The following is a 71,632-nucleotide window of genomic DNA, read 5'->3' as shown; positions in this document are numbered from 1 at the left end:
TGAATACCGTCTGGGGTATCATAGAGAGCTTTACAATATTCTAGCTAGCCTTTACAAAAATGCAAGTCATAACCCCCCATCCGGTCTTATACCGTATGGGGTACTTCTGACCTAGCTCATTGAACACCGTCTGGGGTGTTTTTGGGCGAGTTAGTGAATAGCCGGCTAAGCTTTAACTTTGTCTTTTTCAGCTTTAAACACTCTCGTGGAGTTCCCCGCCTGAGGTGACTTCAAGCCAACTCTTTCAACTTTCTCATTTCAAAGGTACCGCCTGCATCCCATTCTTGTCACTTTCTTTTATTTCTGGTTGCATAGTATTAGGATATGGACTACACCAATGCACACACGGCACAGCCTACGACTGTGGTCAGCCGGTCACCAGGAACGGCTGAGTCTAGGATTGGGATTGCCGTCTGGGGGTGCTTGGAACAACCTTCACCTACATCGAATCCGACCGTCTCTGTTCATGTGCAGGACATAATGGCCCGGGTTAAACGGACGACAAGGGATCCCGATTACAAGTCCGACGATACAGCCGTTAATCCGGCTGACCCTATAAATCAAGAACAAGCCAAGGAACCGGCTGAGATGGGTCCTAATGAAGAGATTCCGCAAAATTCCCCGAATACACCTAGCACACCGGGTGACAGTATCTTGGATAGCTCTGGATCCAACGCTGAGGAATCCGGAGAGGGATCCGGAGAGGAATCAGCCGGTAATGAGGAGTCCGGCTCTGGCTCTGATGAAGAGTCTTCTGAAGAGGCGGCTCCTATTGACGAGGAAGCCTACAAATGGCCGGCTAAGGGCGACCTAACTGATATGACCATGTCCGCTAGGGATGTGTTCACTTTAAACGCCACACTCCCTGCTTTTTTAAAGAAGAAGCCGGTTGGGGAGGAATGGGAAGTGGTTGTCCCGCCTGTAGAGGCAAGCATCGTTTGGACCGACGACGTGGACAATGCCGACAACTACTTCGGCTGCTACGAGGCGGCATTCACAGCTGGCCTCCGGTTCCCCCTCCATCACTGCATTAAAGCCATACTAAAGGGGTATGACTTGGGAGTATGGCAGTTGACCCCTAATTCATGGGTCAACATTCTTGGATATATTGCCGCCTGCGAGCTGCAGGATGTCAAGCCAAGCTGGGAAGCATTTGCGCATATGCATTACTTAAGCAGAGCGCCGGGTGGGTGGAATGCGTGGTACACTCTCACCACGCTTCCGGAGTATATGATGACTTTGGACAAGCCGTCCAAATGGAGTAATTGAAAGAGTAAATTTTATGTCGTCTCTTCCCCATCCCCCCAACTTAACCGCCGGCTGCGTAAATACAATAAGCACCTGGCATTGTTGGGAAGAAAATGCGCTCTCCCTAGAGTACCGGCTGAGGCTTGGGACCAAATAATGGAGAAGGGTCTCTTTCTAAAGACAACCGCTCCACTGGATGACGGGAGCGCGATCATAGTTCCCCAATTTTGGGTGCCCCATCCGGATTGGTTTAAGGATGAGGGTTTTTTGTCCCTTTGTAATTTAAGTACCATGTTTAATAAGGGTAGGTTCACTGATTGATCAAGTCTTTCCCGGATGGGTATACTTTGTGTGATCTCTAATCATGTTTTCTCTTTTTTTTTGTAGAAGAAGCAAAAAAAATGGTGCCACCAGAGAAGACACCGGCTACTTCTGCCATTCTTCTGAGGAAGAAGCAGTTAGAAGAGAAGAAGGCGGCGCTGGCCGCCAAAAATGTCGGGGTAGTCTTTTCTTTACCATATTTCTGTTTACAGCTTATTCTTCTTTTGCCGGATGTACCCTTTTTCTCGCTACAAGGTTTTAACCAGATGCATCCTCTTTGACTGTTTTCAGGCCGGGAGCAAAGTCGTACCTCGCTTTGTAGCGAGTATGCAAAAACGACCGGCTGGAATATTCCCAAGCCAGCTGCCAAAGTGCCTAGGGTGGCGGCTCCTGCCCCGGCTGCTGGTCATAATAAGAAGACACCTATCAAGGACAGGCCAACAACAGCAGGGAAGAGCCTGCAATTCACTCCCCACTTTGAAATGGTGGTGGAGTCAGCAAGACCGGATGCTCGTACTCAGACGGGCTCCGGTTCTTTAGCGGTTGGGGGGGCTTTGACCCCACAGTTCGAAAAAGGTAAAACTTCTGCCTTTGATCCCCCCTGGCCGCTTGGGCATATGAGGGTAAAAACCCAAGCAAGCCAATCCGGGGATTCTTCTGGACACCGCCTGAATATTGGCGAGGCATATGCCCAATACCTTACAAATGATTCTATGCTTGCAGATACAACCTCCAACCGTCCAAACTATCAGCAATATGCTAAGAGGATGGTCAAGACCATTACTCGGTCTGAGAGGGAAGCTGTGTCGGCTATGCACATGGTCAATCTTGACTGGATCACTTCTCTTCTTGCTAAGGTACATAAAACCGGATGACCTATGTTTAAGCAATAATCTTTTTTACCGGATGCAAGTATTTTGTCTTTGATCTTTCCTAACACTTTTCCCGGCTGATATTGCAGACGCTGCTGAGAGTTGATGGGCTTAGCGTCCCTCTGCGCAAGAAGCAGGAGGAGGTAAGAGACGCTCAGAAGCGCGCATCTGAGCTTATTGGCGTTTGCCAATTCAATGCCCTTTCATATGACTTGGAAACTGAACAAAGGAAGTTGCAACAGGAGGAACTGCTGAGGAAGGCGGCTGAAGCTGGGGAGGCAGCTTTGAAGAGAGTTGATGAGCTTGAGATGCAAGTAAAAAATCTTCAAACTGACTTTAAAGCTCTGGAGAATGCTGACAAGGAGAATGCTGATCTCCGGAAGGACAACAGTCGGCTGGTAACTGAACTTGCAAACAATCAGGCGGCTCATAAGAAAGAGCTGGAAAAGGAACAACTCCGCCTGATTGAAGAAAATGAGGCCGACTGTGAAGAGCGCATGAAGCTGGCTTGGAACCTCATCCATCCGGACTTCAAGTATGAATACTGGAATCTTCGATGCCAGTATGCCTCTGAGGTTTATGAGGCAAAGGTGCTCGGCGCTGACCCTCCTCCCGCTTTTGACGAGTGGGTTGAGCGCAACAATGAGATTTAGCCGGATGGGGCTAATCAAGAAGCGCCAATAGAGGATCATCAAGAAGTGGTGGAGCAATCGGCCGAATATCTAGTCGATCCAACTCGGCATCAGCAGCCGGAGCATCAGCAGCAGCAAACTCAACAACCTCAACAACAACCATAAACATTCTTTCTATCTTCTTTTCCGGCCTGTGAGCCGAGTAGTTTTGAGTGTAACTTTCCCGGACGGGGGTCCGGTTAACATTTGAAAATTTTATAATCTACTGGCCGACGCAGTCGATTTTGCTAGTTTATATTCTCTCTATTGCATTTTTTATTTATGCAATTTCTACAAGTATTACAAAGCTTCTACTACTCAGCCGGTTAATATTCTTCCAAAGTAAAATAGCTGTTTATTTATTCCAACGGTAAATGAGCAGCCGTTCTATTTTTCGCCGGATGAAGTAATGATACCATGATATGCCCCTGAAATGGCCCACTATTTACTCCAACGGTAAATAGGCAGTCGTTTCATTGGCAGTCGGATGGGTGATCAATGGTTGATCTACTCTTCCTCCAGCTGGTACAATAAAATGCCCCTGAAATGGCCCACTGTTTACTCCCACGGTAAACAGGCAGCCGTTTCATTGGCAGCCAGATGGGTGATCAATGATTGATCTACTCTTACTCCGGCTGGTACAATAAAATGCCCCCTGAAATGGCCCACTATTTACTCCAACGGTAAACAGGCAGTCGTTTCATTGGCAGCCGGATGGGTTGTGGAAACCGTTCGGGTGGCTTTTAGATAAAACCCGGTTGCATTAACCCACTAGGATTTTAACTTTGCTGGATGGACCACTTTTGGGTCCTTGCCGGATGAATCCTAGATGCGAAGGATCATTTATAACGGCTGCAAGTTTCTTTTAATTAAATGTTGTTTGATTCATTTGATCGCTAGAACAATGTACCACCCGGAAGGGAGCTGTTCTCTTCAACGATTTCACCCGGATGGGTGTCGCCGGATGACTGCTCTTTTTGGAGCAGTGGTTTTTAATAAGTTTTCTTCCGTCTGTGTTTTTGCACTAGACAGGTGCTAATACAATTGTATGAATGGAAATTATATGCTTTCACATTTCAATACTAGTTACAAAAAATTTACAAATTCCTTAGAAGTAATACTTTTTCAAGTTATCTACATTCCAGGTACGAGGCAGCCGCATTCCGTCTGGGATTTCCAGGCGGTATGTGCCATTTCTAACTTATTCAAAAATCCGGTAGGGTCCTTCCCAGTTTGGGGTTAGTTTCCCTTGTTCGTTCGCCCTACCGGTTGCCTCAAGCTTTCGTAAAACAAAATCTCCAGCTTTGAGGGGGCGTTTGCGCACACTTTTGTTGTAGGCCCTCGTCATCCGCAGACGGTAAATTTCATGACGCAAGGCGGCGTTGCCCCTTCTTTCAGGAAGAGTATCCAAAGCCAGGCGCATGGCTTCCCAATTTGCTTCTTCATCATATAACATGATTCGAAGTGTTGGCTCATATAATTCAATGGGAAGCACCGCCTCTGTGTCATATGCCATAAGAAATAGAGTTTCACCGGTTGACCCCTTCTCAGTGGTTCTGATAGACCAAAGAACATGAGTCAATTCCTCTGCCCAAAGACCGCCTGCTTTTTCAATCTTCTTCTTTATGCCGCCTGAGATGAGCTTGTTTAAAGCTTCAACCTGACCGTTTGCTTGAGGACGGCCAACGGATGCAAAGAAGTGGGAAATCCCTTGATCTTGCAACCAAGTCTTTAGGACAGACGTTTCGAACTGGGGGTCATTGTCAAAGACCATTGACATAGGTACACCGAACCGGGTGATGACATTTCTCCAGATGAAGGAGATGACATCCTTAGTTTTGATGCCCTTTACCGCCTCGGCCTTAACCCACTTAGTGAAGTAATTAACAGCCACTAAAATGTATCTTTTGCTGCCTGGGGCAGGTGTGTATGGCCCCAAAATGTCCATGCCCCATTAAACAAAGGGAATAGGGCTGTGAATAGTCGTTAAATCAGTAGTCGGCTGTCGGATCAGCCAGCCAAACTTCTGGCACTTGTCACATCTTTTTACCAGATCTAATGCGTCTGCCTCGAGAGTGGGCCAAAAGTATCCCTGCCGCCTGGCTCGTTTGGCAAGATTCTTCCCGCCAATGTGCGATCCACAGAAGTCGGCATGCAGATCTTCCAGTATTTCCTTTCCCCTTTTTGGGGTAACACATTTGAATAGTGGCTTCAGGTAACCCTTCCGGAAGAGTTCACCTTTGTGCATTACGAAGCTTAGTGCTCGTCTTTTAAGAGCAGCTGCTTCTGATGAGACACCCGGTAGAGTGCCGTCTACCAAGTAATTCCGGATGGGGTTCATCCAAGTGGAGCTTCGATCTAGAACTCCAATGGGATCATGTTCAATGCTTTTCTTTTCCATGACTTCCCAGAAGACTGACCTAGGCGTATCACATGTGGCGGATGATGCCAATTTTGATAGTGCATCCGCCTGATTATTCTCGGACCTGTGTACTTGGCGTAGATTGAATTCATCAAATGCCCCGGCCTCCTCCTTCATCGCCTGAAGATATTTAACCATCACCGGATGAGTGGCCTCATAATCACCGTTGTACTGGCTAACGATGAGTTGAGAATCAGAACAGGCGTCAACTTTTCTTGCCACGGCTGCCTTACACATGCGGATACCGGCTTTGTCCCCCTCTGGAGAATGACAAATTACGCCTGCCCCACAACCATTCATTGTAGAGCTTATACTTTCCAAACTTGATCAGTATTATCCGGTTGTATCGGCCTTGTCATTTCAACAATGAAGTCGGCAAACGCCTGACCCTTCACTGCCCGCCTAGGTTCGAAAGTGATTTCTAGACTTTGAATTTCCACAGCCCATTTAATCATTCTTCCGGATGACTCTAAAGTGGTCATAGGTCTTTTGAGCGGTCGGTCAGTATAGATGGTAACTGGATGAGCTAGGAAATAAGGTTTCAACCGCTTGACTGCTTTGAACAAAGCCAGGCCGAATTTTTCGATCATGGGATAGCGAAGTTCAGCATTCCGGAGGACATGGCTTATAAAGTAGACCGAGAGCTATTTGTCGTCTCTCTCAGCAAGGAGAACGACACTTAAGGAATGATCCGAGACAGCTAAGTACATGTAGAGAGCCTCCTGGGGTAGGGGGCTCACTAATCTTGGCAAAGAATGTAAATGTTGCTTCAGCCTTTAAAATGTCGCCTCTGCCTCCTCACCCCATTCAAACCTTGACTTCTTTTTGATTGCTTGAAAGAAATACAGGCACTTGTCACCTGAGCGGCTGAGAAATCTCCCCAATGCCGCCAGGCAACCGGTAAGCTTTTGAGCCTCCATGACGGTACGAGGCGACTACATGTCAATCACCGCCTGTACTTTGTCCGGATTGGCCTCTATGCCTCTCTGATTAATCAAATATCCGAGAAACTTCCCAAATTCAACTCCAAAGACGCATTTTTTAGGGTTTAACATAACTTTATGACGCCTGAGGATGGTGAAGATTTCTCGGAGGTCAGCTAGATGATCCTCCTGTAGTTTTGACTTGACTATCATGTCATCGATGTACGCCTCCACATTCCTTCCAATCTGATCATAAAAGACCGAGTTCATCATTCGTTGGAAAGTGGCAGGCGCATTCTTCAACCCAAACGGCATCACTGTGTAGAAGTATAACCCTTGATTTGTGACGAAATCCGTCTTTTATTAGTCTTTCTTCCACAAGGGTATCTAATGGAAGCCGGAGTAGGCATCCATAAAACTCATCAGGGCATGGCCGGCTGTAGAGTCTACCAGATGATCTATCTTTGGAAGCGGGTAGCTATCTTTTGGACAAGCCCTGTTTAAGTCCGTGTAATCTACGCACATCCTCCAGGTTCCATTCGTCTTTTTCACGAGAGCAACATTGGCTACCCAATCCGGGTAGTAGCATTGCCGGATGAACCCAACATTTAAGAGTTTCTTGACCTCAGATGCTGCCGCATGGGACCTTTCCTCGCCATGGTTCCTTTTCTTTTGCCTGACCGGCTTCTTCTTAGGATCCACAGCAAGTTTATGAACAGCAAGATCCGGACTTACACCCGACATCACTTCTACTTCAAAGGCAAACACATCTTTGAACTCCTTCAGCAAAAGGAGCAAGTCAGGTCCCAAGTTTTCAAAAGCAACTGTCCCAATGTTGACGGTTCTGTCTGGTCGGCTGTCTTCAAGGACAATGTCAATTATTTCTCCAGCCGGCTGGGGGCGAAGGCCGTCTAGCCTCTCCCCTGACAGTGATTGCTATTGTTTCTCCTTTATAGGCTCCATTTGATCCGCCTTTCTCTTTTTACCGGCTGGCTTAATAGCCGTTGAGCTTTGATCACAGTCGTCAAGTTCAACTATTTCTTTCTCTTGACCGTCTGTGTCAAGCGTTGGTTTGATGTCCGAGAGGTAACACTCTCTCGCCATCTTTTGGTCCCCACTCAAGGAACCGACTATGCCATCATCCCTTTCAAACTTAATCAACATTAGAGATGGGATGATAACTGCTTTTGAGATGTTAAGGGTTGGGCGGCCAAAAATCAAGTTGTAGGCAGTCAGTTCTCCTACAACAAGAAACTTGACAACCATGTGTCGGCCCTTTCCCTTTTCTCCAAACCGGATGGGTAGATCAATCATGCCCACCGGATGTACTACTCCTCCCCCAAAACCAACAAGAGGATATGAGGCCGAATGCATGCTACTGGGCTTGTACTTAAGTTTTTCCAAGCACCGGTAGCTTATGAGGTCAGATGAGCTCCCGGTACCAATTAAGATCCGGCCAACTCGTTGTTTGACGATTTTGCACTCGATGACTATGGGGTCATCATGAGGCCGCCTGACCTCTCATCTATATTTCTCAGAGATGTTAACTTCCGGAAATGAATATTTAGACGACTGGCCCTCATCCACTGAGTTGACCAGTTTCCTAATGTTATCCTTTGTGCCCTAGATGGTAGGCCCACCTCCCGCAAATCCACCGGCTATGGTTAGGATGGTATCCGCATCCGTATCAGATTGATTAGCCGGTGTCTTTGGGGGTGGTCCTTTTACTTCTTTGGGAGCACCCTTTGAATTGGATAAATAGGACTTGAGAGCCCCTTCGTCAGCAAGCCGGTCAAAGAGCCGCCTGAGGCTAAAGCAACCCTCAGTATCATGGCCAATTTCTTCATGAAAAAGGCAATATTTGCTCTTATCCCGGGCGCTTACAAGACTCTTCATGGGAGCCGATTTTTCAAGATTCAACCGGTCCTTTACTTCTTTGAGAATGGAAGCACAATCCTTGTTGAATTCATACTTTGGCACATATGGATCCGACCTCTTTCTTTTCTGGAAAGGTTTTCCGGATAGGTATGCTGCCCATACCCCTTTCTCTTATTTTCCTCCTTTTTGGCTGGCTGGGTAGGCCGATTTTCTTTTTTGTCGGATCTTCTGTAATGCGTTGGAAGTTTCACAGCACAGAGTTCCATTTCTTGAATGTAAGCCTCCGCCTTCATAAGCGCCTCATGAAGAGTAGAGACCCTCTTTCTAACCAAGTCAAACTTAAAAGTTGACCCGTCTTTTAGGCCTTTAAAGAAATCAGTGTAGGCAACGTCATCTGACAATCCATGGATTTGGATCTTCATCAGGTTAAACCGCCTGACATATGACCGGAGCCCTTCCTTATCTCCCTGCTGAATTGCCCCTAGATCAAGGCTTGTTTTCTTGGCAGGAATATTCATAGAAAAGTTGGACGCAAACCAGTAGGCCAACATCCTGAAATTATTGATGCATCCGGCTGGGAGGTTGCCAAACCAACGCTGAGCAATCCCTTTCAACGTTGCCGGGAAGCACCTACACCATGAGGCATCATCCAAACCCTGCAAATACATTAGGTTGGTGTATTCCATGAGGTGATCTTCCGGGTTGGTGGTACCGTCGTAGGCACCCACCAACACATTTTTAATTTTGGACGGCTGGGCCATCTCGGTGATTTCCCTGGAAAATGCCGTTGGCTGTTCCCCAAGGTTGAGCAGCCGGAGCTGCCAGTCCATAGGCTGGACAGGCGGCTGCTGCTGCCCCCCGAAAAGACCCGGCTATGAATAAGGAGATCCAAAAGGCGTGTATGGTGTCCCATGCAATGCCGGTTGGATTATGTGAGGGCCGGATCGAGCGGAAACCTCGCTCGTCCGGCTGTCATTATTTGTTCTCGAGTGCTTTGCTGATGTGACATTGAAGCTGTCTCGAAAGGTCGACGTTGATGCCGACTCGGAACGCTGAGTCTTTTTATCCTGAATGAGCTTCCGAGCATCAGAATAGACTTTCTTTGTTCCATCCGACTGTATGTGCCGGACGGGTTTTCTGGCTCCATCCATGGGAGTGTGTATCTTTGAGAAATCAATGGGCCTAGCTGGCACACTTGACTTCGGATGTGGGGTAGATGCTCTACCCTTCACTGTTCTGGCCGTCTTTTTTCCAAGACGCTTTTCTTCCGCCTGACCCTTACGGGGGCCGGCTGTGTTATCCGGAAGGCCTTTGATTTCCCCTTTGAAACTCATCATCATGCTCATGAGTTCATCCCTGGAGACTGGGGTGGCCCCTTCTGAAGCAGGAGTTAACCCAAGCGGTCCCCTGACGGGATGGTTTGAGTCTGCCTGCTGCTCTGCCCGTTCCCTTTTGTCTTTGGAACGAGTATGCTTGGTTCTAAAAGAACCATCGGCGGCGGTGTAAGTTTCAACCTTATAGTTGTCGGCTGTATCTTGGTCCGAGTGGACCTCAGCCTCACCAGCAGGTTGACTACCTTTACCCGGCAGTACGGGTTCTGAAGTCATCTAGAAAGTACTCTCCCCACAGACGGCGCCAGATGTTTGGGGGTTTTTTAATGTGTCCTACGGGAGAGTTACAATTTCCTAGTATGCTCCTTCCTTTGCCTGTACCTGTACAAGTAACGGAAAACTCCGGCTGGGGCTGGGGTGTTCCGCCTCCGAAGATTAAGTTAGTATCTTTCTTAATGTGGAGATAAGACAATAAATGCTTCTCGATTTGAGAGCGTTTGCAAGGGGATTTGTGTTTGGTTGGTGGTTGAAAAATGATTCGATCCCCATAAATGAGGTCTGCCCTTATTATTTATAGTAGGGGAGAGTTGTACCTCATTTAGGATACAATGACACGTGTCGCAATGGGATTGGGCCTTTGCTGACCGTTGCAAACTTGACATGTGACAAGCCTTTATTGGGCCACGTGTCTTAGGGGTATTTTTACCCTAAACAGTATACTTTTGGTAATTTAAACACTTTTCTTCCTCCAATTCTAAATACATCATGTAACAATAATTTGCTTTTTGAAATATTTGAGATGTTAAATCTTTACGGATAGGCATGGACATTTGAGTCACCTCATTGAATTATTTGTTTGATCAGAACACAATGACGTGCTAAAAGAGAGTTGATATATCACGGGGACTTCGTGACATGGACGAACTCTCGGTGGCCTTAGGAAGGCAGGAAACGGGAATATCTAGCGTAGATGCTTATGATTTATTGAGAGAAGAGATTGGTGTTTATGAAGCTAGTAAGGTAATGTTCTCCCGCATGAAGTATGCGTAGTAGGGAATGCCAGAATCTCCTTCGAAGTTATCATGAAGTAAGTCTATCAGATGTCAATCAGATGCATTTACATTTAATACGTACTCCCTTCATAACTAAATAAAAGTTTTTCTTTCCTGCAGGCTGTCGAGAGAGAGGCTAATGAACCAATAAAAAATGACTATAGTCCAAAGCTGAAATGAAACATTTGAAAAATATATTGTGGCTACAAGGGTGAGGAGTAATGGATTCTTTATAAAACTGCATGTTTAAAAATTTTCAGGTATAGATACGACATTTTTTAAAATATAAATTAATATTTTAAAAAAAGGAAACAGTACCAAAGGAATCAAGAGTTGCAAAATAAAAAAAAGATAAAAAATCAAAATAAAAAGGATTAGAAATTTGAACGCTATACACTTCTCCAATACTCATATGTTTTTACTTTTCAGGAATCTTCATGGTTTTCAACCATTAGTGGGGATGGTCTAACGGGAATTCAAGCCAGAGTAACATTGATCAAACTATTGATGTAAATGGAACATAGAATGAAAGAAAATGTAGCAGCTTTTCAAGGATAGCATGGGAATCGTTTATCCATAAGTAGAAACAATCTAATTTCAGATTCAAGGGTTACACAGATAATCAAGTGCTTATCCAGAGCATGTAATCTCAAGACTTCAATGCAACTTGGGAAACATTAGGACATTCTTCACAACTTTAACCGCGGGGAAAAAAAAAAAAAAGGCAATTTGCTGAAACCGGATTTTTTTTTCACAAAATATCCACTGACCATCCCCAAATGAGCTAAAGAAAGCTGCTGTACATATTCTGCATAACCAAAACTAATGGCCATATTTCTGAAACTCCCACTCACTATTATCTGCACACAGAAAACAAAAAAAGAAGCCTTCAGCTGTCTAAGCATTTCAAAGATTAAATAGCAATCAGAAAGGCAATAAACAGAGACACGTAAACAGGCTACAGCACCACATACCTAACGGGCAGACTTGTCGAGTTTTTAACCAACGGCTGATGCAGTGGAAATGGAAGGCATGGTTGCAGACACCTGCCACCAAGTGCAAAAGATGAAAAGAATAAGAGAAGCAAAGTTGATTCATACACATCAGTGACAAATGAAGAGCACTGGGACTAAATAATAGAGTACAATAGGTTACAAAGTTTATCTCCTTTGCCTAGAGCCATAAGAATACAATGACAGCCCATGAGTTACATTATAAAGATAATATATTTGACATCAATAACTAATAAAATAATGGCACATGAAACATTTACAATTTGAAGATTTACAAGTTTTTTCTAATCTTCTTAGAACCATAAGAATACAATGACAGCGCATTAGTTATAAAATAGAGTCATCACAGACATGATATATTTGACATCAGGAACAAATCAAATGATGGTCATGTGAAAAATTTACAGTTTAAAGATATGTTTTACAAATTCAATCTCAGGAATTGGACTTAGGGCTTGCACACCGATGTCACCGATCACAAGTTCTCAACTAAAGCTCCATAAGACTAGGAAGGACACTTGTATCCACTAACAAAAGTAACTTGATTATTTTCACTATCTTTCTCACATCACAAGAAGGCCACATAAAGGAAAAGAAAAATATCCAACAATATAACAAATTACAAGGCTTATCACTTCTTGGGCCATTCTATTTAATTGCCATCATGTGGGATGATATTATAAAAATTTCAAGATCCTTTCACATAAACTCTGAAACAGAAGATAATTTACTCCCAGACATTAACATTTTAAGCCACAGCAGTAAGTACTACCTTAGAATAAAAGGTCGCTACAATGGTAATCTACACGTGACTCAGCAAAGTGGATTTTAGGTACTTAAAAAAACAGCTTGAAGCTTCTGATGAATAAAAGTAAAGGAAGTCAACTTCAACCATCCTATTGATCTTAAATTTACATTAAACTTTTTTTGTACCTGCGTTTTTTATGTAAAAAATGTTGAAATATATTGTACTACTGAATCGACATATAACAGCTACTTCAATGAACCAACATAACTGTCCTAGCAATATCAAAGTATGAGCTATGTCACCCTAGTTTCCAACATACAAGAATCTTGAATCTTTATTCATTCGTATTTAGGGTCTCACTTATATCTACCAAAACCAATGTCCATGGTGAGACATATCCCTTACAAAAAAAATCAAATGCAAGTCATAATTAAGTGTGTAGCCCTCAGATTACATACACGAGTAAACAGTTATCACTTCTAAAGTTCCATTTGATCACACTGACTACTTATTTTCTCCAACTACGAAAAAAGTTCCTAAATGACAAACAGGAAAAGCACTTAACTGTCTAATTCGCAAACTATATGACCTCCCAAATTAAGGTCAATGGTTAAAAGATACTCAAGGCAGCAGGTAAGATCCAACAAAAATTATCTTATCGGGTATATGACCATCAAAAGAATAAGAAATACAGGAATTGATCCTCGAGCGAAAAAGAGAATAACTTGAATCAGAGGAATAGACTATACACAACAGTCGGACAGTCAAAACATAATCCAACAATATACGGCGTACAAAGGAAACAAGGATCTCAACAAGCATAAAGAACTAAACAACAAAACCACAATCAATTGGTAGAGAGATGTAATGCATTCTGCAATTAAAATTTCAAAGATTTGACGATGGAACCACGCAAATTGTCTACAACATTCAAATGACAATTCTATAAACTAACAAATAAAAACCAAAACCATAAAATTTGCGACAAAAATGAAAAAAGAATTAAAAAAAAAAAGAGAGAAGAAGATCATACCCCAGGCAACAGTGCACTCCTCACTCGTAGCGCTAGCTTGATTAGCTTGGCATTCAATACCTAAAATCAATTCATTATCAAAAGACAAACAAAAAATTAGATTCAAACACGAAAACCGTAATGAACGAAAACGCCCAAAAAAAATAAAAAAAATTAAACTCACAAAGATCCATAATATGATTACGACAAATAGCACAATTGTCGACAACAATATCTGAAAAAAGAAGAAAGAAAAATTGGAATCAATCAATCGGGATATTCGAGGAAAAATTGGGGGAAATTGAAAATTAGGGTTGAAGAAGAGTAGAATTACCCCAAGCCCAAAGAGCGACGGCGTTCCACTTTTTGATCTCGAAACGTTTGGGTTTCTTGGAAGAAGGGCCGGCGGCGCTGGAACCTTCGCCGGCGGGAACCATAACTACGTCGGAATCCATTGATTTCAGAGGAGAGAGAAAATTTACGATTGATGTCCACCAGCTTATTTTATTTAACAAACAAGATGACGGTGTATTGATGTTCAGTCTAGGGGTGGGACTTCGGTCTGGCAGTTCGGTTTGACCTCAGTTTGAAACGGTTTCGGTTTGAAACGGTTCGGGTTAAAACGGTTTCATTTAGACGGCGGGTCGGTTCAGTTCGGTTTTGATTAGTCACAGGTCGGTTCGGTTTCGGTTTATTTTTGTACGATTTAAATTCGGTTCGGATCATAAACGGTTCGGTTTATAAACAGTTCGGGTCATAATCAGATCGGTTAGAAACGGGTCGCTTCAGGGGCGGATTTACTCGGGTCAATGCCGGTTCGGTTTTTAAACGGCTCGGTTAATAATCGGGTCGGTTTGAAACAGGTCGGTTCAGGGGCGGGTTTACCCGGGTCAATGCCCGTTCGGTTTATAAACGGTTCGGGTCATGATCTGACCGGTTTGAAACGGATCGGTTCAGGGGCGGTTTTACCGGGTCAACGTCGGTCCGGGTTCATATCGGTTCGGGTCATGAACGGATTATTTTGAAATGGGTCGGTTCAGGGGCGGGTTTACCCGGGTTAATGCTAGTTCGATTCATATCGGTTCGGTTTATACTCGGTTTGGTGCTAAAATCGTTCGGGTTAGTTTGGTAATCGGTTAAATTGGATCGGGTTGAAATCGAGTTCTAAAAAGTGGTTTTGACCAGTTAGCGCGTTTTGTTTTATATCAAATTGGGACTAGTATTTCCATTTCATTAGCGGGTCGGCATAGGTTGGTGAAAAAAATAATGGATCAAGTATAAATTGGGTTTTAAGAGATTTTTGACCGGTTAGCTATTTTCGTTTTATATAAAGTTGGGATTTCGTCACTTTATTTTCAGACATCGGATTATATACAATTACACAAATCTTCATTTATTCAATTATTCTATATCATGTTAATATGTTATGTTTCAAGTTTGGTTATACTCTTGTTGTTGTTTATTCGATATTATCATATTAGTCTATTACAAATTTATAATGTATTAATGTATTATTGTTTCATTATTAAATATATATTATTAGGTTATCAGCTTCTTGTTGGATTGTTTTAGATATCGTGTCATGACCATGTTTTGATGAGTTGCTACTTTGAATACGATAAATCGATTCAGATATCAGATTATATAGAATTACAGAAATTCTCATTCATTCTATATCATGTTAATGTGTTATGTTTCAAATTTGGTTATAGTCTTGTTGTTGTTTATTAAATATTAGTCTATTACAAATTTATAAGGTATTAATGTATTATTGTTTCATTATCAAATATTATCAGGCTATCAGCTTCTTGTTTTAATTGTTTTAAAGATCGCGTCATAACCATGATTTGATGAATTGGTACTTTGAATACGATAAATCGATAATTGATATTGTAATAAACTAATAATTTAATGTTAAGGAACTATATTTGGATATTTAATTAAAATCACGATTATTCAATTTCCCATTAGTCTAATAAAGTAATAATTGACAATTGTTTGTAACTATTCCATAATTTTGGTGTTAAAGTTATATTGCTGAAATACTTTGTTGTCTTACCCTCTCTAATCACCTTTTAAGATTACGTGCCTACAAGGCTGCAACATATATATGTTGCAACTTGCAAGTTAAAGAAAACGGGTGGGGAAGTAGAAGTATTCAATTAGATCAATCATCAACTGTTTTAAGTTTTAATAATCAGATACATTTATCGATTATCTATACATACCAATGATAGTATGATACCAATCGTACCATACATTATTATTTATTACATATACTGATATACATATAACTAATATACATTAAATATGTCATTGAATCAATTCTAATTTCCAAACATTTGTGTTTCTTACAATTTATAAGTTACATAAAGTTAAGAGTACAGTAGTGTTTTTATTAGTACGTAGCTATGAATAAAAAAAAACATACTATCCAAATCCATTATCCCATGATCCGTGTCACCGTCTTATATTAAATATCAGCCATTGATTTGCATGTCATCTAACGGCCTATCATCGCACACATTCCAATTCACGATCCGTGTGTTTTCTTTTCCACCAATCACATCACTCTTACCATCGTCTCTTTAGTACTCTTTTTGATTTCTCTCTCGTTTTCTTAATCCTCTTCTGTAATATTATCAATTTTTTGAAGCCATGGCTGCTAATATGCTCACTGCTCTCTCGTTTTCTCTCTCATCTCCTCTTCCTTCTTCCTTTCTTCTTCTTCCTTCTTCTCCCTTCTTCCGTCTATGTTCTCCTTTCTTCCATCTCGTTTCTCCGTCTCCGTCCACGGGCACCACGCACGACGGTTTTTATGGTCAAATTCGACCACGAAACTCTAGATCTAGTTGTTTCATGATCGAATTTGGCCTTTTAAAACCAAATTCGAGGCCAAATTCAGGATTAATATATAAGGTGTTTTCGTTCTTCCTTTTTTTATTTTCTGTTTTTCTTTTTAATTTTTTTTCAAGTTGTGGGCAACGGAGGGGGCGGAGTTAGGGTGGGTGCGGCGGCGGTTAGACTGGGTTTGGGTGGGTGGGGAGGGAGGATTTTTCGAGGGAGGGAGGGAGTTTTATGGTGGGTGAGCAATTAGAGTGAGTTGGGGGGTTTCGAGGATGTTGGGTTTCGTGGGGGTGGGTGGGGTGGGGTTACGGTGGGTTTGGGTTTTTTTCGATTTTTTTGTATGGGGTGGGGTGGGGTGGGGTGTGTTACGGTGACGGTGGTGGGTGTGGTTGGGGTTGGGTGTTTTTTTTTTTTTTTTTTTTTTTACAGTGACGGTGGTGGGTGGGGTGGGGTACGTTACGGTGATGGTGGTAGGTGGGGTGGGGTATGGGTCTGGGTTTTTATTATTTACGGTGACGGTGGTGGATGGGGTGGGGTAAGGTTTGGGTCTGGGTTTTTTTATTTACGGTGGGTGGTGGGGTGGGGTGGGGTGGGTTACGGTAATTATGGTGGGTGCGGGGGTGGTGTTAGGGTGGGTCTGGGTTGACGTTGGTGGGGTGGGGGTGGGTTACGGTAACGGTGGTGGGTGGGGGGTAGTGTTAGGGTGGGTCTGGGGTGACGGCGGGGGTGGTGTTAGAGTGGGTTACGGTGGTGGGTGGGTGTAGGGTGGTTGGATTGGGTGGGTGGCCAAATTTTTTCATTTTTTTATTTAATTTATAACTCCTAATTTAGTTATACAAGAATATAATTTTAATTTTATAATAGCAAAAAAATTTACAAATTTAAATCAATAATTATATGTAAAAAAATTATACTGTTAAATTACATTAAACATCAAATATATTTCGTGGAATTCTAACAAATTGCTAAAGGCTGTAAATAGTTCAATTTGAATGGAACGGGTTGTAAACGGTTCGGTTTAAATAGTTTGTAATCGGATCGGTTTAAACAGGTTGTGGTTTGAAAATAGTTCGGTTTAAACGGTTTAATGGGTTATAACAGTTCGGTTTAAACAGTTAGCGGGTTGTAAATGGTTCGATTTAAACGGTTTTTTCCTACGGTTTAAACGGTTTCGATTTATAAACGGTTCGGTTTAAACAGTTAGCGGGTTAACATTAATCGGTTCAAACGGTTTGGTTTGTTATTGGTTTACGGTTCGTAACGGGTTAACATTAATTGGTTCGGTTCGGTTTGACATTATACTGTTCAATTCGGTTTTCGGTTTAAAATTAGCGGGTTATAAACGGTTCGGTCCGTGATGGTTCGGTTCGGTAACGGACGGTTTCACGGTTCGGTTTGAAAAGTCCCACCCCTAATGTTCACTCTAGACTTGTCTATAAGAGTAGATTATGGGAAAAAAAAAAAACGATAAACTAAGTTTAAACAAAATAATTTCATAAAGTTGAATTATTCAAAAAAAAAAAAAAAAAAAAAAAACTCATAAAGTTGAACTAAAAATTAGTTTAGATCTATCCAAAAAAAAAAAAAAAAATAGTTTAGATATAATAATTTCGGTCAAAATCAATTGAACTAAATAGAGACTTGGGGATACACTATATTGTAAACCTGGGGTTGTTGAGAGAAGTCCGAGCTCGCTCTAATCTAAAACTATACAGCTATACTAAAATAGAGGACACTCAAAACCAAAGCTCCACGTGTCACCTTCTCGTCAAAAAATTTCCCATCTTTTTTCGATATCCTAAATAAAGTAATTAGTTCACTAAATTTTTTTAAGAACTTTAATTTCTGTTCAAATAATAATAAAAAAAAATTGGGGAAAATTATCAATAGTACACCTAAGGTTTGGGCCTTTATCAATAGTACATCTGCTAAACTATTGTTTATCAGCGGTACATTCAAGGTTTTATACCATTATCAGCCGTACACCTACCGTTAGACAAACGTTAAAAAAACGTTAGTTTTGGCTTTTTTAACTTAAAAATTAACACGTGGCGGCCTGTGATTGGTCCAAAAAAATAAAAATAAAATAAAATTTTAAAAAAGTTAGATTAATAAAATAAGATTTTCTCTCTCCTCCAAACTTCCAGCCTCTCCTTCAAAACTACACTAACTCACAACATCTTATCCAAATCCATGCTAAAATCATCTATTCAAATCTCTCTACCAACCCAATTCTTGCCTCCCAGTTACTTCGCCTTTATTCTTCCTTTAGCAATCTCAACTACGCTTCTTCAATCTTCCATCGAATTCAATCTCCTTAAACCTTTTCCTGGAATCTCATCATCAGAGCTCATACAATCAACTCTTCTTCTTCAAAGTCTCTCATTTTGTACAATCTTATGATATGTGCTGGGGTACCACCTGATAAATTCACCTTCCCTTTTGTCATTAAAGCTTGCGCTGCTTCTTCGGCTATTGAAAAGGGTAAGGAGGTTCATGCTTCTGTTATAAAATCTGGGTTTCATTGTAAAGATTTGTTTGTTAAGAATACCCTTTTGGATATGTACTTGAAATGTGGGAGTTTAGAGTGTGCACGTAAGGTGTTCGACGAAATTCCTGTGAAAAATGTTGTGTCTTGGACTACGATGGTTTCGGGTTTGGTTGGATTTGGGGAGTTGGATTGTGCTAGAAAACTGTTTGATCAAATGCCTGTGAGAAATATGGTTTCTTGGACTGCTATGATCAATGGGTATGTGTCGAATGGGAGGCCTCAAGAGGCGTTCGAGTTGTTCTCCCAAATGCAGGTTGAAGGAGTGAAACCTAATGAGTTTACTCTTGTTAGTTTGCCGAGAGCGTGTAATGAGCTGGGGAGTCTTAATTTATGGTGGTGGACAAGAAGAGGAAAGAGAAATGAGGGGGGTGGGATGTCTGGTTGGCTGCTGGAAGTAATGGAGGAGGAGGAAGGATGGAGGAAAGAGAAAGGAAGGAGGTAGGAAAAAAAAAAGAAAAAAAATAAAATAATGTTGTTTAAAAAAAATTATCAAAATTTAAAATTAAAAAAATTATCTTATTTTATTAATCTAACTTTTTTAAAAAAAATATATATTTTTTATTTTTTTGGACCAAGCCGTCACGTGTCAGTTTTTAAGTAAAAAAAGTCAAAACTAACGTTTTCTTAACGTTTGTCTAACGGTAGGTGCACGTCTAATAATAATGGTATAAAACCTTGCATGTACTGCTGATAAACAATAATTTAGCATGTATACTATTGATAAAGATCCAAACCTTGGGTGTACTATTGATAATTTCCCAAAAAAAAATAATAGTTATATATTTCGATCTACGACCCTTCAAAAGCCCCAACATGTGTTACTATTTTAAAACTATAGTGTGCTTCCGTTTATATCCTCAAGCTATTTTTTTTATTTTTTTTTTCCTTTCCTGTTGCCCTTGTTGACTGACTTCTTGAGTTCTTGGTTTGTTGGTCTTCTTTGTATATGCTGAATCAGCAGGCTGTGGTTTCCTCCTCACAACCATTCTTTGACTACTATCAACTTGATTCTCCTCACAATAATACTCTCTTTCTTCCCGACCAATTTAGGGCTTTTAGCTTCAACAATCTTCAATGGCGGACGACGATTACAACGAACCCTAAAGCAATTCAATCTCTTCTGGTATTTCCTCTCTCCTAAATTTGGGTTCTTTTTGTGTTTTTTCTTGGTTTCTTTGTAACAAGCAAATCAATCTCTAAAACTATTTTCTATTGCTGTTAGTGTTGGTATGATAGGACGTCAGATTATGGAAACTACACAAGTTGACTATCTCTAAATCAATATTCAATTTGATGGTTTTTCAAACATGAATGGAGTAGCAGCAGCAAAACCGTGGCTCAAGAATTGGAAGAATTACAGCTTGATCCTTCTCCTGTTGGAAAACTACAGGTACGATTGTCAAATTTCTTCTCTTTTTCTCTCATTTCCTGATAATTTATCGGGGTTTTCTTATTTCCATCAATTTTCGGGGTTTTCTTAATTTTCTTAATTTACCGGGGTTAATTTTCCATCAAATTTCGGTTAGTGTTAGTATGATAGGTACGAATGTTTTGGGTTTTGTCAATTTCTCATTACTATATGTTTAATTATTTCTTCAATTTCGATTCTGTTTTGCCTAATTAATCTTTTTTTTTTTTTTTTTTTTTTTTTTTTTTTTTTTCTATTTCTATTTGATATATAATTGAAGCTATAATTCCATTATACGTTGTCTGTATGTAAGCAGCACTTAAAGAACTCCCTGTCAAAAAGAAAGAGGCCGAGAAAAAGAGATTAATTAGCTTTTAGACCCGTTCTACACACGGGTTATGCTTAAGTTATTAATTTTATTTAAAACATTACAAATTATCTTGTTAAAAAAAAAACCTTTACAAATTACTTGAATGAATTCATTTCATCGTCTTTTGACATATTATAATATTTTATGAATTGGTAGTAATAATTGTAGAAAAAATGGCTTAAAATTATAAAATAAAATCTCTATTTGCATGATAGTTATTCAACAATTTGTATAAAAACTAAATACCAAACACTTATTATAATTTTACAATTTTTACATCAAATATGAAGGCATGATCTTCATTAGTCTTTACCAATATATGTCTCTTATAGTGCGCTTAATATCTTGAAAAATAAAGGCCCATGACATGCAAGCAATGTCATCCTATAGAATTTCCATAGTATTATTCTTGCATGAAAATCTTCACTTTTCTTGTCAAAAAGTCTTCCTTCTTTGTCGCCTCAATATTTTCCTTTTCAATCATTATCTTCATTGTTGTAGAAATTTTGCATGGAATTTTGAGAGATGTTTCTCTAATTTTTTATTTTTGTGGAACTTAAGTAATGTGAAAAAGCTTTATTGAAAACTTATATTTATATTAGAAGAGAGGGAAGATAAGAGGTCAAAGAATTGAATTATGAATGTGAATAAATTGAATTGAAAGATGGAAGGAGAAGAGGAGAAGGTTTAGGAAATTTAATTTGTTATTGAATTAAAATAGAGATTATAAAATATAAAAGTTATTGAGAAATAAAGGGGGAGATGAAGATAATTTCTTTGAAAACATAAGGAGAGAGAATGAATAAAGAAAAGTGAAAAAGAATGAGGACATGTGTCAACTTTGGTTTGTGTTTTTAAAAACTAAGTATAGATTTATTTATCTTGTTTAATATATAAGTCAATGATTAATGTATTTGGCTTTCTATTATGAGTGCTTAATAATAGATCCCCTGCTTCTATATGTTTCATTTTTTTTTTTTTTTTAATCTTTTAGTTTTAGGCTTTTGATTTTCGTTGCTTTAAATTACCTTGATGTTATATGGGTAATATCGTTTGATTAGATTCTTTTTGGTTTGATGTTTCAAAAATTTAAAGTCTTTTGTAGTGATTCGCTTTGAATTGTAAGCAGCTATAATATACATGTACAAAATCTGTTCATATAATTCAATTAAGGTGTCTAATAAACTTGTATCCAATGTCTAAGGCTTAGTTGTTGGGGTGGGGGTTTTAGATGACTGAAAAACTGAATATTATTGATCAATTTAGGCCTTTAAATAGGCTACAGGTTTGTGAGGAAAACGTACAAAACAAAGCTAAGAAATTGCATAAAACTCCAAGGAAAACAACCCTTGCTAGCAGAACATGCTTATCAGATTTTCCAGCTGTATCACTTGACAAAATCTGACTTAAAACCCTAACAAATATTGTTAATTAATTTTTCTAATATTTTTCCTTAACACTAGATATCCTATTCTAGCTACTGCAACTCGAATCGCCTCAAAATTCGAATCCAATTGGTGCAGTTTATTCTTGCAATCTGACCCACCTGTAGAACTCAAAAACTGACTTTTAGATATATCCTTGTATATGAAGCTCCTGGAATTTATGGCTTATCTTTTGTTATCTGGTATAATTTTGTAGAACTCTTAAAAAGTGAACCTTACAGGGATCTAAGCAATATAATCTACTTCTAAGCAACACAATCTTACTAACTTCACTTATATATCTCATATACAGCTGCATATTTTGATGTATGTAGTATCCTCTGGTCTGAAATGTTGTTCTCTGGTTTGGTAAAACATATTGAGTTGTAGCAATCTAGCATAGTTTTGCTCTGCTTGTTTCACTATAAGCATATGCAAATCGTGGATATCATACATAGATGCATTAAGTTTAGATTTATACTATATATATAACAATTATTGTTTCATTTATTTGTTCCTATAAAATTTCTATTTTTGGTTTCTCTCTATTTATGTTGTCCCACCTAATGAAGATTGAACACTTCTTTTTCCATTGTTTCAAAAATAAAGAAAAAGGATTGTGTATACACTATATGACTTCATCTAAGCTACTTTGACTTACAATCATCTGATAATTGTATCTATTATATGTTTATTCGTTGGTGCCTTTTTATTTTCCCTAAATAAAATTCATTGACTTTCCATTTTACAGTTTTGTTGATAATGGAATTGAGAAAAATCAAAGTTCTGTTGACTTTCCGTTTTCCATAGGACTGGAGTGGTGCAGTGGTGGTGGGGATGGAGAGAGGGGGTGGAGCAGTGGTGGTGTTTGGGGAAGGAGAGAGAAGAATGAAAAAAATCATTTTAAGGAGCAGTAGGGTCGTGGAGAAGAGTAGGGTCGGGGATTTGGGGGTGGGGCAATTCATCTAAATTTTCTTCAAGTCTTTGATTTAGCGTTGAGGTTGTGGGAGAGAATTTGGCTGAAGAAGATAGAGATTTGTTTCTGAGGAGTAATTACCAGAATATGAATGATGAAGTTGACTTTGGATAATTTCATGCTTATGTGGTCATGGATCCACCTCGTTGGTTGGAGTATAAATGACCTTCTGGCTAGTCTGAGTAAACCCAAATAATATGGAAAATATGAGTAAAAGTGCACTAAGAGTGTATCTAATTATCTGTCGAGTTGAACCTCTTTTTGGTACCAATTTTTGTGCCTTTAGAGTAGAGTTTCGATTATAATTTTGATGGTTGCTCTTCATGCGAAGAAACTATAGGATAGCTTGACAAAATTAGTTAGAACCGATTTGTTTTAGTTTGAATATATAAAGGGTGGCATCAAAATACATACCTTGTTTAGTGAAGGATACCTTGGTTTGAAGGAAGGAAAAAAGGATGAAAAACTGTTTAGAGGACCATCTTTAGTATTAAATCAAGGAGTAGGTAAACAATACTTTTCAAAAAGATTTTAAATAATTTTGTAAAACTATATAAGTCAAGTATTAAAATATAAAGGATGATGGGATGTTTGTATTGCTGAAGCTGCTGCATGTAGGTTCCGATTGCAGCTTGCCAGAAAGTTGGGGTTCACTAGGGTACACCTTGAGTCGGATGTTGTGAATGTGGTGAATGCAGTAAAGTCGAAAGCCAAGGGTTTCTCTCCAATTTTCCTGCTGTATGATGATATATCTAGTTTGGCTTCCTGTTTTAATTCTTTTACGTTTTCTCATATTAAGCGTGCGTGATGATATTTCTAGTTTGAATTTGTTTCTCTTAGTCCTTTTCCCCAAAGCCTCACAACTTTGGCAGAAATTGATCTCCTATAATGATATTTGCCGCTTGGTTTCAAAAAAAATAAAATAAATTATATTAGCCTTTATAGTATGTAATCATGAATCTATAAGAAATTACACATTACAAAAAAATTCAAACCAACGACAAATTAAAAGTTACCATAAAAGTAGTTAAAGTTACCCTCAAACTAACCGTCTTACCATAAAATTAACATACACCCACCTTACACGAGACTTATTGGTTGTGAAATTGTTGAACATATTTCCCTCATACTTGCTCATTTTATTTTTTCAATTTCTCACTCATTTAGTACATGGAGTAGTACAGTTAAATGATTCTTAAACAACTCTGGATGATGCACTTTAGTGCACAATAATTTATCTCTAGAGAATAATATAATTTCATAGACTCCATATTCAAACAAACAAAAAATTTTCCCTCATCCAATGATCAAGAGTAAAGAGTGCAAACATACATATATGGTGAATGCAATTCACACTGTACTAATCTCTCATTCTCAACCCCCTTAGGGCTAGTTCTGGTGATGGACCTTCTCAACCCCTTATTTGTGTTGTCAAGCAATTCATAGCGTCTGTGACCCCTAATTCCCTCTTTAGTTCTTGTATTAGTTTGGTTAAGAGGTTTAAATTTTCTCATTGTAGTCTTGAGTAAGTTGGGAGCTAGTCTCCTTTTTGGACCGTTGTCAATAAAATAATATCTCTCATTCTCATTTTAATTTTCATTTCACAAAAATGTATTCTTTATAGTCATAAAGGGTGAATGGACGAGGAGAAAATTGATAACATTTAAGATCACCGTGCACGTGCGTATGTAAAAACGATCACATTCACAACCATTAGCCAGCACAAAGAATTGCACATAAAGATAAAGACGAATATGGGAAAATAGAGTTGTATGAATATTCATTAAGATGTAACACTAATAACATATACTTGTAAAAGATTTCCCCCGGTATCCTCTTGTAACGGATTATTACAATGTGATTATAAGTTTATCACCTATAGTAAGTAGGAGATTTTACCAACCCGGATGGATGATCTAGGCGAATTTGGGGCAATTCACTCCCATAATTGATCGTGCTGCAATGGATGTCAAATCAGATTAGTCACACTTCATGAGGAAGGATAAAGCATTGAAATATGAAAATTTTGATAAGTTATTTACCATATTGCACGTCTCATGTATTGCTTCTAAGAGGTTGGATAATTATCTACAATTTATTATCCCTGAAAACAAAATTTACATCTTAATCTTAGTTATTATATACCTACTTTAAACCTAAAAAAATTCACATTTACGTCAAATACTTTGATATGAAAAAACACAAATATGATATGTTGATTGCATTATTTGCGTATTTCATTATCTTTCTAGAATTTGGGACCAAAAAACCTTAGTGAATAGTAAACTAGAAATTAATATGATAAATTTCATGTATTTATTGATTAGTAATGATATCATGTAATTTGTTAATAGTGGTGAAGATAACGGCGAAGAAGAAAGTGGGAACAAGTTTTATGATCAAATTTCGTTTGTGTTTGATTCCATATATTTTGAGATTAGGTATGTCAGTTTACAATCTTTACTTATTAGTTCTTGTTGTGAATCAACATTTCTTAATGCTTTCAACGGGTGTGCAATGGCTTGTTTTACGCCGGAAAAAGCTATTCAGCCGCTACAAGAGAGCTTCTTGGATGGGCCCTTCCATCCACTGTTGATTAGGTTTTAACGTTACCCCGTAGCGCAGCAGCCAAGGCTAAGTATAAGTTGCTGCTTTTCCAAGCTCGACGCAACGTGATGATAAAGGTGTAGTTAACGACGAAGAATTTTATAATCAAATTTCGTTTATATTTGACCCCATATATTTTGGGGAATTTGTATATATAAAAATCTAATCTTTATCCTCTTTTTGTAGGTTTATTGTGAAATCATTTCGATTGATTTTAAGATCGATGCAATTTCCCCAAAATTTTAATTAATTGATAATTAGGATGATGATGTGCACAGGATATATTAGTTCGATATTGCTCTAAATGAAAGCCCTTATGATGCAATATTTTTTTAACACATAAATCTCATGAAAGATAATTTTTTTAATTAGATCATATACTATTTTGATTAATTTGCTTGGTAAAAGTTATTTTTTTAATATTTTTATGCAACTTATAATGTGACGATGTTAGTTATATGGAAACAAGATATTTAATTAATAAATAAATTATAAATCTGATATCTTATTCATCGATATTAGAATATAGTATTTAATGTAATGTTAAGAGATAATTATTTTAAAAAATAATTTAAATATTCGTAGTTTTTTAACTGACACTTGAAATTATACTCTCAAATTTCATTCGTTAATTTTGCTGATTTTTATGTTTTAAAATTCAAAAATAAAATCTAATTTTTTTATTGGTCAATATAATGTTTTTGTATATGTTATCTCATTTATTAGATACTAGGTTAGTCTCGTGCGTTTTTTTAATAATAAAAAAGTTACTTGTATATGTGTATAATAGAAATATTTTAAGCAAAACATAATAAATCGTAATTCCTATCGTTCAATTAATTAAGCTAAAGTGAGGACATGATGTTAAATATTCTAATTAATTAACTTCATAGCTATAATAAAATTTTAAAAATATTAGCATTCATTTTTTATTCATTATAGGAATTTGAAGAATTAATAAAGATTGGAAAATCCAAACTCTACAATCACTAATAAAATGTAGGAGATTGTTTTTAGATAAAAATCTATGTAGAAGGAAAAAAGAATGTAAAAGAGACCAAATCGTCAATTATTTTTACTCCACAGGAATAAAATTGTGTAATTAGTCAATGTAGTCACGTCATAAAAGCTTTTAAAATTTAGTCTTAAAAGCTTTTTAAAAAATGTAAAAATAATTAATCATTTTCAAACATTAGCTTTACCTTAAAAAGTTCTCAAAAAAAAAAAAAAAAAGAATGATGTCAATAATAGTTTTTGAGAGAAAATAAAAAACATAATACTAAAACAGACACTATGAATGACACATGTCATTTCTTGGTGCTGTTTTTTCCCTCCAAAACTCCCCCCTCCTTTTAGCAAAAATATTTTATTTTTGAAATATTTGTATAATACAACTATAATAATATTTTATTCCTAATAATATATATTATCTTTATAATAATTGTATTCCTTTTTATTTCATGTTCTATTTATTTAAAATAGTTAAACATAATTTTGAGACTTTTTAATTAAGGGAGAATAAACTATATTTTAAAAAGTTGAAATATGGTGGAGGGTATAAAATAACGGAGCCAAAAATACAATATTAACATTTAAATTACCATTATATAGTTGTATAGTGGGGTTCAATGGAATTTTTATTTTTTTTATTTTTTATTTTTTATTCATGATGTTGATTTGAAACCTTATGAAATAATAATAATTGAGTTAGTTTTCTGTTAAGTATTGTTGTAATAATTTTACCAACAAACTTTTTTTTTTTCTTCCAAAAATATATTAACTATTACAGAAACCGGTCATAATTACCTCGATCATTTTGGACACATGTCAAGCTATCATTTAAAAATTTCTCGCCAATACAATATATGATGTCAGATTTAAGGCTTTTTTTAAAAAAAAAAAAATTTAAAAAAAAAAAGTTATTCTACTTAGCTTATTTTTTAGAAGTACATTGTATAGTATATATTTTTTTGAACTAAATTTATTTATTAATAAAAAGACATATAACATCTACATTGTATAGTTTTATTAGGAATAACATGCATCGTTAATATAATATAATTAGCACTATCAAAAACCGAACCGAACCGTTTCAACCGATCCGAATGAGAACCGAACCGATTAAAAACCGATTTTATGAAACCGAAAATCGACCCGAACCGCATGTTAGTAAAACCGAAACCGAACCGATCCGAGTAAACGTTAAACCGTTTAAGAACTGAACTAAATCTAAACCGAACTGAAAGGAAACCGAATCGAAAATGAACCGAACCGTTTCTAACCCGAAACCGTTTAAACTGGCATAAAAACCGTTTACACCGAACCGTTAACAAATTGCAACCCGTTTGCACCGAACCGTTTATAAACCGAACTGATTATAAACCGAACCGCTTATAAACCGAACTGTTTATGAACCGAATCGCTTATAATTCGAACCGTTTACAAACCACTTCCTACTAAGGGTTTTTTGAACGACTCGATAAAAAACTGATTGTTTGAAATCAAAAACAGAATCGAACCGTAATTTAGTAAACCTAAAATAAAACCGATCCAAATAATGTTAAATCGTAGAAGAACCGAACCCGTTAATGAACCGAACCAGTTATAAACTGAACTAAAATAAAACTGAACCAAAAAAGAACCGAACCGTTTCTAACCGGGATAAAAACCATTAACAAACCGCAACCCGTCTGCACCGAACCGTTTACTACTCGGACCGTTTACAACCCGAACCAAATTTAAACCGGGATAAAAACCGTTTACACCGAACTGTTAATAAACCGCAACCCGTTTGCACCGAACCGTTTACTACCCGAACCATTTACAACCCGAACCGAATTTAAACCGTTCAAGAATAAACCGAAACCGAATCGAACCGATAATTATTTAAACCGAACTGAAACCGACCCGTAAGACATTTGAACCGATTTCAAACCGACCCGATTTCAAACCGAACCGAAACCGAATTGTCAAACCGTTTTGACAGTACTAAATATAATGTATACTATGTTTAAATATTTTCAACAAAACTAATCAAAAATAACATATTTTTTTCTCGATTGTAGTTTTAATAGTTTTTATTTCATCTTTCTCATATGCATTGTATTTATTATTTCATCTTTCTTATATGCATTGTATTTGTTTATACCACATGAATTGTCTCATTTTTATATTATATCACAAATTATTTATGGAAAAACAGGACTAATACTACCGTGCATCGCACGAGCACTAATATAGTTTTATACTAGCATGGTGCCCGTGCGATGCACAGTTTATAAATCATATTTATTTATTCCGTAGGAAAAAAACAAAGATAATTCAATTAGTAATAAAGGGCTAATTTACTAATGGCCGATACAAAAATAAAAGATTGTAATTTAAATAGTATTTTATGTTATTTGCATTTCTTTTAATTTTTATAATGTTATTTTATAAATTGAAAAATAAATGAATAATGCTCCACAAAATTATATAAGAGAAGTAGACTAATTTATTTTCTATCCCCGTAGGGTAAAAACTAAAGTTTTCTTGTTATATCATTCGCTTTAGCAACTACAATCTAATACATGTTTTACCCGTCGCATTCACCAAATCTATAGACATGATAATAACCATATATTTGACCCACCAGTATTATGATATATGGAGTAATATTTATAGTTAGAAATTAATAGATATGGAGAATATTTTAATTTAGATTTGAGAAATATGTGAATAAAAATATCATAATTATATGATTTGGTGAATATTGTATATATATAATTTATAATAGGTGGTTGATGAAAATTGTATAATACACCAGGGTGCACCATGCTCATAGTGCACCTGGTGATGTGGCATAACTAATTAGCATTAAATTAGTGAAAAATTAAAAAAAAAAATTAGTGGAAAATACTAAAAAAAAAATCTGGGCGAAATTATGGGGAATTATTCCCTTTAAACTGCTTTCAGTTTTAAATTATTATCCTTATTGGACATTTTCCATTTTAAAAAAATTTTTAAAACATTTTTGGGTTTCAATAATACAAAGTATGTTCTTTGAATTTGGCTCGTATTTTCTTTGAGGTAACGAGTGACGCACAAATTCTTTTTTGAATTATCATATATCATTATTTTTTTGTTGTCGTATGTTCTTTGAGTTTGATCAGTGTGTTCTTCGGGTATGAATTATATGTTCTTTGCATTATATTTTATGCTCTTTTAACATATGTATGTTATTTTGAATTTTAAAATTTAATTTGAAAATAAAATCTTCGTTTTTTCTTAGTTAAAAATATTTTAGAGAGAGAAAACTTAAATATTGTGGAAACTTAATTTTTGGAGAGAGAAAAAACAATTTTTGGGGAAATGATATCTTTGGTAAAGTTTTTTCTGTTAATGTGTAATTTTTCATAAAATTTTAATAAAGTTTTTATCACGTTTTTTTTGTAATGTCTTTATGTTCTTTAATAATGCATGTTCTTTGTTAAACACAAACATGTTCTTTTTCAAACAGCTAAATGTTCTTTCCGCCTTTTTTTTTATTTAACCAGGTGCACCATGTGCATGGTGCACCCGGGTGCACTGATCATGCATTGGCATTGACAAAGAAAAAAAATATATATATTAAAAAAAAGGGAGAGGGAGTTTTGAAGGGAAAATACAACATCAGAAAGTGACATGTCATTTCTGGTGTCTGTTTTAGTATTATGTTATTATTATTATTGATAAGAAGCTGTCATGTGGATATTTATAATGCAACGGTAATTACTTTAGTATTAATTATAGATTAGAGTCAAATTTTATTGATAACATAAGATTACCGTGCACCTGCTAATGAAAAAACGATCAAATTACTAACTATTAGCTACCACAAAGAATTGCAGATAATATAAACATATAAGACAGAAGAATTTCTTTATTTCACTAATATGGGAAAGCAGAGTTGTATGAAAATTCATTAAGATACAACACAAACAACATATACTTGTAAAAGATTTCCCCCGTACCCCTTGTTACATGATGCTTTGATCTAGCCAAAGTTAATTCCCTGTGCAAGGGGCAATTCATTCCCATAATTGATTGTGCTGCAATGAATGTAAAATCAGATTAGCGACACTTTACGAGGAAGGATAAAGCAATGAAACTTTGAAAATATTGAGCAAATATGTGATATACCATGTTGCACGTCTCATGTATTGCTTCCAAGAGTCACTTCCTGCTTCCCTGCCACCTCCAGTTGCCTTTTCACCCCCAAAAGCACCGCCAATTTCAGCACCATTTGTCGGTATGTTTACGTTCACAATGCCACAATCACTTCCTAAAGGCCTGCAACAAAACCAAATATGTAATTTGAGAGTGAGGATCCCAGGTTTGAATATATATGCATTTGTTAACATTTTGTCCGTCTATAATTCTATATTAATTTCATCTGCATAGGAACCCGTAATTGATGAACTAACCCAATCCATTTGAAGATAGCTTCAGGTCTCTGAGTGAAGATAGAGCTACTTAAACCCTGCGGAACAGAGTTGTTTATTTCTATTGCTTCTGGAAGAGTCTGCAAACACAAATAGTGCATTAATTATGTTGACATAACTGAGAATCTACAAACAGCTTCAAGGAAAATATGATAAATTCGACATGTAGACTACTGAACAAAACAAGAATATTCACCTTGAATTTCATAACATAAAGTACAGGAGCAAATAACTCTTCTTTTACGATATCAGCATCAGGCGAAATTTCAACAATTGTGGGATGAACAAAGTTTCCTTCAGATTCTATGGCTGAACCGCCTGTAAGGATTTTACCTCCCTGCAAAAGATGAAATATCATACTATGATGAAAAAGCCATAAGTGACTTAAATCTGGACTGCAGAAAAGGAATCAATTACTTTCACGCAAAACAACCCACTATTTTTGTCATAATGCTAACAGCAAAGCAACATTTGCAGTCCTAGAACAGACACTAACTAAGCAATATTGGGTATATCATCGAGGCTTTTGCATTTCTGTTTAAAACCTTCAGCATAAATTTATAGGTGGTTATAACAGCTAGTTGACGACTTGAGGTCAAATTGTCAAAGTTATGAAAAAAGTAAAGTCAAATAAGGTTAGAAAAGTTCAAACCTGGGACTTTATGGCCTCAATTCCCTTCACAAAGTTGTCTCTTGAAGTTTTAGTATGCAATGGTCCAAGTAAGGTACCATCCTCAAGAGGATCCCCAATCTTCACTTGTTTGTAGACAACAAGCAGTTGCTCAATTACCTTCTCATAAATGCCTTCATGAAGCAGCTAAGCAAATAGGAAAAAAAAAAAAGTAGAACTTGAATGAGTGTCTCTTACTACTCTTTTGACTTGAAATCTGTCATTCAGGAAACAGTTATGTGATTACCAGTCTACGGCAGGTTGTACAACGTTGACCAGCCGTACCAACAGCCGCAAAGAGGATAGAACGAACAGCCAGCTTAATATCAGCATCATCCATGACAATTATGGCATTATTTCCACTCAATTCAAGCAAGCATTTTCCAAATCTTTGATTCACAATTTGTTGAACCATCAGACCAACCTGTCATCAGTATGCAGCAGAAGTGAAATTAAAAGCTTGATTTAAAAGGTACATAAAGAACCCATCATATTAGATCCCTTGGGAAAACTTAAGAGTAGAAGCTTTAAAGCAACAAAATTTCCCCGAGGATTAATATAAAGATTTATATAAAATTTTCAGGAAAGACTAAATAATATCAGAAATATTTTTTTTTTGGCTGGGTTAATAGCCAGTTAACATTTTAAGAGAAACAGTGAAGGACCTTTGGCAATGTGAAACAAATCTTATAAACTTCAAGTACGCCAAAATACTTAGCTCTTGTGTACTTCATAGTTCATACCAAAGGTGGAATTCTGCCTATGGTTAACATGCAAGGTTAATGCAAGTGAGTTTGTGTTTGACATTAAAATGATCAAGTTCACTCTTTGGAGCCCAACTTTTACAGCTTATGAGCCAATTCATTAACCAAATTCAGCAATATTAATTGAAGTTATGTCAACAAACTAAGTTCAAGACTATAAGCAGAGTTTTAAAAAAGACAAAAGGCCATTACATTTTCACTGGTTTTGCATCAATGTATGTGTAGCCAACCCATGTAGTTCCTAGGTTCTTAAGTTGAAGTCATGAAAGAAGCACTGAACAACAAATTCCACAAGAGAGTAAGCTTATTAATATCAATAAATTACCCCCTCCATCTGAAATTAAATGTTACGTTGTCCCACCCTCTCTCAATTCAGGTTAACTATAAATTTACTAATATATGCTTCCTCTATTCTCTAATGCTTGCACATTTGGACTTTCACATCATTCACACTCTTTTTTGATCAAATTTTGTAATTTTTTTTTTTTTTTATCACTAGAAGATAATTATAGATATTTTTTTAAGAATACGGATTATGTAGTCACGCGGAATCTTGTTAAATTCCTCCAATATATACTTTCAAAATATCAAATTTTCTTTTGTTTTTTCACTAGAAAATAATTATTGATATTCATGGTCAAAGTCATGCATTGGTAAGCATGAAACTCCAAGTTGTGCAAAGTCGAAAATAACAGAAGAGGTGTATCCTATATGTCTATAATATAGTTGTGTTCCTCTCTCTTCCATCCACCCTCCAATACTTAACTGGAGATCCCAAATATAATCTAGTTCTATTTCAGGAAAAGTTACTTATTTTCTGAACATCCTAACTAGTCTATGTGTCTATGTGACAATGATATCTAAATGGAAGGAGTAACTTAAATATAGTGATACAAGAAAACCTACCTTAGAACTTCCAGTAAATGAAACAAGCGGGATGCGTGTATCTTTTGAAATTGCTTCACCAACCTCAGCCCCACCGCAAAGGGAGGTGAAAATTGCTCCTGGCAAATTATTATTTTCGAACACACTAGCTACGATCTTGGTTATTGCAATGGTGACCAAAGGAGTTGTAGGGGCACCTTTCCTGAAACAAAGGATTTGAGGAAAGCATAGTATTAGATCTGATCTAAGGCATTAAATTGGATTATACACATGAGAATTCAACTAAACTCCTGCGAGGCTCAAAGTGGCTATTATACAATTCTTCTCCACTCCCCCCCTCCCCTCCCCCTCCCTAAAGTAAACATCCCACTATCGACAGACGTTTGCCCTCCAAATCAGTGTAGACTAATCGGAAAGGTGTTCTACTAGACCAACAGAAGAAAAATAGATCAAAAAAAATGGAAGAAAAAATGTTGGTATAGGAAATTTCCTGACATTTACTCGTTTACAGCCAAAAAAAATTCCCTTTTTGGGGCGGGTGGGGGTTGAAAATGAAGTAATTATTTATAAGCAAGGAGTACTTTTTTCAATATTCCATCATCATCAAGTTTAAAATGTCACATTGAGCACAATGCATGTGAGAATATACAGAAAAGGGTGCTGAATTTTGACAATGACATACTATATATGGTCACTAGAGGACGATGAAGCATTATAAACATTATAGCTCACATGTTAGCTCTACCAACCATGACAAATTCTTGGTTCCAACAATCACATTCATTTATTCCCAAAAAATCATATTCATGCCCAGAGCAGCATTTATATCTTATATATTGAAGAATGTTAAAGATAATACTTACCAGACAACACAATTGCCACAAACTAGTGCAAGGCAAGCATTCCAACCTATACAACCAATGCAAGAATATCAAATGACACAAGATGCAAACACAGTTAAGCATAAAAGAAAGAAATGACAAGACATTTTGATTTTTTGACCCCAATTGAAAAGCAAATATAGATTTCTTCTTATTCACCAGAGAGAGAAGAAGACTTACCAAGAACAGCACTAGGAAAATTGAATGCTGTAATTACACCCACTATCCCAAGGGGATTCCAGACCTGTGCATTTAAAGGTTATTTTAAGATGAAAAAAAAAAAGATGTCTCATAACTTTATCCAGATAGATTATTATTGATGTTCAACATACCTCCAGCATTGCATGATTTGGACCTGTTATAGAAAGTAACTGGTGTTAGGAGGGGGAAACATGGCTGACTGTAGATTAAAAGTAAGAACCTCCATTTTTCAAATAAAGGAGAAAAAAAAAAAATTACGATCAATTACGATGGAGATTGAGCCTTTAAAATACATAGAGCCTGTAGGCTTGTTTTTTCAATAAGATGATTACACGACTTCCACTACATGCATTACCAAAACACATCTTTTATTCAAAAAAGTTTCAAGAATATTTTTTTTTACTCACGTTCTGAAGGAATAATTGAGCCATTTAGTTGTCGACTTAACCCCACAGCAAAGTCACACATATCAATAATCTCCTGCACATGACATTAAATCAGTAGTTTAGAAAAATATACCCAAGTATGATGATAATACTAATGTAACACTTAAGTGAGAAGCAGAAAGCACAAAAGTGCTCCGAACATGGAAAACAAAACGTGAAGGGAGAGAGTGTATTTTGGCTTTGTTATTCGGAAGAACTATATGGCTTCCAAATATTAATTTGATCACGAGCAAGACAACGAATAGAATGCAGTGTCCATACTCCATATAGATCAATATTGTACAGAAGGCCAGAAGTATTATTATTATAGACTATATACTTTGAAATCATCGCTAGACATCCCTCACCTTATCTAATTGTTTAACAGCAGTACCAAGAACCAACAGAATAAATCAATAACCCTAAGACAAATTGTGTTGAATAACTGGGCAGTTACACTCCATGGAGGTCCAAGCCACTCAAAACTTCTATAGACTCAATTTAAGCACCTATAAAATGCCTTGACTTAATTATGTCATTTACGGAATAAATTTCACCACAGCAAAACTAAACTAAACTACATTAAAAGTAACATACCTGAACTTCTCCTATCCCTTCAGGCAGTATTTTTCCCATCTCAAGTGACACCAACCGTCCGAGCTGCTGGAGTTTAGCTCTCAAAGCATCACCAATCTGTCTAACAATTTCACCTCTTTTTGGGGCAGGCATCTTATGACAAGAGCAAAAGCAATCAAAACCAGTCAAAATAGTGTAACAAATATGATATCTAAATTCCAATACAAAAATATTGCTGAAGCCAAAACAAATGTAAGACAAAAGGACTGTATTAACCACCTGCATCCACAATTTTGACGCTTTTGCACAAGCTTTCAGGCCTTCCTCATAATCCTCCAAAGAACCCTCCACAACTTCAGCAATTGGCTGAAACAACACCAAAGCAAATTCCAAAAAACAAGCAATTAAACACTCTCATCTCCTATATTACTGCCGCGTTTCAGATTCCGACAGTTCGACACGACATGACACCTAAATACATAGTGGCCATATATAGTTTTTTTATAAAATCTGGAGTGTCGGAGGATCCGACACCATGTCGTACACAACACCCAAATCCGAGTATGTGCAACATAGCTCATCTCTTTCAACACTTCCCATCAATCAACAAATGAAATCATGCAGACTTCCCGCTTTTCGGAAAACAAAATATAACACCTTCATTACCGTAAGTTCGTTAATTTTGACCATCTATCAATTTTGTAACTAATTAACAAGTGAAATGTTTAATCTTACCACATACAGAGTAACTAGTTTATAGTTTATACTCCAGTAACTTTCACAGTTTCACTACAATATAGTAATAGAACATATCGATCAAATTTCACAAGATTGGACTACCAAAGTCAAACACAGCCTATTATTCTGAATGGACAGATTAACCAAGATCAACAAATATATAAACAGATAAAATAAACAAGCAAATACAGCAGAGTGCTCAACGAAACTTCTTTCACTAATGCCCCTCATCCCATCAATTGATCAACAACAGCAATTTTATCTATTTAATTTTTGAGATAAACAGGTTTATGAAGAAAAACCAAAACTTTAAGAAATGGGTATAATTTATAACATCAAACAAAAGTCAGAAACCTAAACTTTGAGCTCAGAAAATCATGATAAATTTACGACTCATCCGTAAAAAAAAAAACATGATAATGAAAACCCAATTCAAATTAAAAACCCAGATATCAAATTCATCAGAATTTCAGATATTTAACCTACATCAATTAACCAAAAATAAATTAAATGACAGAAATTAAAGAATTGGGTTATACCTGATTGTTGGCAGGATTAATAGTGGAGATAACAGGACCATTAGCTTTCCAATTTCCGCTGACATAACAGCCGATATTACGTGGGCTAATATCAATCTCCTTCAGAAATTCATACTCTTTCTTTGCAAAACTCATCCCTGCAATTCTGCAAAAAAAACCCAATTAAAAATTAATCACATTTTCAGAAATTCTATAAAGGGGATGAAGGAAAAAATCAAAAGATTAATAATTCATACTTTTAATTTCTCTTTTTTTGTTTGTCGTATGAAACTATAAAAGGTTGAATGAGTGAGATGGTTAGAATTGGAATTTATATGATCGCAGAGATGGGAAGATATGATGTTATATATAGGTAGCTTTAAGTGGGGACTGCCGTATCATATTAGAACTCTTGGATGAGACTGTGACAATGCACCTTCATAGCTACATTAATTTTGTATTTTGCATTATCCTTTGCAATTATTTGCAATTTTTTAAATTTTAAAATCTGGATTTTGATAAAGTAACGTAACTTTATGTAGATGAAATAATAAAGGTTGATGATATTACAACGGTTGTAAATTTTTTTATTTATTTTCTTATAAAGGTTATAATGTGAGATGTTATAACAAATGTTTTCAATGAAACGATTTGGAACTCACCCTCAAACATAATATAAAATAAATAACAAAACACGATAACAAAAGAGAGTGTTTATGGGGAAATTTAGATTTCCTTCCTCAATAAAACCATTATAATTTTCTAGTAAGCCTAAACCCTCTTATATAGGCTAACCTAGAAACTCAAATCAATTATGATATTTTACTTGCTCCCAAACATAAATAAACCTAGATGGATTATATTCCTAAAAGCTATCTAGTTTCTTAATTACAAACCTCATCTAAATAGAAAAGCATAAAAGATAGAAATAAATAAAAGATACATTATATCTTTTTCCAAAACAAATTTTGCTGGTATCTGGTAAATTTAGTTTATTTCCTAACAACCTTTGCAATTTTTTTATTTTTAATATCTGGATTTTGAAAAAGTAACCGAACTTTATGGAAGATGCAATAATGGAGATTGATGATATTAAAAGGGTTGTTAAATTAAATGAAAGGAAACATGTTGAAAGAAAGGTTTTTAATCGGAAGAGTAACAATTTTTAAGTTTGTAATGCAATTTTATTATCGTTTTATCAATTGGTTACTTGGTTTAATGATTGAGCATCTTTTGGAAGTTTAGAAGAGATCTTAGGTTTTATGATAATGAAATTGCATTTTGTGGTGTTATGCTTGCCATAATTCCTACTCCGTATTGTAGAGGGTTTATGATAGTGAAATTGCATTATTTTTCTTGTTTTGGTATAAGTTTAGGAATACACGACAAAATCACGAGTAGATCAATGTAATTAATGAATATATTTCATTAATATTATTATCTTTTAGCTTCTTATAAATAACCTTAAAGACCGCATATATCATTTTTTTTGCTATTTAAGGTAGCTTGCCGTTTCAAAATTACGATTCACTTTGAAAAATGGAAAATGAAAAATGAAAAATGAAAAATGAGTTAGACAACGGGCTTCAAATAAGCAAATGGATTACTTCTAGGGCTTATTATGGACATCAAAAATCAAAAGACAGTCCAACTTGACCATTTAGCCGAGTCCAGACTATCATTTCCTCGTCATGTTTACCACGTTAACTTCTCTCTCACAACAAAGCAACAACCAAAATAGTGAAAAACCCAGAATTTCCAAGAATTTTCAGAGGTTGTCTTCTTCGAATTATCCAATAATTCTTGCTAACTTCACCCCCAAAATAGGAAGACAGAGATTCCCAGAAACGAATTTATTTCAAGAAATTCGTTGTTCAAGCAATTAAGTGTGTAATACCAGAACAAGTTATTTTTGGGTAAGGCAGCTTAATCAAAGTGAATTTCTGTGTGTTTTTCATTATTGCCAAGAATTTATAGAATTGAACTTTGTTTCAATCCATTTTGTCTTAATTTTAGTACATTTTAATACACTAGGGTTTCAATTTTCCCCAAATTGAAACCCTAGAATTCTTCCAATTTTGTTCGATGTAATTAGTTGCAGCTTAAGAAATGGAACGATTGGATATTTTTCATCGTAGAAGAAGATCCCAATTTCGTGGGATTTTCAATGGATTATGTGCTGTGATCCTATTTTTCTTTTTCTTCAATAGAGAAGATGTCATTAGAAACCCTTTACTTAGGCAATCTTCTGTGATTAGTAATCGGTGGCCTGTTCATCTTAATTCTGTCGATGGGTCGGTTCATATGGAATTCATCCGGCGTAACACAGCTGAAATTAGGGTTAATTCAACGAATATTGGTAATGGGTCTGTTGTTCTAGATAATGAATTAAGTGAAGAAAATGCTGTGTTATGTCTTGGGTTAAGGGATCATGTGGGTTTTGATTCTCCCTGTGAGTATTTAAAGGCGCATTCGGAGTGCTTGACTAGTGGGTTCTTCGATTACTTGCAGTTCTTTTACTGTGATTGCCAGAGACTTAAGCTATTGGGTTATGCAGTTTTGGGTGTTTGGCTCGCGGCATTGTTTTACCTTCTAGGTAATACTGCAGCCGATTACTTTTGTTGTTCACTGGAAAAGCTCTCGAATATATTGAAATTGCCACCTACTGTTGCGGGGGTCACTCTCCTTCCACTTGGGAATGGAGCTCCCGATGTATTTGCTAGCATAGCGGCTTTTGTGGGTACTGGTGCGGGTGAGGTTGGCTTGAACAGTGTGTTGGGTGGGGCGGTTTTTGTGACTTGTGTTGTTGTTGGTACTGTTTCTCTCTTGGTGGCTAATAAGCAGGTTCAAATTGATCGGAGATGCTTTATCAGGGATCTTAGCTTCTTTCTGGTGACCATCCTGTCGCTTTTGTTAATTTTGTTTGTGGGGAGGACTACTGTTGGGGCGGCCATTTGTTTTTTAATGGTATATGTTCTCTATGCATTCGCTGTTGCTGCAAATGAGTTATTGAGAAAGGAAGCACACAGACTGAAATTGGATGCTGTCACCCCATTGCTTCCTGTAAAAGGAAGTGTCTACGCTCAAGGAGGCTCAGAGGATGATGCTATTTACAACCCCCTACTTGATTTTGAGAGCGATAATGATGCTCCCCGTCTCCATCCTTCTTTACCTCAGTGGATGTGGGCTTCCAATGTTGCAATTTACTCACATCAGTCTCTAAAATCAGAAATTGAAAGGCCTCCCTGGGGATGGAATGATGAACGTGTGGAATCTGAGAACTCTTCTTTTTCCTGCCCCAAGCTGTTCTCACTCTTGGAGCTTCCTTTATCTGTTCCAAGACGGTTAACAATTCCAATGGTTGAGGAGAAAAGTTGGTCAAAGCCATATGCTGTTGCCAGTGCCACATTGGCTCCTATTCTCATTGTGTTTTTATGGAGCACTGTTGATGTTCCTGGTTCTGTAGGCAAAGATTTTGCCTATGTTATTGGATTGGCAGCTAGTTGCATGCTTGGAGTTCTCTCATACTGTTACACCATACCAGATCATCCACCACAGAGATTTTTATTACCATGGGTTCTCGGAGGTTTCTTTATGAGTATTGTGTGGTTCTACATGATTGCAAGTGAACTCGTTGGTGTTTTGGTGGCACTAGGCATTATTTTGGGAATCAACCCATCAATTCTTGGATTGACTGTTTTGGCATGGGGGAACTCTATGGGAGATCTGGTCTCAAATGTTGCATTGGCATTGAATGGTGGAGATGGTGTGCAGATTGCCTTGTCTGGGTGCTATGCTGGTCCTATGTTTAACACACTGATCGGTTTGGGGATCTCATTGCTGCACGGTGCCTGGTCAGCTAGGCCTGCTTCATATATAGTTCCCAAAGACAGTAGCTTGTTCTACACAATTGGCTTTCTGTTAGTTGGGCTTATCTGGGCGATTGTGATCTTACTCAAGAAAGATATGCAACCCAGTAAAATGTTGGGTATAGGTCTTATATCCCTGTACCTGATTTTCCTTTCATTTAGGGTTGTCAGTGCCATGAGTGTAGGCGGTTTACAATAAGAATCAAAATACATCTTAATTGTTGCTGCCTTGCTGGAAATCAGAGAAAGCAATGATATGCCTGATCTGCTCTGTCATATTCACCACCTAGTAGGTATGAGCTTCTGGACTCTTTGGATTTTTTTTTTCTCCTTGCGTTCCTGGACTCTGAGCCGAATAGCAGCAAATTATGCTTGTAAAAGACAAATTGACAACCCCATTGTTGTACCTAGTGTCCACATGTATTCATACATACTTTAGGAAGATAGCCTTGTCTTGATTGATTATGGAGAAATTTTTTTGCGAATTTGGTTCTGTTTGTAACACTACTTGTCATTATTACTTGAATGTTCTGCAAATATCAGTCAGAATTCAATATGGCAAATAAAACACATTATTTTCTGTAATATTTCTTGTGTTCTTGTTAGCGTAAGAATTTTTATTTATTTATTTATTTAATTGGTTATGAAGGCATTTTTTCAAGATAATGTTCAATTTGGCCATTGTTTGCTGTGTCAATTGACTCAATTCCTATTTTGTATAACTTGTATTTGTTTGATAAATTGCTAGTTTGCTACTGTCTGATTCTTGAAGCCTTGAACATAACAGATAAGTAACTGTTGGTTGCTAAATTTGAGTAATTGCCCTTGACTATAGTATTAATACATGATAAATTCAAGAACCCCTAGGCCGCAAGGCCCGCAAGATTTATGTTCCTCAATTGCTCACACTATTGAACTACAAGTCTATGACCAGACGACTAGAGTTGCTGGAGGTATTAGTGCGGTAGTGGAGAACGCGTCTAGGTAGGCATTAAAGCTGATGTAGTATAACAGAGAGATGATACTGCTTACCTGTGCACCTTAGTTTTTTGTCTGTTTGAGTAAGCTCCTATACTGTAAGCCAAGGTAGGAAGAAAGTGCTTTGTTTGTTGTTGGGGAAGAAATTGTAAAGATTATCGTTCATTCTCTTGATGCAAAAACTAAGATCTGAAGGTATTCTTCTGATTCATCAGCCATCTGATCCTTCACTGCCGATTCAGAGTAGTCTCTTTACGAAGTATCTCTCCTTTAAGCCAGTGTCGTTTAGCTATAGCTATAGCACCTATAGGTAACACATCACATTGCATAGAGTTTTTAAGTATTAAATCTGTTCCGAGTAAGTTGCCACTAGCCACATATTCCTGTAACCAGTTTTGACCGGAAATCAGTTAGGTTATGGTTACATTCTCACATACAGTCATACTCATACATACTGAAGGCATGACACTGGTTATCTATCTGATCATCAATATTAACAATGCATAAATCCCACCATTGTTACGACCATATAAAGCGTTTACTTGTATATTGACTATATATTGTACGGAGTATGTAACATACTCTCTTCATCTGTCACATTCTCCAACGCGCATTGAGGTATAAGTGTATAACTTACAAGCACACCCTTTATTGAACAATCTGTACCTTTATTGATAATTTAATTATGTTGCTCTACCCAAAAAAAATGTTACTCTCCCAAGAAAAGTAAAAAAAAAAAGTGTAGAAAGCGGCTGTGAGGAAATCCAAGGAAAACGATTAGATTCCCATTGAATGACGTCATAAAACCTGAGTAAACGCACGTTTATGACTACTTGACACCTCACTCCCTTTCCCTCGTAAATCTCAAACCTATAAAACGACACCGTCTTCTCCGCCGTGCTATCTTTGTCTTTTTTCAAATTCCCATTTTACCCCCCTTCTCTCTCCCTCATTCACTTCAAATTCCAGGATCATTTTGGGAAATCAAAAAAATTCTCTCTCCTAAAATTACCCCTCCTCTGAAAAAGTCACGTGCTAACTGTGGTCTGTTTATACTGTAGTCCTTTGCTCTGTTTCTCCTCTTCAACTCCACTATCTTCCTGCCACATTGTGAATGCACCATTTACGACGTCGTTTTCCTTATTTGTACAATTTGCAGGTACTAGCTTTAGACTCTACTACTAGTATCAGCTGAAAATATGGTTGAGCTTATTTTGCAAAGTTTATATAACAAAAACAATTAAAATTAAAAAAAAAAAATTTCTTAAAGAGGAAAAAATGGCGGAGCAGCCGATGCCAAAGTCACCTCCTAGTTTGTACGCCAAGCGCCGCCACCAAGCTAAACTTCAGGTTTTGGAGAGAGAAATTGGTTTCCTCGAGGTATTTTTATCATGTTTGATTCATACTTCTTATTAATTGTTGTTTTTTAAAATTTTGTTTTGAATTGAAAGTGGTGTATGTTTTTGTTGTTCGAGTGTTTGTAAATTACAAAATGTTTGTTTGTTACATGCATGGAGCTTGGCGTAGTGCTTAAGGGATGTAGACGAGGTTTGAGCCCGAGTTTTAAGTATTGTTTTACCTCATGTCGTAACCTCAAGACTTTACCTACTAAGCTAGCTAACATTTACAACTTAAGTGTTACAAATGGCCAAGTTGGTTTTTTAATCTAATGCTTGATGAATTCTATGGAGAGTTCTAATGTTGGCTATACTGGAATAGAGACTTCTTTAAGACCCATTTTGTTTTACGAGCAACTTATCCAGTATTGTATTTCGTATTCGTGTTCAAGCTTGTGCAGTTGAGTGTTCTATACGAGTACTTTTGAGGATGAAAGGAGTTTGCTTCTGTCATTATCAATGTGTTGTCTTGGTTTTAGGATGAGAGCTGCCAAATTTATTACTGAGATATGCTAAAATTTGTATTCTTGACATGGATACTTTGGTGGTCCAGAGGAAAATAAGGGCATTTTAGGGAGTCCTTAGGGAAACGTTTATTAGAGTGTTGCATATTTTGCATCTCTTAGTTTGAATCACTAGTTACAGGATTAGTTCAATGAGGCCTGTATTTTTGGCGAAATTTGGGAACGTTGTGGAAATGTTATGTACAGTCGTCTGGTTGAATTTGTTTCAGTAAAACCATCCTGAATGTAGAGCTTATTAGTGAAGGCAGAGGCATAAAAGTATCTAGCAGGATAGCATTGTTAGCTTGTGTTCCTAATGATACAAGAATCAAGCAATCCTTTTCCCCATTTAACAAGACTTTTCTAAAAAGAAATATACTTGAATTGGCATTTAAGGCATTCCCTTTCTTTATTCCTCTGAACCTATAAGCCACCTCATTTCTTTTTCTATATAATTGGATAATTATTCATTCGAAAACTTAACCCAATATTATTCACAATAGATAAAAGCTTTCACACATTGTTTCCCTTTCCGATTTTATAAAACCCAAATGCCATGTCTTCCGAGGCAATGAAGCCAAACCCATCTTCTACCGAAGGGGAGAGGTACAGACAGATAGACCGTGAGACTAAAGAAATGGTTAATGCACTTACCTCTCGCATCAATGATATTCATCAGATCCACAAGTCGGGAGCTAGTGGGCCCCTTGGCCCTCACATGGGGGATGAGGATGAAAGCGGAGTTAGAATCATCACAATTTCTGGGACCAACATAGGGGCTACCATGAAGGGTGATTTGTTGGATCGCCATCATAAGCAGCAGCATGACCACCATGAGGAATTGCCTAGTGATGATCAGCCTGAAAGTTTGGACACTTATGTGAACAGCAACTTCCAGGCTGTCAACAACTCCATCATGTTTGGTGCTACCTACACTAGCAATGATCCAGGTGTTCACATGGAAATCGTTGATATGATAGACACCTATGGACGGAAGGTTGAGAAGCAAGGGAGGAGAGGATTACGAAAGGGGAAGGAGCCTGCTCAAGGCAATCTACAGAATGAGTTTTCTGAATGATCTTGTGACAAAAAATCATATATGACCAAATAATTCTGTTGTTTTTAATTCCTATATAATCAGCTTCTGATATGTTACAAGATAGAAGTAATGATACAACTAAGTTTTATATATAGATTACCTAAAGAATGTGAGGATGTATTACTTGATGAGTTGAGTAGCTCTTGATTCTGTTACCTGTACCTGTTATTAAGAGTTGTACCTCTATATACACAATAATGGCAATTTCTAGCTTTCCTCAGTTTTAAGTCTGAGGTTAAAATGACAGTAATGGCATCAAATTATTTCTCTACTCGTGCGTTGACCTCCATATGTTAACGACATATTAAACATCGTTTCTGTTGTTCCCATGATGAGCAGGAAGAGTTGAAGTCACTTGACAACGTTCAACCTACTTCTAGAAGCTGCAAAGAGTATGTAGGACTCGTTGACTGGCTGATTTAGCTAATTATGTACCTTTAATCCCAAAAATATGTTTAGGTCTTTTGCCTCTTTTCAATTTTCATCTATTATCAATCTCACAGCCCCTTTTCATTTCATTTATGTAATTTGCGCTGACAGGATCAATGACTTCGTAGCAACAAAACCAGATCCCTTGATAACTGTGTATGTTCATGACTTCATTCTACACCTCATTTTAGTTCCTTGTGATTCCATTGTATATTGATATGGAATTAATCTATTTCCTGTGATATCGATCTGCAGAAATCAGCAGAAGTCTAGTCAGTCAGACTGTTCGTGTTCATGGAGAATTAGGTACTTTTCTTCCCTTCTTTTTTTTTCCCTCTTGTCGTGATTGTTCTAGGAGAATCAACTGCGCATGCATGTTGGTACTTGGTAAGAGCCCCTTCTTCTAACCATAAGCCATACTATTGAGGCCTTGTTCTTTTCACTTGTAAAATGCTTATGTGAGCTTATTGTAATCATCATCAGTACTTTTTGGATAAGTTTGAATATATTTAAATGGTGATTGAACTTGGGTAATCCTTTTTTAAACTGATTGGATTTTTCCTGAACTTCTCATTCCTAAAGCTTAATATTTGAAAGTGAAAACACAAAGCCTTCTCTATCAATGGTTCTCTTAGTTGAGTAGCTGAAAGATGGAAGAAATAAAGGGCATTTATGTGATGATTCAAATATTACAATTTACGTCCTAGGCTTTAGCTACTGGTTTTTATTTTAAAGTTCATCCGTATTCTTCACAGTCTCCTGCCATTTACATCTCGGTCTATTTACAGCATATATGCAAGCTTACTGAAACACTACAGGAATAGTTCTGGTTGTAGTACAGTATTAATAATGTCTGAAATATGACCAGGGGAAAATCGTGTTTTAAATCATCGTGGATTTGCTGTTTCAGTGGATGCTGTCGATCAGATAAGGAGCATCATCATCAGCAACCACGAAAAAGTTGCTGTTGCTCGAGGAAGAGTTGTTGTCGTCTTAAATGTTGTGGCATAAAAGGTTGTTCATGTTTTCCTCAGAATTGTTGCTTATTCAAGTTGTGCTCTAGTAATTGTTGTTGTAAGGTAAAGCTTTGCCCCAATTGTGTACCAAGTTGTTGTGGTTCTTGCTGCTAAAAAACAATACATTAAATTGCATTGATTGCTCATAAATCATGCTTAAGAAGCAAATATTCTCTCGATGATTTTCGTATTCTGCGTTGAGAAGGGTAATGCAGGATTTTCCGGTGAAATTTTCGCATCTATTCTTTTTTGTTGAAGATATAGCCATTATTGTAGCACTATTGTTGTTTAGTTTGGTTGAAAACATATAAACACTTATCGTTCTCACTAAAAAAATTGTATGTTACCACTACATAACTCAGTTATAAATTATAACCACTTTATTGTACTATTATAGCATTGCTCTTCCTACCGTTAGTTTGTTTATTCATCACATGAGCTCTCAATACATGTAGGCTATATACTCCGTACAACATTGAATGGTTTTTATTTACTCCATTTTCATTCCAAAACATTAGTACTATCTCTATTTCGTAATGCATCAGGACATCAGGAAAACTATCAATATGTGGCAATAAAGACTAAGTCTATAATAGTTTTAGGTTATTTTCTCAACCGTAGTGACCTCGTGCGTGACCTCGAGCTACACGGTGTTTTATTAGTTCATATATTAATCAAAGTATAATAGTTTTCCAATCCAAATAGGCTAACCAAAATACCTAACCCAAATATTCAAATTAAACTTGCTTGTACCCTTCTTCCGCATTTGCACGTTCCATGCACATGACACAGTCTGTTAATTAGTAGAAAAACCAACATGCACTTACCAAAAATAGCAAACAAAAATGGCTAATCCCTCTATCCTCTTCTTCCTTCTCTTCTCCCTCTTCTTACCTTGTACACTATCAAAATCCACCTACATTGTCCATGTGTCGAAAACCCACAAGCCTAACACCTCCTCCTCCCCCAAAGACTGGTACTCCTCCATCCTCAACTCTCTCTCCACCACCACCAACACCGCCACCCCTAAACTCCTATACTCTTACACTCTTTCTGAAAGAGTCCGAATTCTTGATTTGCTTGATGCGTGAATATGCTGTATATACAAGATAATACCAAGATTCTAGCCACTAAACTAGGAACTAATATCCTAGAATCTTGGAAGGCTATAATTATGGGGATTTGACTATACATACTCCATAATTATCTAACATATTCAAAATTCAAAAATATTTACAAAATATTAACAGTCTAACATACCCCCACAGTCAAAACAGGAGGTCTACAAACGCTGAGACTGTCTCTGAAATCATCAAAAAGAATGCGCGGTAGACCCTTTGTAAAAATGTCAGCTATTTGATAACGTGACGGAACATGAAGTACTCGAACCTCCCTAAGTTGAACCTTTTCACGAACAAAATGAATAACCATTTCAATGTGTTTTGTGCGCTGATGTTGTACATGATTTCCGGAAAGATATATGGCACTGACATTATCACAATAGACCAGAGTTGCTTTTGTAATAAGACATAGTAACTCAAGTAACAAAATTCGAATCCAACAAGATTCGGAGACAACATTTGCAACACCCCTATACTTAGCTTCAGCACTAGACTTAGATAATGTGGGTTGTCGTTTCGATGACCATGAAACCAAGTTGTCCCCAAGAAAGACACGATACCCAGAAGTAGATCGACAAGTATCTGGACAACCACCCCAATCGGCATCCGTGTATGACAAGAGTGAACTAATAGGAGATTTAGATAAATGGATACCACTACTAGAAAACAGTCGATTTCCGACGGACACGAAATTCCGTCGGAATAACCAAAATTTCCGATGAATTCAAATATTCCGTTGGAATCCGTCGGAAAAAATAAGTAATTTTTGAACAGATTTCAATTCCATCGGAAAGTTCCGATGGATTTTTTCCGTCGGAATACTAAATTTCCGACGGTTTCCGTCGGAAATTTCCAACGGATTTTCCATCAAATTTCCGTCAGAACTATTAAAAAATAAAAAAAAGAAAATCTAAACCCTACATTTGCTCCAGTCATTACTCCCTTATTTCCCCCTCTCCCTTCTTCTCTTCCCTTTCTCTCTCCTCTCCTCTCCTCTCCTCTCTGTTTCTCTTCTTTCTTCTCTTTGCTCTTCTCTCTCTGGTCTTCTTCTCCTTCTCTTGCCCTCCCTCATCTTTCTCGGTCTTCTTCTCATTCTCCCTCCTCTTTCTCTTGTGTTTTTCCTCTTCATTCTCCTCCGTTCACCACCAACATCAAGCATCGTCAACAACAACCAACATCAACCGCAACAACAACGACGCAACAACAATAGAGCCAACAACCACCATCGCGAACCACCCAGTCTCAAGGTTTTTGTTTTGTAGATCTTGTAATTTAGAGTGTAGATCTAGTTAATTTTGTATGTAATTGTAATGTTAGTTTATAAATTTTATTAGACAATTGTATATTTATATATTTCTTTTTATTTTCGTTGGTTAATTATAGTTTTTTAAAATTTTTTTTAATGAAATTCTGATTAATATATAGATCTACTGGTTTTGATTGTTTTGTGTGGTATTTTTTTATTATGTTGTGTTAATTTTCGTAGTTTTGGGGTTAATTTTCGGTTTTTTGGGGCTTTTCGTTTTTTTGGGGTTGCTTTTCCTTTTTTTTGGGTTAATTTCGGTTTGTAGGTTTAATTTTTGGAATGGTGGTGGTGTATAGTGGTGTCGGTGGTGGTGGGGTGGGGGCCGGTGTAAGTTAATGGTTGGGGTGGTTTCGGTTTGGTGTGGGTGGGGGTTTGGTTGGGGCAGTTTTGGTTATTGGTTTTGGGTTTTGGTGGTGGATCTGGGTGGTGGTGGGGGGTTTTGATAGTGATGGAGTGAATTTAGGCGGTGGTGGTGGGTGAATAGCGGTGTTGGGTGAATTTTGATGGTGGCAACAGGTGCAGTGTTGGTGGATCTGGGTGGTGGTAGGGGCTGTTTTTTTTTTTTTTGACTTTTCCGACGGAAATTCCATAGGAATTTTCTGGCGGAACAGTATCCGACGGACTTTTTCGGTGCCGGAATTCTTATTCCGACGGAACAATTTCGACGGAATCCTGTCGGAAAAGGTTGTTTTTCCTACAAAAGGTTTTTCGACAACTAGTTCCGACGGAAATTTCGTCAGAAACGGGTTTTTCAACGGAATTCAGGATGATTCCGACGAAATTTTTCCGTTAGAAATGACCTGTTTTCTAGTAGTGTACCAAAATCAATTTTACCTCGTACATATCGTAGAATACGCTTTAAAGTGTCCATGTGCTTGACTTTCTAATCATGCATAAGTAAACAAACCTGTTCAACAGCATTAGAAATATCAGGTCGTGTGAAAGTCAAGTATTGAAGAGCACCTACTAGTTGACGATATTTAGAAGGGGCATCATAAGAAGGTCCGTCAGTCAACCTGAGTTTGCCTTTTGTATCAACAAGAGTAGTACATGGTTTGTAGTTTGACATGCCCGCCCGATCTAAAATTTCTTCGGCATACTTTCTTTGTGACAGAAAAAGACCATTTGTGTCCCTGGAAACAGCAACACCTAAAAAATAGCTTAAAGGACCAAGATCCTTCATAGCAAATTCCGAGCTGAGATTGGACATAATAGATCGCCGAAGAGTATCTGAAGAGGCAGTCAAAATAATATCATCCACATACAATAAAATGTAAGCAATGTAAGAATCACGGCGGTAAATGAAAAGAGAGTTGTCACATTTGCTATTAACAAAACCAATGGATGAGACAAAATCTACAAATCGTTGATACCAAGCCACTACTAGAAAACTGCTAATCAACGACGGAAATAATTCCTCGGAATACCCTGAAATTCCGTCGGAAATGACGATTTTCGACGGAATTCCGTCGGAAGGCACCGTCGCATTACATTTTGTAGGAATTTGGCTATATTCCGAGGGAATTTCCGTCGGAAAGGTCCATTCCGATGGAACTTCTGACGGATTTATTTCTGTCGGCGCTTTTTTTTTTTACTTTTATTGAAATTCCGTCGCAGTTTTCCGACGGAAATTTCCGTCGGAGTTAGAGATATTCCGACAAAAATTTCCGTCAGAAAAGTCAATAAAAAAAACAAAAAAAAAAAATCCCACCCAGACCTACCCCTGCCACCAGCCCACACCACCCACCACCACCACGTCCAACCCATTTTCCCACCCCACACCACCCACACCCTAAAAAACAGCCCCACCTACCCCTACCCACTGCCCACAACCCACATCCACCTACCCCTAACCCCACCGCCACCCTGTAACCCACCACCCCCACCCCACCACCACTGACACCACCACACCACACCACCACCTTTAAAAAACGCAAAAAAAAAACCGAATTAACCTAAAAAATCCAAAAAAAACCGAATTCACCCAAATAAACGCAAAAAAAAATAAAAAATTTAATCCCACAAAACCGAAAATTAACCTCAAACATACGAAAATTACCGAAACAAAATTATATTAACACAATATAATTAAAAAATACCGAAAATTCAAAAAACCAAAAATTAAACAATGAAATCAAAAGAATTATATAATTACACAATTAAAATTACATACAAAATTAACTACATTTACACTCAAACCTAAATTAAAAGATGTACAAAAACAAAAACCTTGAAACACGTGGCTGGCGATGATGGTTGTTGCGGTTGATGTTGATTGTTGTTGTTGACGGTGACGTACGACCGACCGTTGATGTTGATTGTTGTTGTTGACGGTATGTGCGGCCGACCGTTGATGTTGATTGTTGTTGTTGACGATGGCTGAATGGCCGGCCGTTGATTGTTGTTGTTGTTGTAGAAGAGAAGAGGACAAGAGAGAGAAAGAAAATGAAGGAGGAGAGGAGATCAAAGAGGAAGAGGAAGAGAAGAGGAAGAGGAAGAGAAGAGGAAAGAGGAGAGAGAAAGGGAAAAGAAGTGGAAGAGAGGAGAGAGAAAAGAGAAATGAAAGGGGAGGGGGATTAGGTTTTTTTTTTTTTTTTTTTTTTTTTTTTTTTTTTTTTTTTATTAAAGGCCAAAATCCGTCGGAATAAGTATAAATTCCGTCGGAAATTAAATGTTCCGACGGAATATTCCGTAGGAAATTAAATGTTCCGACGGAATATTTCCTACGGATTTTATTTCTGTAGGAAGTTTAATGTTCCGACGGATTTTATTTCCGTTGGAAGTTTAATGTTCCGACGGAAATATTCCGTCGGAAAGCTTATATTTTCCTACGGATTTATTTTCCGTCGGAAATTTCCTACGGAATAATAATCCGTCGGAATTTCTGTTTTTTCCGACGGAAATATGTGTCCGTCGGAAGATTTCAGTCGAAATTCGGCCTATTTCTAGTAGTGATCTCGAGGTGCCTGCTTCAAACCATAAAGAGATTTCCGGAGCAAAAAACATGACCAGGACGAGTACGTAGGGTCCTTAAAACCGAATGGTTGGTACATGTAGACAGTCTCATTCAAATTACCATGCAAGAAAGCATTTTTAACATCTAACTGATGAATTTGCCAAGATTTAGACAATGCAATACTAAGAACCACCCTAATAGTTGCCAGTTTAGCAACTAGACTAAAAGTTTCATCCCCCGCTGAGATTTCCCATCACCTACAAGACGGGCTTTATGCCTCTCAAAAGTGCCGTTAGATTTCTTTTTATGTCTAAAAATCCACAAAGATCGAATAATGTTCACATTAGAAGGCTGCGGGACTAAATCCCAAGTCTTATTTCCAATAAGAGCATTAAATTCATTCTGCATATCATGTTTCCAATTTGCATCATCTAGTGCACACCTTGGGTTTCTCGGAAGAGGTGAGATAGTAAGAGTAGTAGCACTTAATGCATGATCATGATATTTGGGATTTGGTTTAAATATGCCATGTTGACTACGAGTAGTCATACGGGAAGGTGGGGACGGAGCATTTTGAGGAGGTGATGTGGACGAGGAACACCGTATGTGAGGATTATGGGATGAAGGAGGTGATGAAGTATGTGGAGTGTGCTGAAGAGTGCCCAAAAGTGGGCTAGAAGGCCCATCCGTGGGCTAGGCCAAAGGTGGTGTGATGGGCTCATTTGAGGAGGGGGATGAAACATGAGGAGATGAAGTTGGAGCAGCATGTGAGTTCGTAGCATTGTAATGCAAATATTGGAGAAATAAGGGTGAAACTCCCTGATCCAAAAAAATCATAGGTAGAAGGGGATGGTGAGTGAATTTTAGAGAATGGGAAGGTAGATTCATCAAACCAAACATGTCTAGCCACAATAATTTTACAGGTGGAAGGATCATAACACTTGTAACCACGGTGATTAGATGGGTAACCGAGGAAAACACATGGAGTTGATCGGGAATGTAGCTTATGAATGTTTGATGATGAAAAGAGGGGAAAACAAAGACATCCAAAAACTCTAAGATGAGAATAAGTAGGAGTCTTTTGATACAAAATTTGTGTGGGAGATTTTTATCCTAATAATTTGGAAGGCAAGATATTTAAGAGATAAGTGGCCACGTCTAAGGCATGGTGCCAAAAAGATGGTGGTAGGGAAGCATGAGCCAGAAGAGTTCGGGTGATGTTATTAATTGATTTGATTTTTCGTTCTGCTTTACCGTTTTGAGGAGAAGTTTCCGGACAAGAGAAACGAAAAGACATGCCATATTGTTCACAAAATTTATGGAATGGTCCATTATTAAATTCACGGCCATTATCATATTAAAATGATTTAATATTACGTTCACATTGGGTCTTGACATATGAACTAAATGACAAGAATAGAGAGTAGACTTGTGACTTTCGAGAGATTGGAAAAGTCTATAAGAAATTGCTATAGTTATCAAGAAAGAGAACATAATATCGATGACCGGCATGACTTGCAACAGGAGAAGTCCATAAATCACTATGAACAATATCAAAAGGCAAAGTAGTGGTAGAAAGAGAATCATAGAAAGGTAATTTCATTAATTTCCCAAGAGGACAAGAGTGACAAACAGTTTTACGAGCCTTATTACATTTTATCAAATTAGAGCTACGTAAAGAAGAAAAAATAGCATCCCGGGTGGCCTAGGCGAGAGTGCCAAGTATTAGGGGAGACTGCGGCAAAAGCTGAAGGCAGTGAAGATGAAATGGCTCGAAAGTTTGTGAGTGGATAAAGATTTCCCGAACTCTCACACCTCATTATTGGTGTCCCCGTTTGCAGGTCCTTCACACAAAACCCAAAAGGATCAAATTCAACAGAAACAGAGTTATTGGAAGTAAATTTTCGAACAGAAACAAGATTTTTAATGATATGTGGAGCATGAAGAACATTATTAAGAGATAATGGAGTCGAAGTATGGGGTAGGGAAGTGTGACCATATCCACAAATTGGAATCATACTACCATTGCCAACAACAATTGCATTATTTTTATTTTTGCTCAATTGAAAATAAGAAGAGAGATTACCTTGTGAATGGGTCATGTGTGACGTAGCTCCAGTGTCCATATAAAAATTGTTATCCGGTGGTAAAAAGAGAGAGTATGCATGGCTTGATCAATATCAGTAGGAGTAGACATAGAAGACGGACCCGTGTAATATGCCTGATGAGGATGAGCACCAAGAATACCCTGTTGAGAAGGTTGCTGCCGTTGTGTGGGAGGACGGTACTGCCAGCCTGCTGTTGGGTAAGGACAAGGAGGAGTAGCCCATGGTTGAGGCCCCCAAGGAGTCCACGGTGGGTAGAACCACTGACCCGGATAAGCTGCGTTTGACCCATGTTGCTGAGCACTATTCTGATTATTAGAATGAGCAGGCTGCCGTGAACTGTTGTTGCTGTTGGTGTTGTTACGATTGTTGTTGTTGCGGTTTCCAGAATTTTTGTTGTTGCGAAAATGTTTCACACCTTTGTTGCGGTTGGTGCAATTGTTATTATACCCACTGGAATGTCCACCATTGTCAGCCACAAGAGCCGTCTCAGACCCGGAGCGAAGCACAGAAGACCCATCGCTTTGTTCCTCAAGTTCAAACATCGAACATAGCGTGTCAATTGTCAAACGAAGGTTGAGGATGAAGGTGTTGCATAGAAGAACGGAATGGCTTATACTCATCAGAGAGACCCTTGAGAAGTTGAAGAGCCATTCGATTGTCCGACACCGTGTCGCCGACATTACGTAGGCTGTCAACCAGTACTTTCAGACGAGTACAATAAGGTTTTACACCAAAAAATTGCTCCAATTTGGTGTTGGTGAATTGAGCATCCAAATGTAGTGCTCTAGCAGACTTGTTATTTTGAAAGAAATTCACCAAACGATTCCAAGCATCAACCGCCTTATCGGGATTGATAATGGTGTTAAGAAGGTCGTTGGATATCGTACCATATATCCATTGACGAACTATGTCGTCCAAGCGCTGCCACAAGGCTGGGTCAGTAGTTGTGGCTGTCGAGGAAGAAGGAGCAATAGAGGAAGAAGAGGGAGGTATTATATGATCAATGACCAAGTACGCCCGACAATGGAGTTGAAATAATGTGGACCAATTGTTGAATGGTGTGCCATCGTAATCGAGGACAACTTGAACACAGGTCTTGATATTGGCCACGGTGGTTGCGGGATGAAGCTTGGTGATGTCTGCCATGGAATATCAGAGAAGTGCAGAAAGAGAGGAAGGTAGTTTGGAGGAAAGAAACTAGCCTGATACCATGAAAGTGTTGGAACAAGTGTGTTTTGGTGTGTGAATTTTGTGGAAAACAAATAGTCCCACATTGGTGGGAAATGGAAGTTTGTCCTCCCTTACATTGGAGAATGTGGAGAATTTGGGTGTGGCCCTTGGGCTACCCACATTTTGTGGAGAGGGAGGACTTACCTACCAAGCCCACTTATCACACACACGCGCGCCGAACCGAGCCAGGTCGGGCTGGGCTGGGTCGGGTCGGGTTTATTAAGTAAACTTAATTTTTGCACAGTTTTTGAACAAGGCCTAATTACGTAATTAGTGCCTTGATTTTTGCTAAACGGTTTTGACTGATTCCTTTATAACCGTTTTAATTAAGTCAGAGTTAATGCTACCGTTTTTAATTGATCGTTTTAACGTTAATCAATTTTGAACGGTTATTGAAATTGACTTATAGGCCGTTTTCTTCTTGACCGTTTTTGCTGATTTTAGGCATGATTACCTCTTAATCTGCCGTTATGCTGTTACTTGATTTTCAAAAAAAAAAAACGGCTCTCTGATTTTGGCTATAAAAACAGAATGGGTTAAGCATTTTAAACACAGAAAAAATTCTCTTCTACTTCTCTCTTCCTCTTCAAATATTCGAGCAGTGTTCTTCATTTTTCGGTGTTTAGTTGCCCGGTGGTTCTGTGCAAATCCACCGGTACTTCCTTGTTTCGAGAGACTGTTTTATCCTGGGGGACATCCGGTTACGTACGACTTGCTTGCACACCTTCGAGGCAGTACCTTGAATGTTCTAAAGAGAGCGACATAGTCCGCGACTCAGTCTCATTCCCGGTAACTTTGTTGTTACTGTTTTTGCAGTTCCGTTTACAACAGAAAGAGTCTGAATTCTTGATTTGCTTGATGCGTGAATATGCTGTATATACAAGATAATACCAAGATTCTAGCCACTAAACTAGGAACTAATATCCTAGAATCTTGGAAGGCTATAATTATGGGGATTTGACTATACATACTCCATAATTATCTAACATATTCAAAATTCAAAAATATTCTATTTTACAAAAATATTTACAAAATATTAATAGGCTAACACTTTCCTCCACAGGGTTCGCTGCACACCTCTCCGCGGCCCAAGCGTTTGAGCTCCAGCGTCACCCTGCTGTCCTCACCGTTGTACTTGACAAGGTCCACCATCTCCACACCACCCGTACCCCACAATTCATGGGCCTTGAACAACGGTCCGGTCTCTGGCCGAAATCTCACTATGCTTCAAATGTGATCATTGGTGTACTTGATACTGGTATATGGCCTGAGCTACCTAGCTTCTCTGATGAAGGATATGATCCGTTGCCTGTCACCTGGAAAGGCTCTTGCGAGGTGGGCCCTCATTTTCCAGCGACCTCCTGTAATCGGAAGATCATCGGTGCTCGTGCCTTCTTCCAAGAATAACTTCTTTTATATCCTTCAATTCTTTCTTATTTTGGTCTTAAACTCTCTGAATCTTCATTGCAATGAAGCGTTGACTTTTTTTTTTTTACAGAAAAATTTAGAGGGAACGAATTTTTTATTTCTTTTGTATAATGAATATACTAATGGATTTTGAGATAAAGGCTTGAATTCCGAAAGATTAGCGTCAATTAACAAGAATGTATCAGTGTGATCGTTACTTGTATCATGTTTTTATATTATACCATCTTGCAATGTTATAGATCAGAGCTATCAAATGGTATGTATTGTTTGAGTCGGATATGTCATGCTTCGTTGAATTATGTGAAGTCAATTAACTAGGCTATGCTTAGTTCACCTTGTTTTAGCATTCCGTACGACTGTAGCTTATTACTTATTTGAAGCTATAAGAATATTTCACAAATTATTGGGTCTTTATTACCAAATAAGAAAGTGTTGTAAATAATATGAAATGAATATAAAATGAAATCGTCATGATTATTACGAAACAATGAGAGTAATAAAGTACTCTATATGTGTATCTTGATAGATGAATGGAAGGCCAAAAAAACCAGCCTCTTATTCCATATTTACTATTTCCATATTTTTTGACTCAAACTAAATATAAAGTGGGCTTAACAAAGCCTAAGTTATCTGAATTGGTAAGTCTTCTACCCTTCTAATATTGACAATTCAAGTTTTCATTTTGTCTCACGTCACAATGAAATAAAAGTGCTTTATAGTATAAGCTATTTAGCTATTATAGCTATGTTTGTTGCATTTTAGTAGCTGGTTTTACATTTGATTATCAAAGTAGTTGTCTAAATAATAAGCATAAGTACCTACGGAGTATCAAGATAGAAAATTTATCAGTTCAAGATCATTATTGGGTCAGGTACGAAGCTGCTAAAGGGCCAATAAACGAGACCAAAGACTCGAAATCACCTTGAGACACCGAGGGGCATGGTACCCACACAGCCTCAACAGCGGCTGGATCAGTTGTTCCTAACGCTGGATTATTCGATTATGCTCGAGGGGAGGCTATGGGGATGGCCATCAAGGCTCGCATTGCAGCCTACAAAATCTGCTGGACCCTTGGATGCTATGACTCTGATATGCTGGCTGCTATAGACCAGGCCATCGCAGATGGAGTGCACAATATCTCGCTCTCAGTTGGAGTTAAAAAATCAGCTTCTAGCTATGTTAATGATAACATTGCTATTGGTGACCTACATGTTGCTCAAAGAGGGGTGTTGATGTCTTGCTCAGCAGGAAAGTCTGGGCCGAATCCTTTTACTGCAGTGAATATTGCGCCGTGGATTTTGACTGTTGGAGCATCGACCATTGATAGAGAGTTCTCCGCTGATATAGAGTTGGGTGATGGGAGGAAGTTTAGGGGCGCGTCTTTGTATGCAGGGGAGGCTTTGGATGACAGTGTTCTAAAGTTGGTTAATGGAGCTGATTGTGGCAGTAGATTTTGCATTGCAGGTTGGTTAACCTTTAATTTCTTTTCAATATTGCTATTGTTACTTAAGTTGCTAGAGTGTTAAAGTGATTTTGTCCTTAGTTTAGGTAGATACTCTTAGCTTGTTTAAGTGAAAACAGGGCTAGGTTCTTCCTTTTTTTTTTTTTTTTTTTTTTTTTTATTTATTTATTTGTTTTTGCGAGTTTCTTGATTAATTTTGTGTTAACTTGCAACATAAGTACTTGTTTAATATGACAAAGTCTTATACTACGTATGAAACAATCTTATCCCATCTTATTGTAAGAGTAGCTAGGGTGACTATAAAAATTAGTGTACACTTTGCAGGACTTGATGGTATGCCAACCCGTAAACATTGTAATTGAGTTTATTTGGGGTAATGTGTTTATTACAAGTATATTCTCTAACACTGAGGACTTATTTGTCACAGGCGAACTTAATTCATCAAAAGTGACAGGGAAAATGGTGATATGTGATCGAGGAGGAGCGAGTGGACGAGTTGCCAAGGATGAGGTAGTTAAACAAGCTGGAGGAGTGGCAATGATTCTGACTAACACAGCAGAAAGTGGTGAAGAACTAATAGCTGATTCACATATTATTCCTGCTACTTTGGTAGGTCAAAGTGCTGGGGATCAAATCAAGGACTATGTTTCTTCAGTCCCTAATCCAACAGCCACAATCAAATTCAAAGGGACTGTCACAGGTCCCTCGCCATCAGCCCCAAGGGTGGCAGCATTTTCGAGTAGAGGACCAAATCGAGTCACACCCGAAATCTTAAAGCCTGATGTCATAGGTCCAGGGGTTAACATCTTGGCTGGTTGGACCGGGGCTGTTGGATCCTCAGGCTTGAAGAAGATTGATCAACGTAGGGTCGAGTTCAATGTCATGTCCGGTACTTCTATGTCCTGCCCACACATTAGTGGGTTGGCCGCGCTCCTTAGAAACACTTACCCTAGTTGGTGTCCTGCAGCTGTTAAATCTGCCCTTATGACTACAGCTTACTACCTTGACAATTCCAAGAAGAATTTCACTGATCTTGCAACAGGAAAACAATCCTCAGAATTTGTTCACGGGTCAGGTCATGTTGATCCAAACAAGGCTCTCAACCCCGGGCTAGTCTATGACATTGATGTCAGAGACTATATTGCCTTTTTATGTTCCATTAGGTATGGCTCGAAAGATATTGCCATTTTTCTCAAAGATCCTGCTACTATTGATTGCGGAGCAAATAATTTGTCTAGCCCCGGAAATCTGAATTACCCTTCGTTCTCAGTCGTGTTTGAATCAGGCAAAACCATGGTGAAATACACTAGGGTGGTGAAAAATGTTGGAGCCTTAATTAATGCGGTCTATAACGTTACAGTGAATAAGCCACTGAATGTAGATGTTAGTGTTTCTCCTAGAAAGCTCAATTTTAGTGCCAAGAAACAAAAACTATCCTATGATATCATATTTACGAGCACGAAAACTGATCAATTTGACTAATCGATGTTAGGATCGACGAGTTTTGGGTCGATTGAGTGGAGTGATGGAAGTCATCGCGTGAGGAGTCCTATTGCAGTGAGATGGATTGAAGGGGTTCATCAGCAACATTTCACTGCTTCAACATGAGTTATTTGGCCTCACTTTAAGAAGTTTTAGATATTGTTTAGATACACCTTCAATATGGTGTATGTTTTTTTTTTTTTTTTTTTTGTTTAATGTATGGTGTTTCCGTGCACTCAAAGTATGGTGTTTTAGTAAATTGGTGAAGTTTGTCTGAAAATCAGTCCATCTATACCAAATAAAGATACTTCAATGATGAATTTCGCGCCACGGAATGATGATTTTGGGAATATGCATAAATTATCTTCAGTTTGTGGTTTAGTATGTGTAAGTAATGATTGATAAGGTAAAGGGTGAATTCAACATACCAAATCTATCTTCTCTCAAATAATCACCTAACTTCCTATGAAAATAGAAATCACTACACAAAATTGAACCAAATTTCTATCTTATGTGAGCTCTGTCCCACTTAATTTAGTCTTTTTCTGAATTATGCTTGTTGGCATATGAACCTGATTAGCATTAAAAATGTGAGGGTACACATGAGACAGTAATGGATATTTTCTTTCTTTATTTCGTAATTGCAAATCAGTTTTCTTTATTTGGTCCTTATAAGAAAATTTATAAAGAAATTAAATGTAAAAATGGAAATGTGAAGATAGATGAGAGAAAAGTAAAATAGAGAGGTAAGGAGGAGGGAGAAAAATGTGGGTTTACTTGCTTTGTATATATAAAGGACAATATTTTCCACCTTTAATAATGCAATTTTAATTCCTACATAATTCTCTCCTAGCTAAAATTCTAAAAAAAAAGTAGTGTGTCACCTATTAAAAAATGGAGGCCAGGTAGTACCTTATAGCAGTGCAGCCTTGCTTGCGTTGATCGGAAGCTGTTTAAATTAGATACCTGAATCTTGAAAATTAATGAGACTCCAATTTTGAATAACAGAAATCTTTTCACTAGTAGATTAACACAAATAATGCGCGGGTTCAAAACCCCTCTAACGCACTGGTTTTGAACCGGTTTACATTTGAGGGATGCCAAAAAAAAAAAAAAAAACATTAGCACCGGTTTGAAACCGGTGGCAATTCTTAGTTTTAGCACCGGTTAACCAGTGCTAAAAAACATTGCCGCGGTTTTTTTTTTGGTATTACTAACAATTGGCACCGGTTTGGTTTAAAACCGGTGCCCTTGATGCCCCAAAAATATAAAAGTAAAAACAACTGGCACCGGTTCAGTTCAAAACCGGTGCCCTTAATGCCCCAAAAAAATAAAAAAATAATTTTTTTTTTGCATTTTTTTTTTGCATTTTTTTCACTTAAATTGATATATAAACACTAACATATATATAAAGTTACATATTTTCATTAAAAAAGGCTGTAATATTACAATTTTCGTCCAAAAAAATAAATAAAATAAAATAAATACAAGGTTACACCCGTTTTCAGCAGCCCGTTCTCAGCAACAAAATCCAGCAACATCAACACCTTCATCATCTTCAACAACACCTCATTCTGAAAAAAAAATTAAAGCAGGAGACTTGTTAAAAAAAAGTAGCCATGTTTCCGGGATACCTTGATAGGTTTTTCAGCATCGAGATGATGTTTCAAGATGAGGAGGAGCTACTCACAGCAATGTACCACTCAACATCACCAAAAACACAAGAAAATAATTCATCAGAAGAAGATTCCCATGATTCTGATGACGAGTTTTTCAACATCGATATGATTTTACAAGATGAAGAGGATTTTATGGCAGCAACATAAAACACAACACAAGGCAACTTTAATTCATCACAACAAAACATTCAAACAGAAGTGGATGTCCAGAACACAAAGGAACCAAGGAGGGAGCTCACAGTAGCAAAGAAAAGAGCTATAGTTGACAAATGCAAGAGGGGAGTGTTATCGATGTCAAAAGCAAAAAAATTGGCAAGTGCGGGCGAAAACCAATAGAATACACAGCTGAATTCTTACAGTCAGTGCCATTGCACCTCAGAACAACGGAGGCTAGATATGCTGCTGCACTAAAGATACCATGTTCAAGCTTTCATTTTGTGTACAAGCAAGTAGCAAAGAAGGCTAGCAAAAACTGGTTAGCAGGCACAATAGAATCTAAGGCAACACTGAATGTGAACAGAGATGAAATTAGAAAAATGCTCATGAATGAAGTCATTCCAGCCATCAAATGCAAGTGGCCAGAGAGTTTGCCTAGGGATGTGCTCATACAATGGGACAATGCAAGGCCCCATCAAGTCCCTAATGACTGGAAATTCAAGGCAGCCATTGAAGATGGGGAGTTCAACATACAGTTTGTTTATCAGCCCCCACAATCACCTGACTTAAATGTGTTGGATTTGGGACTCTTTCGAGCTATACAATCAATTCAACATCATGCATTCCCCCAAAACTTAGATGAATTAGTAGAGAGGGTGAAGGTGGCATATGATGAATTTTATCCTAGTGTAAACAAATACACTTGTATCACATTACAAATATGCATGGTTGAAATTTTAAAAGTCGAAAGGGGGAACAAGTACAAGATCCCACACATTGGGAAACAGAGACTAGAAAGGCTTGGTTTGCTCCCGGAACAAGTAGAGGTCAGTCAACAAGTAATTGACCAAGCAGTTAATTACCTCGACAACAATTTGTAATAGGACTCATTTATTAGAAACATGTTAGTTAGGTGTACTTTTGTATTTTGGCTTTTGTTTTGAAGGGCAGTCTTGTTAGAAAACTTTTGTAGTTATATTGTTAGACTCATTTGTAACAAAATGTTTGTTCAATGGAATGAAGTCTTTTTAAATCAATTTTATTTTGTGGTATGAATCCATCAGGGGTTTTTTTTTCATCCAAAAACTTCTCAAACTGTGTTACCTCAACGGACAAACCGGAGCAAATTAAATCACAGTGAGAAGTTGTACGATGAAAGTGAGTCCCTTCATCATATGGATTATCCTAGTGTAACTATTTACGGCCAAGGGGCTCAACGCATTATGATATCTATAGCACACAGCATGTCCATTCAAAGAGGTTCATTGGGCACATTAATAGTGTTGAGTCCCTTAGGTTTTGATTGATAGTTTTGAATGATGACAAACAGCTAAGGGAAACAGGTCCTTGAAAGTGTTCGATACAGTTAGGGGAACCAGCTAACATAGAACACTGTTTCCCCAGACAAGTTATTACTTACATGAGTTTTCTTATTGAACTAACTTGTCTTTATACAGGGAACAGTTATATGATAAAAGTGTTATGTACTGGTAGGGAACCAGTATGTAATGTTTCCATGGTTGCTACGTGGTAAAGCAGTCACATACTCTTTATTGTGCATTAACCATGTTACATGTGCAGTAGTTGAGTTGATTCCAAGACTTGGAGCATAGAAGCCTTTCGAAGATATTTCGAAGAAAGATTGTTTGCTCATAATAGAAGTATTCAAGGAAGATTCAAGTCTTGAAGATTACATGAAGAAAAGACGATTTATGCTTTAATATGTTATCTAGGTTTTCATGTAATATGCTCCGTAGTATGCTTGCATGTTTGGGTTATATAAGTGCTTAAAAATATATTGAAGTATGATATGAAATCTGGTACAAAGTTGGAACAGGTTTCATAACATGTTTCAATTCAGGGAACCAGGTCGGGGAACCAGGTTCACTGTATTCGAGCTGCCGTTTTGGAAAAAGATTTTACAAAAAGATTTTTTTCGAAAAGATTATCTTGAAAATATTTTGTGCAGCTGGAAATAAGATGAAATATTCTTGGTTACCTAAAATCTAGGAGTATTTATCTTAATTGATTCTATCTTTGTGATTAAATCAAATAAGATAAAAACTTTCCTAAAATTACATTATATCTTATTCTCTAAGATTGTGTGATTTAAGGAAACTAGGTTTTAGGAATCTAAGCTTATATAAACTCATCTTATTTCACATATTTCGTGTGCCTCTCCATAAATTAAAAAGAGCAATTATTTGAGAGCATATACTTAAGCACTAATCCCATTCATCAAGTCATATACAAGAGCATTCTAGTACTTAAACTTTTTCTCTTAATTAGCTTTGTAGAAGTGAGATCAAAGGGGAGTTCTTGATTCTTGTATTGAGTCTTTAACAAAGGGGTTAAAGGCTGGGTGAGTGTTTGTGAGTTCAAACACATTGGGCTTACGAGTGTAAGTCGAGAGCACACTCGGAGTAGAGTGTGGGGTTTGCTGGTTCCCGGAGTAGGGAACAGCAGAGTGTTCTTTGTCTTTGTTTTTCGGAGTAGATTAATAAAGAACTTAGGATAGGAGGACGTAGGCCTGAGTTGGCTGAACCTCGTTAAATTTGTTGTGTTCTTTATTGCTTTATTTTATTTCGTTAAATTTGTTGTCTTCTTTATTGCTTATTTATATTCCGCTGCGTACGGGAACCAGCACAACTGGTTCCTCACACATAATCCGAAAAGAAGCAAAATTAGCCAACGATTACTTAACACTCAATTCACCCCCCCCTCTTGAGTGCCCATTGAACCTTCAATTGGTATCAGAGCCTAAGCTTCTCGAAAGAGTAACATCTAGAGGAGTTAAGAATGAGTACTCAAGAATTAAGTGCAATCGGTTATGACAACAAGTCACCCAAGTTTAATGGAAATAATTATGCTTGGTGGAAGAACAGGATCCAGAATGTTATCATGGGTATTGATTATGAATGCTGGCTCGTAGTTAAAAATGGTCCTAATATCATTCTCAAGACAGATGTGGAGGGGAACCAGGTTCCCAAGAAGGATAGCGAATTGGTCATTGCTGATTACAAGTTGCTGGAAAAGAATGCTAAGGCAATGTCAATACTACAACAAGCAATAGGTGAGACCGAAACAAATCGTATCTCTGGTTGTAGTAGCGCTAAGGAGATATGGGACACCCTTGAACTTGCGTTTGAGGGAACCAGCGAGGTAAAACGGTCTAAAATTGATTTAATCATGTCTAAATATGAATTGTTTGCCATGAATAAAAATGAAAAAATCAATGACTGCTTTCGTAGGTTTATGACTATAGTAAATGATCTTAGATCTCTTGGTAAAAATTTATCTGACGAGGATCTTGTGAGAAAATTATTGCGTAGTTTAACAGATGCATGGACAGCCAAGGTAACAGCAGTATATGAAGCAAAGGATCTGTCTACCTTGTCTCTGGAACAGCTGATTGGTTCCCTTATGACTCATGAGATGCTGATTGACTCTAAGTCTGAGAAGGAACCAGCAAGAGGCATGGCGCTTAAGGGAACAGTAGAAGATGATGAAGATGAAATTAGCATGATTGCAAAAAGATTTGAGAGATCTCTTCGAGATCAAAGAAAGAATTTCAAAGGTAAGCATTTTAAAAACTATAAAAAATCTAACTCTAATTCTTCTTCTACAGGATGTTTCAAGTGTGGAGAAAAAAGACATCTTATTCGAGATTGTCCTAAGTGGAATGACAAACAGTCTAAATCCGGAGATAAACAAGCATACAAGAATGCCATGATAGCTTCCATGTGGGGAGACTCTGACTCAGGGTCAGATGAAGAAGAAGGATCATCCAACTCAGATGTTTGCCTAACTGCCTTTACAAACATCAAGGAAAACAACACTGGTCCAGGAACCAGAGGGGGAACCAGTACATTCAACAAATGCTTTATGGCAAAGAAGGATGTACTACATGAACGCAAGGTAAGCTTAGAGCAAATTAGAGAAGATATGCATGAATATGATAGAGAAAATATGCTTGCTTGTATTGATTCCTTACTAGATGAATGCTATAAACTAAGTGAAACATACATAACTTGCAAAAGAGAATTAAAAGAAAAACGTGGTGAATGTAATATTGCTATTGCTAGTTGTGATCATCTAGAAGGAGTCTGTTATGAACTAAAAAATCAAGTAGCAGAACTAGAGGTTGAATTGGACAAGTGTAAAGTGGAACTAGAAAAGGAAAGATCGTTTGAACCAATTGATGGAGAAGAGGATCTGACCTCCTGGTTCCCTAGAGACTTATCAACCACTAGTGATACTCTTGATTTTTCAGTAGCTATAAGTAAAGCAAATTCGTGTACTAGAACTTCCTTGTTGAAGGCCTTTGAAACATTGGCTTACAACCTGGAAAACTCTCACAAGGAAATTGCTTCACTTAAAGCTGCACAGTTCACTGTTTCCCCTACAGGTACCAGTGTAGATGTCAGTAATACGATTGATAAGTATGAAAGTAATATTTGTGATTTGCATGCGGAAATCAATCAACTGAAAAAGGACAAGCAACCAGTGATTGTTGACATGTCTATTGACTCTATGGTTTCAAAACTTAATCTACAATTCGAAGCTTTAAAAAGTAACTTTGATTTTCTTAAAGAGAAAAACGAATTGTTAACTAAAACACTTGAAACCAGAGAAAAAGAACTTAATGATAGTCATAGATATGTGGACAAATTATTGAATGCTCAAGAATCCTTAAATTACCTGACTTCATCAAGAGGAAACAGAGGAAAAGTTGGTCTTGGTTATACTAGACAGAGAACCAGGACTAACTGGTCTCCCAGAGAAACCACCTGGATCAAAGAATATCAACGAGGCAAGTATGTCATGACTAAAGAAATGCATGTGTGTTTTCATTGTGGTAAAAATGGACATAAGATACATGAATGTCCAGCTAAGAAAATTAGTGCTAATAAGAACAGCAAGGGTGTAAAATATGTGTGGAGAAGAAAGGATCAACAAGATGTTAATGTTGTTGAAAAGGGACCCAAGTATGTTTGGGTTCCTAAAACTAATGTTTGATTTGCTCTTGCAGGCTAGAGTGAAGGGAGACACCTATTGGTATTTGGACAGTGGTTGCTCAAGACACATGTCCGGGGATAAAGATCAATTCCTTTCACTAGTGGCCTTTGATGGAGGAAGTGTCACCTTTGGGGATAACAACAAGGGAACCATCACTGGTTTAGGTAAGGTTGGTAAGACACTTTCTAACGCAATAGATGATGTTTATTATGTTGAAGGCTTGCAACATAATCTCTTGAGTATTTCTCAATTATGTGACAAAGGTAATATAGTTGAGTTTCAAGCCAACCTATGTCACATAGTTAACTCACAAACAGGAGAACTTGTATGTGAGGGAACCAGGAAGCATGATGTTTACATTACCTTCTTAGATAAAATCCCTCAAGACAAGTCCATCTGTTTGAGAGCTGTTTCTGACAATAATCAATGGATTTGGCATAAGAGGTTTGGACATGCTAGCCTAACACTTCTAAACAAACTTAAAACACGTGACTTAGTTGTAGGCCTTCCTAACATTAAGTATGAAGCTGATAAAGTTTGTTCTGAATGTGTAAGGGGGAAACAGGTCAAAAATTCTTTTAAGTCTAAAACTGTTTTGAGTACCAGCAGACCCTTCGAACTTGTACACATTGATTTGTGTGGTCCCATGAGAGTACAAAGTCGAAGAGGTCATAGATATGTCTGTGTTATGGTTGATGATTATTCCAGGTACACTTGGGTAATGATGTTACACACAAAGGATGAAACGTTTGAAGAATGGGTAACATTGGTGAAACAAGTGGAGAACCAGCTCACCCACAAGCTGGTCTCGGTAAGATCAGACCATGGTACTGAATTTGAAAATGCTAACTTTATTGATTATTGTAGGGAACATGGAGTTAATCACAACTTCTCAGCCCCTAGAACACCTCAACAAAATGGTGTTGTAGAAAGGAAGAATAGAACTCTTGAGGAGATGGCGAGGACGATGCTCATTGAGAGTGGTCTCCCAAAGAGTTTTTGGGGAGAAGCTGTTGACACTGCTTGCTATATATTGAATAGAGGTCTCATTAGACCAAAGTTAAATAAGACTCCCTATGAACTTCTTAAAGGTCGAAAGCCCAACATCACATACTTTCGTGTCTTTGGATGTAAATGCTATGTGCATAATAATGGGAAGGACCAGCTTGATAAATTTGATCCTAGAAGTGATGAGGGAATCTTCCTTGGATACTCTTCTCACAGCAAAGCATATAGAGTCTTTAATAAAAGGACTCTTCGTGTTGAGGAGAGTGTCCATGTCATTTTTGATGAATTTAACATGTCTTCTGAGATTGCGCAGGTACAACCTGATGAAGTGATTGGATTGATGGATTTCACGGGGAACCAGTATACTGGTCCCACGGATGAAGTGCAAGCAGATCTAGGCCTACCAAATACTCCACCAGATGATAATGATGAAGTGCCTAGAGAAGAAAATGAAGATAATGAGGACTCTGAAGGGGAACCAAGTCCTGATGGTTCTTCAAATAATAGACAGGTAATGAGTTCAGGGGGAACAGAAGAAGGTACCACCCCTGAACCTGAGGTAAGTAATGATAGAGGAAACAGCATGAATGTGAATCCTCCTGGCTCCTCAGAAGAAGGAGAGATCCATGAACATGCTGGTTCCCAACTTAATGAGAAAGCACAAAACAGTCTTAATTTTAAAAGTTATAGATATCAATCTTCTCATCCCACTGATCAAATAATTAGTGATATAAATAAGGGGATTCAAACGAGAACAAATGTTTTTCAAAACTTTTGTGCTTTCTATTCTTTCTTGTCTAATGTAGAGCCTACTGACTATAAAATGGCATTGACTGATCCTGATTGGGTACTAGCTATGCAAGATGAGTTAAATCAGTTTCAGAGGAACCAGGTTTGGCACCTGGTTCCCCGTCCCAAGGAAAGATCAGTCATTGGCACTAGATGGGTCTTTAGAAACAAGTTAGATGACCTTGGTACTATAGTCAGAAACAAAGCAAGGCTAGTGGTGCAAGGGTACAATCAACAAGAAGGAATTGACTATGATGAGACGTTTGCACCAGTAGCTAGGCTAGAGGCTATTAGGATTTTAATTGCTTATGCTGCTCACATGAATTTTAAGCTGTTTCAGATGGATGTAAAGACTGCCTTCCTCAATGGATATTTAAAGGAAGAAGTATATGTGGAGCAGCCACCTGGTTTTGAAGATGCACTGTTCCCCCAACATGTGTACAAGTTGGACAAAGCATTATATGGGTTGAAACAAGCTCCGAGGGCTTGGTATGAAAGATTGTCCAATTTCTTGATGGCAAATGATTACAAGAGGGGAACAGTAGACAAGACCTTGTTCATAAGAACCAGGGGGAAACACTTGATTGTAGTACAAATTTATGTTGATGATATTTTATTTGGTGCTACTAATCAGGTTTTATGTGATGAATTTGCTAATCTTATGCAGAGTGAATTTGAAATGAGCATGATGGGAGAACTAGGATTCTTCCTAGGGCTGCAGATTAAGCAAATGGATGATGGAATAATGATCCATCAACAAAAGTACTTAAAAGAGTTGCTGAAAAAATTCGGCATGGAGAACAGCAAAGCTTATGATACACCTGTTCCCCCATCTACAAAATTAGATGCTGATCTTAAGGGAAAAGATGTTGAAGCTTCTCTTTATAGAGGAATGATAGGTTCTCTACTTTACCTAACAGCTAGTAGACCTGACATTGTGTTTTCTGTTGGTTTGTGTGCTAGGTTTCAAAGCAATCCAAAGGAACCTCACTTAAAGGCTGTTAGAAGGATACTTAGGTATCTTGTAGGAACAGCAAATCTGGGATTGTGGTACCCCAAAGGCAGTACCATTGATCTTATTGGATACACAGATGCAGATTATGCTGGTTTCTTAGTTGATAGAAAGAGCACATCAGGTATGGCACACTTTCTTGGCTCTTGTCTAATTTCATGGGGTTCTAAAAAGCAAAATTCAGTGGCCCTATCCACAGCAGAGTCTGAATATATAGCTGCAGCTTCATGCTGTTCCCAGCTACTGTGGATAAGGAACCAGCTGAAAGATTTTGGTGTTATTTATAAAAGTGTTCCTATTTTCTGTGATAACACTAGTGCAATCAATATTTCAAAGAATCCTGTGCAACACTCCAAGACAAAACACATTGAAATAAGACACCATTTTTTAAGAGACAATGTGGAAAAAGGATTGGTGGAGATGTTGTTTTGTAAAAGTGAAGATCAAATTGCTGATATCTTCACAAAGCCTTTGTGTAGAGAGTCTTTTTGTAGGTTAAGAGTCCTTTTAGGTCTAGTTAGACTTTAGGTATTGGCTTCAATTACTTCCTTCAATGATTGGTTAGAATGGTATTCTCTTGTATAGTGTGTGTACATACTTATGTTGATATCTTTCAAGTGTTGTGTAGATGGTTCAAAATCTCAAAAAGATTGAGAATCATTGTTGTAAGAAACAGGTGAAATCAGGCTGAATTGCCAGAAACAGCGTGACATGGTTCTATACAGGTACCAGCAAAGGGAAACAGCAGACCAGCTCTGATATGTCATCCGATAATATCTTTTATTTTCGGAAGATTACTATAAGATATTTCCTTTTGGAAGGAATTTATCTTATTTCAGTTATTTAATCCCATATAAAAGGCAAACATATCATATGCCTTATTTATAGTTGGTTGAGATAATTATGGTAAAAGATAATTACCAAATTTTTGATTTCAATTTAAAAAATATCCTTTACAGTTGCTTTTTATTGGCTCAACTAACTCTTTTCTTTCCTTCTTCTCTCTTTGTGCTTCATTGTTAAAAATATACACTAACCCTTTGTGCAGATCATCAATCATCATCACTCGAAATTCTCTTTCTCTCTCTCGTATGCTTTAAATTCATCATTGTTCATTCGGTTACTGTTCACTCAAGGAACCAGCTCAGTCTCAGGGGGAACATCAGAAGGAAGCTCAAATGTCCTTAAGCCCGAAGTTGGAGGAAATTCAGAAAAGTCAGAGTGAAAAGGATGAAATAGAGGTTGTTGGTTATTATGAGGAGACACCCACTGCTAAGACCATGGTACGAAGTAGAGTAACTCAATTAAAGAAGTTCACTGAGAAGGTGCAGGAGGAACAGTCCATTGACGCTGTTCCAGGAACCAAGAGAAAAAAGGTACCAGCAAGAACCTCTTTGCTTGATTGATGTGATGCTAGTTTTGCACTCGTTATGCAACAAGGAGAACAGTTTTGCACTCGTTATGCAACAAGGAGAACATTCTGAATCAGTACATATCTCTCATGTTTTATAAAAAAAAAAAAAAAAAAAAAAAAAAAAAAAAAATAGAGGAACCAGCAGGTCAGGAAGTGGTTTTGAAACAGATTGGGGAATCACAAGAATATGCTTAGTAATATAATGATTTTGGTTTAAGCAGCGCATGGTGACAAAGATGAAGAGGAATCAGATGATAATACAGAAGATGTTGCAAAGTTTGAGGAGGAGGAAGGGAACGAGAATGATGATGAGGAGTGATGCTGTTTCTGTTCTTGTTTCCTCACCCTCATGTTTATTCTAAAATAACTGATTTTGTTGGTCTGTCTACTTCTTTCCATTCCATGAACTTTCTTTTTGGATGGATTTGGGCTTCTTTGGTTGAACTTTGTTGGCTTGTATGAACTACTAACTCTGCTATGGTATGAACTGTTTGACTAATCTCTTTTTGCAGCATAATGCTTGAATGGTGGTTGATGCCATTGTATGGATAAGCACATTAACTTGTGCACATTGCTTTTACTTGTGGATACTTTTTAATGATGCCAAAAGGGGGAAGTAGTCTGAAGTTGAAGCCTAAGGTTTAGCTAGTTTAGATTGAGTCAGTTTGAGTCTTTTTATTTCGTATTTTCTATTTTCTGTTTAGGGAACCAGTTGGCCTAACTGACTTGTTCCAAAGAGTCTTGAGTCCTTGAAGTTTTTGACGGTTTTCCTTTTGAGCATGTTCACAGGTTCAGGAACTTCAAAAGTTTGTCATCATCAAAAAGGGGGAATTTGTTGAGTCCCTTAGGTTTTGATTGATAGTTTTGAATGATGACAAACAGCTAAGGGAAACAGGTCCTTGAAAGTGTTCGATACAGTTAGGGGAACCAGCTAACATAGAACACTGTTTCCCCAGACAAGTTATTACTTACATGAGTTTTCTTATTGAACTAACTTGTCTTTATACAGGGAACAGTTATATGATAAAAGTGTTATGTACTGGTAGGGAACCAGTATGTAATGTTTCCATGGTTGCTACGTGGTAAAGCAGTCACATACTCTTTATTGTGCATTAACCATGTTACATGTGCAGTAGTTGAGTTGATTCCAAGACTTGGAGCATAGAAGCCTTTCGAAGATATTTCGAAGAAAGATTGTTTGCTCATAATAGAAGTATTCAAGGAAGATTCAAGTCTTGAAGATTACATGAAGAAAAGACGATTTATGCTTTAATATGTTATCTAGGTTTTCATGTAATATGCTCCGTAGTATGCTTGCATGTTTGGGTTATATAAGTGCTTAAAAATATATTGAAGTATGATATGAAATCTGGTACA

General features: G+C 37.4%; 5 protein-coding genes and 1 pseudogene across 6 annotated transcripts; 4 read left to right on the top strand and 2 right to left on the bottom strand.

Annotated features, from left to right (window-relative positions):
* Positions 1–11,236: 11,236 nt before the first annotated feature.
* On the bottom strand, positions 11,237–14,003 carry LOC110688077 (RING-box protein 1a). Its single transcript, XM_021864757.1, has 5 exons — positions 13,826–14,003; positions 13,676–13,726; positions 13,513–13,572; positions 11,693–11,764; positions 11,237–11,578 (listed from the first exon to the last, which is right to left on the bottom strand). Exons 1-5 carry the CDS (start codon positions 13,944–13,946, stop codon positions 11,541–11,543), a joined length of 342 nt encoding a protein of 113 aa, XP_021720449.1. The 5' UTR covers positions 13,947–14,003; the 3' UTR covers positions 11,237–11,540.
* Positions 14,004–18,208: 4,205 nt separating this feature from the next.
* On the top strand, positions 18,209–19,341 carry LOC110688076 (pentatricopeptide repeat-containing protein At3g26630, chloroplastic-like). The gene has a single exon (XM_021864756.1). It carries the CDS (start codon positions 18,738–18,740, stop codon positions 19,329–19,331), a length of 594 nt encoding a protein of 197 aa, XP_021720448.1. The 5' UTR covers positions 18,209–18,737; the 3' UTR covers positions 19,332–19,341.
* Positions 19,342–30,543: 11,202 nt separating this feature from the next.
* Positions 30,544–37,209, bottom strand: LOC110688075 (aldehyde dehydrogenase family 7 member B4-like). The gene is made up of 15 exons (XM_021864755.1): positions 37,052–37,209; positions 36,816–36,960; positions 35,818–35,904; positions 35,560–35,691; positions 34,945–35,017; positions 34,669–34,691; positions 34,517–34,580; positions 34,319–34,364; positions 33,477–33,657; positions 32,054–32,230; positions 31,789–31,953; positions 31,333–31,473; positions 31,119–31,216; positions 30,835–30,984; positions 30,544–30,743 (listed from the first exon to the last, which is right to left on the bottom strand). The coding sequence occupies exons 2-15, from the start codon at positions 36,948–36,950 to the stop codon at positions 30,689–30,691; spliced, it is 1,527 nt and encodes a 508-aa protein (XP_021720447.1). The 5' UTR covers positions 36,951–36,960; positions 37,052–37,209; the 3' UTR covers positions 30,544–30,688.
* Positions 37,210–38,434: 1,225 nt separating this feature from the next.
* Positions 38,435–41,291, top strand: LOC110688074 (cation/calcium exchanger 4-like). The gene has a single exon (XM_021864753.1). The coding sequence runs from the start codon at positions 38,904–38,906 to the stop codon at positions 40,860–40,862; it is 1,959 nt and encodes a 652-aa protein (XP_021720445.1). The 5' UTR covers positions 38,435–38,903; the 3' UTR covers positions 40,863–41,291.
* Positions 41,292–41,510: 219 nt separating this feature from the next.
* LOC110688073 (guanine nucleotide-binding protein subunit gamma 3-like) lies at positions 41,511–46,417 on the top strand. 2 transcript variants are annotated; one of them, XM_021864751.1, is made up of 5 exons: positions 41,511–43,021; positions 44,980–45,032; positions 45,181–45,225; positions 45,325–45,375; positions 45,938–46,417. In XM_021864751.1, exons 1-5 carry the CDS (start codon positions 42,920–42,922, stop codon positions 46,197–46,199), a joined length of 513 nt encoding a protein of 170 aa, XP_021720443.1. In that variant the 5' UTR covers positions 41,511–42,919; the 3' UTR covers positions 46,200–46,417. The 2 variants fall into 2 exon arrangements, with proteins under 2 accessions (XP_021720443.1, XP_021720444.1); XM_021864752.1 differs by having other exon boundaries at positions 41,513–43,021; positions 45,980–46,417.
* A 426-nt stretch (positions 46,418–46,843) lies between these two features.
* LOC110688072 lies at positions 46,844–59,726 on the top strand (annotated as a pseudogene).
* Positions 59,727–71,632: the final 11,906 nt, after the last annotated feature.

The sequence above is a fragment of the Chenopodium quinoa genome, unplaced genomic scaffold (assembly GCF_001683475.1).
Source record: "Chenopodium quinoa cultivar QQ74 unplaced genomic scaffold, ASM168347v1, whole genome shotgun sequence".
Taxonomy (NCBI): domain Eukaryota; kingdom Viridiplantae; phylum Streptophyta; class Magnoliopsida; order Caryophyllales; family Amaranthaceae; genus Chenopodium; species Chenopodium quinoa.
This window is presented reverse-complemented; position numbering and strand designations above follow the sequence as displayed.

Excerpts from the sequence above, each read along its gene's own strand:
- LOC110688074 (XM_021864753.1), top strand. The coding sequence starts at position 38,904 with ATGGAACGATTGGATATTTTTCATCGTAGAAGAAGATCCCAATTTCGT.
- LOC110688076 (XM_021864756.1), top strand. The coding sequence starts at position 18,738 with ATGATATGTGCTGGGGTACCACCTGATAAATTCACCTTCCCTTTTGTC.
- LOC110688073 (XM_021864751.1), top strand. The coding sequence starts at position 42,920 with ATGGCGGAGCAGCCGATGCCAAAGTCACCTCCTAGTTTGTACGCCAAG. Across the intron at positions 43,022-44,979 it reads GAGAAATTGGTTTCCTCGAG|GAAGAGTTGAAGTCACTTGA; the intron begins GTATTTTTATCA and ends CATGATGAGCAG. Across the intron at positions 45,376-45,937 it reads TCGTGTTCATGGAGAATTAG|GGGAAAATCGTGTTTTAAAT; the intron begins GTACTTTTCTTC and ends AAATATGACCAG.
- LOC110688077 (XM_021864757.1), bottom strand. The coding sequence starts at position 13,946 with ATGGATTCCGACGTAGTTATGGTTCCCGCCGGCGAAGGTTCCAGCGCC. Across the intron at positions 13,727-13,825 it reads CGTCGCTCTTTGGGCTTGGG|ATATTGTTGTCGACAATTGT; the intron begins GTAATTCTACTC and ends TTCTTTTTTCAG. Across the intron at positions 11,765-13,512 it reads GGAGTGCACTGTTGCCTGGG|GTGTCTGCAACCATGCCTTC; the intron begins GTATGATCTTCT and ends ACTTGGTGGCAG.
- LOC110688075 (XM_021864755.1), bottom strand. The coding sequence starts at position 36,950 with ATGAGTTTTGCAAAGAAAGAGTATGAATTTCTGAAGGAGATTGATATT. Across the intron at positions 35,018-35,559 it reads AAGGGATAGGAGAAGTTCAG|GAGATTATTGATATGTGTGA; the intron begins GTATGTTACTTT and ends TGTCATGTGCAG. Across the intron at positions 34,692-34,944 it reads CTCAATTATTCCTTCAGAAC|GTCCAAATCATGCAATGCTG; the intron begins GTGAGTAAAAAA and ends TTTCTATAACAG.